The following is a 72,089-nucleotide window of genomic DNA, read 5'->3' as shown; positions in this document are numbered from 1 at the left end:
TAGACAGCAGTTAGTGAGTGTGACCATTCATGCTTAATTAGAATTGTGTGTTGTGTGCTTACATTTATTGGTTCGTCCTGAAATAAGTTAAATTAATAAAACAGACGGAGTTGTATTCGTAACAACAGGAACCCCAGAATTTTTGCTGCCTTGCACCTTGCCTCTCCGCACTGTATTTTCCACTTTAAATTGTCACAGATAGTAATGCCATGATCCGACCAGTTGCACTCTATGGGTCGGAATGCTGGCCTACAACTAAGCATGAGCAGGATCTACATGGTATGGAGATGAAAATGTTACGTTGGCCATTGAGTCTTAGAAAATCGCACCATGTTAGAAATGAAGATGTCCGAAGGTGGTTGGAAGTGGCACCTATCCCCGAGAAGATGCTAGAAGCACGACTTAGATGGAATGGTCATGTCCACCGAAGCTCTGCAGACTGAATAATACATACAGCCCTTCAATGTGATCAGGAGGCTATCGACCCCGATGTAGTCCCGAGAAGCGATGGTTTGACTGCATCATGGAAGACATGCGCCTTGAAGGCATCACTGAACCTGTTGCCCTTGAACGCAGGAAGTGGAGGACGGCATGTCTAAAAGCGGACTCTGCACCGATGCGGGACTAAACGCTATGAAAGAAGAAGATGTTCGGCCCATGCCAAGTGTTTTGAAACTAGTGCACTGCGTAGTTTATAACTCTTAGTAGTATAATAAGCGGGTTCTGCCACCTCCTCCGCCGCCCGCCTCCTCCTCCTCCCTCCTCCTCCTCCTCCTCCTCCCGCCTCCTCCTCCTCCCTCATCCTCCTCCTCCTCCCGCGGGAAATTTGAATTTTGGAGGGATATTTGAATTTTGGCGGGAGATTTGAATTTGTAAACAAAGCCACGTGCTTTTGACAGCTGTCATCGACAACAACGCATCGCTAACCTCACTGCCGCCATCTTGACGGGCCTAAATATCACTAGTGCCAACTTAACCTAACTAGCGGGAGGTAAACAAAGCCACGTGTTTTTTTGACACCCACGTGCTTTTTGACAGACAACAACGCATCGCTAACCTCAGTACTGCCATCTTGACGGGCCTAAACCTCAGTAGTGCCAACTTAACCTCACTAGCATGAGGTAAACAAAGCCACGTGCTTTTTGACAGCCACGTGCTTTTTGACAGATTTGTAAACAAAGCCACGTGCTTTTTGACAGACAACAACGCATCGCTAACCTCAGTACTACCATCTTGACGGGCCTAAACCTCAGTAGTGCCAACTTAACCTAACTAGTGCGAGGTAAACAAAGCCACATGTTTTTTGACAGCTGTCATCCGCCATCTTTAAACCACAAAGCACTGTGCTGCCCTCTTTAGATGCAAAATTCGTCACCTGTCATCCGCAGTGCTGCCATCTTGACGGGTCTAAACCTTAGTGCTACCAACTTAACCTAACTAGCGCGAGGTAAACAAAGCCACGTGTTTTTGACAGCTGTCATCCGCCATCTTTAATCTATAGAGCACAGTGCTGCCCTCTTTAGCTACTTACCTTTGAAATGTGGTGGCGGATAATTTGAAAAATGCTTTTTGACAGCAGCCATCTTTGTGCACCATGCTGCCCTCTTTAGCTAGATACCTGTGGTGGCAGGCAATTCCACATGACAGCAGCCATCTTTAATCAAGAGAGCACTGTGCTGCCATCTTTAGCTAGATACCTTTGAAATGTGGTGGCGGCAAATTGAAAAATTTCACGTCCTCTTGTTTGGAAACAAACTCACGTGCTTTTTTGACAGCTACCATCCGCCATCTTTAATCAACAGAGCATAGTGCTGCCCTCTTTAGTTTGAAATGTGGTGGCGGCAAATTCCACGTACTCTTGTTTGGAAACAAAGCCATGTGCTTTTTTGACAGCTGTCATCCGCCATCTTTAATCAACAGAGCACCGTGCTGCTATCATGCGGGTAATTTCGTCAGCTGTCATCCGCCATCTTTAATCTACAGAACACCGTGCTGCCCTCTTTATGGCTACTACCTTAAGCACGTAGTAGCGGGTAATTTGAAAAGTTCTGTTAGCTATCATCCGCCATCTTTAATCAAGAGAGCACCGTGCTGCCATCTTTAGCTAGATACCTTTGAAATGTGGTGGCGGCAAATTGAAAAATTTCACGTGCTCTTGTTTGGAAACAAACTCACGTGCTTTTTTGACAGCTACCATCCGCCATCTTTAATCAACAGAGCATAGTGCTGCCCTCTTTAGTTTGAAATGTGGTGGCGGCAAATTCCACGTGCTCTTGTTTGGAAACAAAGCCATGTGCTTTTTTGACAGCTGTCATCCGCCATCTTTAATCCAGAGAGCATCGTGCTGCCCTCTTTATCGTAGTAGATGTAAATTCGTCACCTGTCATCCGCAGTGCTGCCTTCTTTAGCTAGATACCTTTGAAATGTGGTGGTGGATAATTTAAAAAGAGAAATTCTACAGCAGCCCTCTCTCGACGCTAATTGCATAAGATGGCGGCTATACATGACTCCTTAAGGGTGCTTACGCAAGATGGCTGCTATACACAGGTTCTTATGAGACGCCCTTGGGATGCTTGCGCAAGATGGCAGTTATACATGACTCCTTATGAGATGCCCTAGGGATGCTTGCTCAAGATAGCGACTGCTCTTATGGGACGGCTTAAGTGTCCTTGCACAAGATGGCTTGAGACGCCCTAAGGATGCTTGCGCAAGATGGCGGACACAAGATGGCTGCTATACACAACTCCTTATGAGACGCTTTAAGGGTGCTTGCGCAAGATGGTTGCTACTCTTAGCTTAGAGGCTAACGTGTCGTGCTAGTTCGATTCATTAAATTTAGGGCTTAAATGCAAAATGTTAAATATATCGAAAACGGTGCACCGTAGAGCAAAACGGACAAAATTTTTCTGCCTTATACCTAGGTTCGCAGTATGAGGAACAAGAAAACCATAGTCTAATGATGGGATCAACGGTTCGGTTCCTACTTAGGCCCTTTGACATTTGCTCTGTTTTAGCTTGTATTGAAGCGAGTCTTCGTAACATGATCAGGTCTAACTATGGTAGAGAGTATAACGTACCGTGCTGGTTCGATTCATTAAATTTGGAGGCTTAAATGCAAAATGTTAAATATCTCGAAAACGGTGCATCGTAGAGCAAAACGGACAAAATTTTTCCGCCTAATACGTAGGTTCGCAGTATCAGGAACAAGAAAAACATAGTCTAATGATGAGATCAACGGTTCGATTCTTACTTAAGCCCTTTGGCATTGGCAGCTATCTATTTCTACAAGATGGTGGCTGCTCTTATGAGACACAAGATGGCTTGAGACGTCCTAGGGATGCTTACGCAAGATGGCGGACACAAAATGGTGACTATACATAGCTCCTTATGAGACAGCCTAGGGGTGCTCGCACAAGATGGCATCTACTCTTATGAAGAAAGCTAGCTTAGAGGCTACTGCGCAAGATAACAGCTGCTGTTATGCATGTGGTGGAGGGCAATTTGAAATTCTATGTGCTTAATCAACAGAGCACCCTGCTACCCTCTTTAGCTGAAATGTGGTGGTGGATAATTTGAAAAATTCTTTTGACAGCTATCATCTTTAAACAATGGCGACTATACATAGGCTGTTAAGGCCTTATCATTCTCCTCCTCCTCCTCCTCCTCATCCTCCTCCTTCTCTACCTCCTCCTCCGCCTCTTATGTCAAGGCATAGCTTTATATCGAACAAGTTTAAACCTGCATCGCGAAGGCAAGCGTGTGCAGCGATAACATTATTATGCATGTTTAGACTTTCGAAACATAAGAAGAGTAGAATCAAACGCTGTACTCGATACGACATGTGATCAGAACATTGATTGATGCGTTCAGAAAACAAAATAAGTGATCAAGACTAGAATCGAACACTGTACTCAATACATCATGTGTTTAGAATATGTCAGGGGATACCCTTGTTCTAAGAAGATAAGATTGAAACATAACAAGACTAGAATAGAACACTGTAATCGATGTTGCTAACTTCAACATGTGATCAGAACATTGATTGATGTGTTCAGAACACAAAATAAGTGATCATGACTAGAATCGAACACTGTACTCGATACAACATGTGTTCAGAACACAAAATAAGTGATCAAGACTAGAATCGAACACTGTACTCAATACAACATGTGTTTAGAACATGTTAGGGGGTACCCTTGTTCTAAGAAGATCAGAATGAAACATAACAAGACTAGAATCGAACACTGTAATCGATGTTGTTAACCTCAACATATGATCAGAACATTGTTTGATGTGTTCAGAGCAAAAGTACAATTTTGATGATTTGCTTAGTGTAAAATCAAAAACTATGGAAACACACTGTGCACATATCGCATAGCTAACTCGCTCAGTAAGCAATATTGCAAAACTACAACTTCAATGATTTGCCTAGTGTAAAAATCAAAAAACACACTGTACCCATACTGCGCAGCTAACTCGCTCGGTAAACGATATAGCCAAAGTATAACTTCAAATTATTTACCTTCCATCATTCGTCTTGTGTGAAAATCAGTCGAACAAGTTATCGCATAAACATGTAACATGAAATATCAGTCAATCTGTTGGCATGGGTTACAAGCATGTAGCTTATGCGGGAAGTAAAATTAAACAGAACGCTAGTGCTATAAGAAATACTCTGCTTACATTTAAGTCCCTAGCTGTTGAACAAGTTATTACATAAATATGTAACATGAAATATCGGTTCGGAAACATATTGTTTCAAGGATGAAAGGACTCTTCCTCCTCCTTACCGCACATTCCTTGTAGGGCTAAGGGGCTAATGGGCTAAAGGGCTAATGGGCTAAAGGGCCAATGGGAAAAAGGGCTAAAGGGCTAATGGGCTAAAGGGCTAAAGGGCTAAAGGGCTGAAGGAGCAACAACCTCATCGATCGCTATCAGCAAGAACGTTTGTACTTTGTTAAGTGTATAAAATTAATCTTTATTTGTAAATGGTTTCATGTTCAGAACAAGGAATGGAACCTAGGGGTTACGTCTTACCTAATAAAATCCCCGAGGTGCGATGAGTTACGTTTTTCGAACTAGTGTTTGGAACACTGAACTTTTCAAGATGATAGCAGAGAGTTTAGCAATGTTCTGTTGTTGGATTATAAATTCCGCGCTACAACATGCATAAGGTGGCAGCCTTGAGGTTTACTGCCGTAAAGATGACAAGAGTGAGGTTAACAATGTTCCGTTGTTGGATTTTAAATTCCGCGCTATAACATGCATAAGGTGGCAGCCTTGAGGTTTACCGCCGTAAAGATGGCAGCAGTGAGGTTAGCGACGCTCTATTGTCCTTCAAAGTGAGGTTAGGGTTCGTCAAGAAGACAGCTGTCAAAAAAGCACGTGGCTATGTTTACCAAACAAGAGCACGTGGTCGTGACGTCACGGTCACGTAGTATACTGCCTCAGCATGCAAAGTTCAATGTCTACACCTACGTAGTAAACATTCCGCTGTGTTCTCAAGATTTTTTACACATAACTATTCTTTATGCTTTAAGTTCATGCACATAGGCTATGCTAAGATAGCAGCACAAACACATGAGAACTTTGTACATTCTAATAGAATATGTTTAGTACTGCGTGCATCATTGACACATGATGTGTACACGCATTTAAACATGGCTATACTTAATGCTGCTGCTTTGTTTACAAGATTTTTATACATTGCTATTCTTTATGCTTTAAGTTCGTGCACACACAAGCGATAGTCGTACGCTCTGGCAGGAGAAGTTTAGTACGATATTCGATACATTATCGGTGGGTGATGTGTACATGCTTTAGAACATAGCTCTTCTTTGTGCTTTAAGTTCGTGCACATGGGTTAGGGATACACAAAAGCGATTGCTACATGCTCTAGCGGAAGAAGTCTAGTACGATAGTCGATGCATGTAAAATCGATAGGTTTTGCTAAGGTAGCAGCACACTTACACGATTTTAGCACAATCTAGTGGAAAAAGTTTAGTATGATAGTCGTTTCGTGCAAAATCATTAGGTAATGTGTACACGCTTTGAAACAAGGCTATTCTTTGTACTTTAAGTTCATGCGTACAGGTTATGCTAAGATAGCAGCACAACCTAGCGGAAGAAGTTTAGTACGATATTTGATGCAGGCAAAATCAATAAGTAATGTGTACACGCTTTAAAACATGGTTATTCTTCGTACTTTAAGTTCATGCGTATAGGTTCGGCTAAGATAGCAGCACAGTCTAGCGTAAGAAGTTTAGTACGAGAGTCGATGAATGCAAAATCGATAGGTGATGTGTACACGCTTTGAAACATAGCTATTCTTTGTACTTTAAGTTCATGCGTCTTAGTTATGCTAAGATAGCAGCACAATCTACCTGAAGAAGTTTTGTACGAGGCATGCAAAATCGATAGTTGATGCGTACATGCTTTGAAACATGACTATTCATTGTACTTTAAGTTCATGGGTATAGGTTATGCTAAGATAGCAGCACAATCTAGCGGAAGAAATTTAGTACGATATTTGATGCATGCAAAATCGATAGGTAATGTGTACACGCTTTGAAACATGGCTATTCTTTGTACCTTAAGGACATGCTAAGATAGCAGCACAATCTAGCGGAAGAAGTTTAGTACGAGAGTCGATGCTTACAAAATCGATAGGTAACGTGTACACGCTTTGAGACATAGCTATTCTTTGTACTTTAAGTTCATGCGTCTTAGTTATGCTAAGATAGCAGCACAATCTACCTGCAGAAGTTTAGTACGAGAGTTGATACATGCAAATTCGATAGTTGTTGTGTACACGCTTTGAAACATGGCTATTCTTTGTACTTTAAGTTCATGGGTATAGGTTATGCTAAGATAGCAGCACAATCTAGCGGAAGAAGTTCAGTACGAGATTCGATGCATGCAAAATCAATAAGTAATGTGTACACGCTTTGAAACATGGCTATTCTTTGTACTTTAAGGACATGCTAAGATAGCAGCACAATCTAGCGGAAGATGTTTAGTACGATATTTGTTGCATGCAAAGTCGATAGCTAATGTGTACACGCTTTGAAACATGGCTATTCATTGTACTTTAAGGTCACGCGTATAGGTTATGCTAAGATAGCAGCACAATCTAGCGGAAGAAGTTTAGTACGAGAGTCGATGCGTGCAAAATCGATAGGTAATGTGTACACGTTTGAAACATGGCTATTCATTGTACTTTAATTTTATGTGTATAGGTTATGCTATGATAGCAGCACGATCTAGCGGATGAAGTTTAGTTCGATGGTCGATGCATGTAAAATCGATAGGTGATGTGTACACACTTTGAAACATGGCAATTCATACTGCTGCTCTGTCCCCAAGACTTTTGAGCATAGTTAATCGTAATGCTGCTCTTAACGACGCCGAGCTAAGGATTGATTACGTGACCGTGACGTCACGACCACGTGCTCTTGTTTGGTAAAAATAGCCACGTGCTTTTTTGACAGCTGTCTTCTTGACGAACCCTAACCTCACTTTGAAGGACAATAGAGCGTCGCTAACCTCACTGCTGCCATCTTTACGGCGGTAAACCTCAAGGCTGCCACCTTATGCATGTTATAGCGCGGAATTTAAAATCCAACAACGGAACATTGTTAACCTCACTCTTGTCATCTTTACGGCAGTAAACCTCAAGGCTGCCACCTTATGCATGTTGTAGCGCGGAATTTATAATCCAACAACAGAACATTGCTAAACTCTCTGCTATCATCTTGAAAAGTTCAGTGTTCCAAACACTAGTTCGAAAAACGTAACTCATCGCACCTCGGGGATTTTATTAGGTAAGACGTAACCCCTAGGTTCCATTCCTTGTTCTGAACATGAAACCATTTACAAATAAAGATTAATTTTATACACTTAACAAAGTACAAGCGTTCTTGCTGATAGCGATCGATGAGGTTGTTGCTCCTTCAGCCCTTTAGCCCTTTAGCCCTTTAGCCCATTAGCCCTTTAGCCCTTTTTCCCATTGGCCCTTTAGCCCATTAGCCCTTTAGCCCATTAGCCCCTTAGCCCTACAAGGAATGTGCGGTAAGGAGGAGGAAGAGTCCTTTCATCCTTGAAACAATATGTTTCCGAACCGATATTTCATGTTACATATTTATGTAATAACTTGTTCAACAGCTAGGGACTTAAATGTAAGCAGAGTATTTCTTATAGCACTAGCGTTCTGTTTAATTTTACTTCCCGCATAAGCTACATGCTTGTAACCCATGCCAACAGATTGACTGATATTTCATGTTACATGTTTATGCGATAACTTGTTCGACTGATTTTCACACAAGACGAATGATGGAAGGTAAATAATTTGAAGTTATACTTTGGCTATATCGTTTACCGAGCGAGTTAGCTGCGCAGTATGGGTACAGTGTGTTTTTTGATTTTTACACTAGGCAAATCATTGAAGTTGTAGTTTTGCAATATTGCTTACTGAGCGAGTTAGCTATGCGATATGTGCACAGTGTGTTTCCATAGTTTTTGATTTTACACTAAGCAAATCATCAAAATTGTACTTTTGCTCTGAACACATCAAACAATGTTCTGATCATATGTTGAGGTTAACAACATCGATTACAGTGTTCGATTCTAGTCTTGTTATGTTTCATTCTGATCTTCTTAGAACAAGGGTACCCCCTAACATGTTCTAAACACATGTTGTATTGAGTACAGTGTTCGATTCTAGTCTTGATCACTTATTTTGTGTTCTGAACACATGTTGTATCGAGTACAGTGTTCGATTCTAGTCATGATCACTTATTTTGTGTTCTGAACACATCAATCAATGTTCTGATCACATGTTGAAGTTAGCAACATCGATTACAGTGTTCTATTCTAGTCTTGTTATGTTTCAATCTTATCTTCTTAGAACAAGGGTATCCCCTGACATATTCTAAACACATGATGTATTGAGTACAGTGTTCGATTCTAGTCTTGATCACTTATTTTGTTTTCTGAACGCATCAATCAATGTTCTGATCACATGTCGTATCGAGTACAGCGTTTGATTCTACTCTTCTTATGTTTCGAAAGTCTAAACATGCATAATAATGTTATCGCTGCACACGCTTGCCTTCGCGATGCAGGTTTAAACTTGTTCGATATAAAGCTATGCCTTGACATAAGAGGCGGAGGAGGAGGTAGAGAAGGAGGAGGATGAGGAGGAGGAGGAGAATGATAAGGCCTTAACAGCCTATGTATAGTCGCCATTGTTTAAAGATGATAGCTGTCAAAAGAATTTTTCAAATTATCCACCACCACATTTCAGCTAAAGAGGGTAGCAGGGTGCTCTGTTGATTAAGCACATAGAATTTCAAATTGCCCTCCACCACATGCATAACAGCAGCTGTTATCTTGCGCAGTAGCCTCTAAGCTAGCTTTCTTCATAAGAGTAGCTGCCATCTTGTGCGAGCACCCCTAGGCTGTCTCATAAGGAGCTATGTATAGTCACCATTTTGTGTCCGCCATCTTGCGTAAGCATCCCTAGGACGTCTCAAGCCATCTTGTGTCTCATAAGAGCAGCCACCATCTTGTAGAAATAGATAGCTGCCAATGCCAAAGGGCTTAAGTAAGAATCGAACCGTTGATCTCATCATTAGACTATGTTTTTCTTGTTCCTGATACTGCGAACCTACGTATTAGGCGGAAAAATTTTGTCCGTTTTGCTCTACGATGCACCGTTTTCGAGATATTTAACATTTTGCATTTAAGCCTCCAAATTTAATGAATCGAACCAGCACGGTACGTTATACTCTCTACCATAGTTAGACCTGATCATGTTACGAAGACTCGCTTCAATACAAGCTAAAACAGAGCAAATGTCAAAGGGCCTAAGTAGGAACCGAACCGTTGATCCCATCATTAGACTATGGTTTTCTTGTTCCTCATACTGCGAACCTAGGTATAAGGCAGAAAAATTTTGTCCGTTTTGCTCTACGGTGCACCGTTTTCGATATATTTAACATTTTGCATTTAAGCCCTAAATTTAATGAATCGAACTAGCACGACACGTTAGCCTCTAAGCTAAGAGTAGCAACCATCTTGCGCAAGCACCCTTAAAGCGTCTCATAAGGAGTTGTGTATAGCCGCCATCTTGTGTCCGCCATCTTGCGCAAGCATCCTTAGGGCGTCTCAAGCCATCTTGTGCAAGGACACTTAAGCCGTCCCATAAGAGCAGTCGCTATCTTGAGCAAGCATCCCTAGGGCATCTCATAAGGAGTCATGTATAACTGCCATCTTGCGCAAGCATCCCAAGGGCGTCTCATAAGAACCTGTGTATAGCAGCCATCTTGCGTAAGCACCCTTAAGGAGTCATGTATAGCCGCCATCTTATGCAATTAGCGTCGAGAGAGGGCTGCTGTAGAATTTCTCTTTTTAAATTATCCACCACCACATTTCAAAGGTATCTAGCTAAAGAAGGCAGCACTGCGGATGACAGGTGACGAATTTACATCTACTACGATAAAGAGGGCAGCACGATGCTCTCTGGATTAAAGATGGCGGATGACAGCTGTCAAAAAAGCACATGGCTTTGTTTCCAAACAAGAGCACGTGGAATTTGCCGCCACCACATTTCAAACTATAGAGGGCAGCACTATGCTCTGTTGATTAAAGATGGCGGATGGTAGCTGTCAAAAAAGCACGTGAGTTTGTTTCCAAACAAGAGCACGTGAAATTTTTCAATTTGCCGCCACCACATTTCAAAGGTATCTAGCTAAAGATGGCAGCACGGTGCTCTCTTGATTAAAGATGGCGGATGATAGCTAACAGAACTTTTCAAATTACCCGCTACTACGTGCTTAAGGTAGTAGCCATAAAGAGGGCAGCACGGTGTTCTGTAGATTAAAGATGGCGGATGACAGCTGACGAAATTACCCGCATGATAGCAGCACGGTGCTCTGTTGATTAAAGATGGCGGATGACAGCTGTCAAAAAAGCACATGGCTTTGTTTCCAAACAAGAGCACGTGGAATTTGCCGCCACCACATTTCAAACTAAAGAGGGCAGCACTATGCTCTGTTGATTAAAGATGGCGGATGGTAGCTGTCAAAAAAGCACGTGAGTTTGTTTCCAAACAAGAGGACGTGAAATTTTTCAATTTGCCGCCACCACATTTCAAAGGTATCTAGCTAAAGATGGCAGCACAGTGCTCTCTTGATTAAAGATGGCTGCTGTCATGTGGAATTGCCTGCCACCACAGGTATCTAGCTAAAGAGGGCAGCATGGTGCACAAAGATGGTGCTGTCAAAAAGCATTTTTCAAATTATCCGCCACCACATTTCAAAGGTAAGTAGCTAAGGAGGGCAGCACTGTGCTCTATAGATTAAAGATGGCGGATGACAGCTGTCAAAAAACACGTGGCTTTGTTTACCTCGCGCTAGTTAGGTTAAGTTGGTAGCACTAAGGTTTAGACTCGTCAAGATGGCAGCACTGCGGATGACAGGTGACGAATTTTGCATCTAAAGAGGGCAGCACAGTGCTTTGTGGTCTAAAGATGACGGATGACAGCTGTCAAAAAGACACGTGGCTTTGTTTACCTCGCACTAGTTAGGTTAAGTTGGCACTACTGAGGTTTAGGCCCGTCAAGATGGTAGTACTGAGATTAGCGATGCGTTGTTGTCTGTCAAAAAGCACGTGGCTTTGTTTACAAATCTGTCAAAAAGCACGTGGCTGTCAAAAAGCACGTGGCTTTGTTTACCTCATGCTAGTGAGGTTAAGTTGGCACTACTGAGGTTTAGGCCCGTCAAGATGGCAGTACTGAGGTTAGCGATGCGTTGTTGTCTGTCAAAAAGCACGTGGGTGTCAAAAAACACGTGGCTTTGTTTACCTCACGCTAGTTAGGTTAAGTTGGCACTAGTGATATTTAGGCCCATCAAGATGGCGGCAGTGAGGTTAGCGATGCGTTGTTGTCGATGACAGCTGTCAAAAAGCACGTGGCTTTGTTTACAAATTCAAATCTCCCGCCAAAATTCAAATCTCCCGCCAAAATTCAAATTTCCCGCGGGAGGAGGAGGAGGGAGGAGGAGGTGGAGGAGGGAGGAGGAGGAGGCGAGCGGCGGAGGAGGCGGGCGGCGGAGGAGGCGCCAGAACCCGCTTATTATACTACTACTCTTCGAGATGGGATTTCTGGACCTACTCATTCTCGTATACTTACACTTGTTTACATTTAAATTCAGGCTTTTTAAACCGCATCACATCGACAGATTCTCCATATCAGATTGTAGAGCAAGGGCGTCTTCCTTATTTCTTATACACCTGCAGAGCACACGGTCGTCGGCATATTGGGCCACTGAAGATGAGACACAACCTGGGAGATGGAGAACACAGACAGTGAAGGGAAGAGGCCCGGTCACAGAACCTTATATTACTCCGGATGTTACTGGAACAGCCGGTGGTCGAGAGCCTCCGTTCAGCACACTCTGGGTCCCACCCTCCAGGATGGATCTCATCCATGCCGATAAATTGCCTCCTACGCTGAGCTGCTGTAGTTTCAACAGAAGCCGCTGATGTGAGACCTGGTCGAAGGCTTTGAAACAATCTAGTGCGATACACTCAATTTGTATCACATCAGGTTTATCCAAGTTAAACTCCAGTCATCAACGAACTTTGTCAATAACGTTGTGTGGGAACGCCCTGGGGGAAAATCATGCTGATTGGGGTCATGCTAGTTATTCTCCCGTAAGAAATCAAGTAAGTTGCTTGCTATCATCCGCTCCAGTTAAAGACATTGGCACGTAATTTTCAACGTTTTCCTTATCTCTCTTTGTGTCTGTCTTTGTTCCAACAGTCTCCACTTCATATTCAGACAACACACTATACTACCAACCACCACAAAAACACGCAGTAGTGATTACATCCTTCTGCATAGGATTGGCGTCAAGAAAGACATCCATCCGGGCATAAAACAGGGCCAAATCCATGTGTGCGATACAGTTCGCACCCAAGACCGCACGGGTATGAGAAAAACGGTAGTAAAAGAAGAAGTAGACGAATAAGAAGAAGATTCAGTAAAAGCAGAGACTTCCTACCATCGACTTGAAACCTGTTGTTGACAGTCATAATATATGCACATTGGACAAAATAGAACAAAACGTGGATCAGCTAAGTTTTCCGATTCAGGTATCTCGTGGCTAGTTAATGGTAGAAATAGGAAGCTTTCTCCTAGATGAATGTCCACCTCCGTAGCGTAACGGTTAGTGTTATTAGCTGCCAGTCCTCGGAGGCCCAGATTCGATTCTCGGTACTGCCACAAATTTAAGAATGGCAGGAGGATTGGAATGTGATTTAAATGGCACATGCAGTCACCCCCATTGGGGGTGTCCTGAAAAGAGCTACACCACCTCGGGACGAGGACTTAAGTTTAAGTATTTTTTACCCAAATGAATAACAATAATGGACGTATGACGAAACGTGGAGTGTGAGAGTTGACGTGAGGTATGGCACCCGGCCAAATAATACATTGTTATGAAGGTATTTAGGGGTTGTAGTAAGAATGTAAAGGAGAGGGCGTATAAGTATATTGTAACACCCCAACGGGACACACACGAGGATTACTTGATACGAGAACTGGAAAAGATGCAAAAGAAAGCGATTTGTTCTTCGACAAAGAAGTAGTGGTGCGAAAATGTTGCAAATTTGGGGGTGGAAAGACTCGGGAGTGAAGAGACGAGCTGCTCGACTATGTTCCGAGCTGTCAGTGGAGAGATGGCGTGGAATGACATTAGTAGACGAATAAGCTTGAGTGGAATTTTTATAAGTAGGAACGGTCATAATTTGAAGATAGAGTTGAAATTCAAGAGAACAAATTCGGAAAATATTCATTATCAAGGAAAATGTTCGAAAAATTTCCAACTTCTTTGAAAACGTTTAAGATAGGGAATCTGCCACCTGGGTGACAGCCCCAAGTACAAATTGATTGATTGATTGATTGATTGATTGATTGATTGATTGATTGATTGATTGATTGATTGATTGATTGATTGATTGATTGATTGATTGATTGATTGATTGATTGATTGATTGATTGATTGATTGATTGATTGATTGATTGATTGATTGATTGATTGATTGATTGATTGATTGATTGATTGATTGATTGATTGATTGATTGATTGATTGATTGATCAAGTAACGACCGCAAATAATTAGTAAAAGGCCAACAAGTGGAGAAGAAAGAGAAGATTATTTTTCCCTCACTGTTATTTACAATGACAGAAATTTTAATTTCGGTATATGTACCGCACATCCTAGGCCTATCCTAGAGGATTATAATTTTTTGAACATCGTTATTTCATGATGCGTGATTCTTTGAGAAAATACTGACAGGATGATGATTTCCACATCATAAGAGCGTACATTATAGTCTCGGAGATTATAGCATGATCAATGGCGTAACTATGGCGGTAGGACGGGTGGCATATTGCCAGGATTTGCAGAAACCGAGAAAGGGGAAACAGCCGTCTGCCAATAAACAATTATTTTAGAAGTAAAACGCTTGAACGGTAAAATAATTAACTGAACACTGTATGTTCTATTTTAGCTGGGCTCTCGTAAATCTGATGCCCCTTCATTAGCGACGGCCGGCTCTAGAAAGCACGAAGTATTAATGGCAGATGTTTACATTGCTACTCGTCAACCGAAATACAGTGTACAATATTGACCTACCATTGTCAACCTGTACGACTCCTTGTGGATGGGGGCACAGATATATCCACGGTATACCCTATATCCTACCTCTCATAAAAGGTCACTAAAACGGGTGACATCCCGCGGGCTTGCAAGCTTGTTTTGTTGATCACAAGGTTCCTATTTCTGTCTGGTTTGGCTTCTACGTCCTTGTTTCAGACCTCTCGCTTTAATCTTTGCTCCCAGACCTCAATTCTTCACCTCTTATACTCTGCCGACCCCGACAATATATGGTATATCGAGTGTCGTGACCCTTCTCGTTCTTCGTCCAGCGTCTTCTACCGATTAGTTTAAAAGTGAATAGCTATATAGTTGTCCTCTTCAATCCTCCACCCCTGACAGGGCATGGAAGCGTCTTTCTTCCTTTCATAATCCGTTTACCGTCCAGGGTTGTTTTTCCCTCGGACTAAGCGAGGAACCCCACCTCTACCACCTCTAGGGTAGTGTCCGGGAGCGTGATACTTTGGGTCGTGGGATACAACTGGGGAGAAGGACCAGTACATCGCCCCGACGGCCTACCTGCTACGGGGAACAGGGGCCTTCTAGGGGGATGGGAATATTGGAAAGGATAGACAAGGAGGAGGGAAGGAAGCGACCGTGCCCTTAAGCTAGGTACCATCCCGGCATTTGCCTGGAGAAGAAGTGGAAAGCCGTTCGTGTTTTTACTGTCCTAATTTTCTTTCTCCAAGTCTGGCGTTCTGCCACTATAAGGGAAGATTCCCCAACCAGAGACTGCACACCAGGTCCACCCATCTGACTGGATGTCTTCCTCGTGTTTCTTGCCATTAACTTTTCCCTCCAGCACAAGTTCCTCCAGTGTACCTGTCCTTTCGGCGATGTGTCCGATTTTTTTTTTGGTACTTGTTTGACGTTGCACTAACACATCGAGGGTTTCCGGCGACGGAAGGATGGGAAAGAGCTAGGATTGGGAAGGTAGCGGCCCTGGTCTTAATCAAGGTACAGCCTCAGTATTTGCCAGGTGTGAAAATTAAAATTGGTAAACCATCTCCAGAGCTACCGCCAGTGGGATTTGAACCCACAATCTCCCGAATGCAAGGTCAGGGCTGCGCGACCCTAACTGCACGGCCAACTCGGTCGGCTGATCCGCTCGAGCAGCCTCATCTAGATGCCTCGTTCTCGCAGCACGTATCAGTTCGGTGTTCATTCCAAGAAATTCGGACCGGGCGAGTTGGCCGTAGGTTTAGGGGCGCGAAGCTGTGAGCTTGCATACGGGTGACAGGGGGTTCGAATCCCACTGTCGGCAGTCCTGAAGATGGTTTTCTGTGGTTTCCCATTTTCACACCAGGCAAATGGTGGACGTGTACCTTAATTAAGGCCAAGGCCTCTTCCTTCTCGTTCCTAGGCCTTTCCTATTCCATCGTCGCCATAAGACCTATCTGGATCGGTGCGACGTAAAGCAAAATTGCAAAATTACAAAGAAAAACAAAAAATCGGAGAATGCGTCGGTTAACTCGCATGTCGAAGCTCTCCATTTTCCTCTTGTCTACTTGTTTGATTGTCTAGGTCTCAGCTGCATAGTAGTTGGAGCTTGTTGTACACCGAGTGTTGAGCGGCGGAAAATAACTCGACTTTGAGTGAATAAGCCCCTTTAGATGTGCTAATGGTCCCCTGAGTGGAGAAAATGCCATTCCAACTCCATAATGCAGCGTCTGTTCCCCATGTCCGGGGCAGCTGCTAATGAAGAGCACCCTTTCGTCCTAGGGAAGGAAACAGCCCTTAAAGGCGGATGAAGTAGATATACAGGGTGGTCGGAAACAACGTGAACCGTATATATGACCGTTAAAGGGTTAGCTATACTGATAAATAATTGTAAAAATATAATTGGATATTTCGCGCCATTGTCATTTTACCAGCTGCTGAAGTTAGCCAATTAGATTGCTTCGCGGGAGACATCAGATGGCCTTTGCGAGGCAGTGTTGCTAAATCTACACGTGGCTTATGACCGGTTTGAGAGTGCCAAAAGAAGAAATAAACTTCTCCAGGGGTGGGACTTCAACAAGGACCTACCTGCTGATAGGCTCAGTCCAAAGCAAGCAGGCCACGCTGGCATTGGCTGAAAACCACGGTGTGTTAGTGTTTGATGCTCATTCCTCGGCAAGCTATCAAGCCCGACGAAACCACGTGAAGATTCAGCAACACCGCCCCATAAATTCCATTTGAATTCGCCCGCGAAGCGATCTGATTGGCTAACAAAATGACAACGGCACGAGATATCGATGTATTTTTTTCAAATTACCTATCTGTGTGACCAACGCTCTAACGTTGTTTCCGACCACTCTGTATATCTGGTAATCGGCATAGCATCAAGCATGCCAGAGGAAACCGCCTGATAATATTATCCAGAGAGCGTTTCGTGAATGCACTACAATACGAATATCTCGTTGTACTTCTCATTAAAGCAATAACCTTCATCACTGCCAACTATCAATAGAGATTCTCGAACATTGCATTGAACTTCAATACTTCCACTCAACCCATATTAAGGCTACTCTGGTTATGACTATATCTCAGCAACATAGAAATTCTCCCCACCTCCCCCACCCCATCGCATGGGTTGGGGAGGTAGAATACACCCACGGTACCTTCTGCCAGTGGAAAGAAGTGACCATAATGGGTACTCCCGAGGCTTTCAAATTGGAAGTGAGATATAATGTATTATCACAATATTTTGAAACTTGATCTCTATGTTAATATCTTGTAGCCTAATTGGATGTAATACCTTTGCTGGCAGGACCTAGTGTTTACAGTGCACTATGTCTTCTGGTATAGGCTAGAGCAATTTTGTTACTTTCATAGATCTGTCTCTGTCTTATCCTTGGCTTTGACAATATGAAAGTGACCGAGGTGTGAGCGATGCTAGTAATGCCAATCCTTGTGCAGCCAGTCCCTGCTACGAATGGTGTGAAAATGTTGCTCGTAGGGTCGGTTGGTGTATGCATTTCAGTGGGCTTGGCAGACTGATATGTAATAGCAACTCTGGCTCGGTGAGGAAAGCAACGGGAAACTACCTCCTACCTCACTCCTCATTTCCCTAGTACGCCTCTTCAGTGATGCCTAGGCCATCTATGACAGCTGATGGCAGAGCTGTTGAGGATTCCACCAGCGGCATCTCTGACCTACTGAACAATTGGATGTACAAAATTAAACCATTTTTCCCTTTCGGTAAATTAATGTAATTGTTCCAGATCACGAATTTACAACTGCAATAAATGAAGTACGATTTATACTGACGGTCAATCTCCAACGCAGTTAAACCTTCCGGTCTAAGTTGGTTAATTCTCTAGAGAGCAATTGCATTCGCCAAGGGACTAATACAATAGCGAAGCTGTCTCGAATAAGATCTAACTACTGCTTCTTCCCCTCTTCGCCCTTATATCCAACCATCCTTTACATCTCTTCTATTACTATCTGTAACGCAGGCGATCAATTTTTGATAGAAAATTAATTTAAACGAATGTTTGATTTGGAGCTATATTTTTTATTATCGTCAGTAAACAAGATGACAGGTCAAGTAGTTGAACAATTCACCGGCTAACCTCCTTCATGAGTCATGTTTTATGTATTATATCATTAAAAATCATAGTTATACGCGTCTTGAACTTTACACCTAAATATGTCCATTATTAACACACATCATATCTTAATCGGGCTTAAATTACTTAAAAACAATTCCACTTTTAAAAACCCTCATATTTATGAGTCATGTATTGTACACGTATTTCTTGTGAAAATATTTTAAAATATTATTTGACGAGCAAATTTTGCTTTCCTTGTTCGTGTTTCCGAAATTACCAAATTGTTGAACGAAACATTTAAGCCCACTCTTCCCAATGGAATCAAAATGTTCTTCGTGTGTAATTCCTACTGAATATATTGTGTTTCTCATAACTTAGGTTACAGACACAATTACTCCAAATTACTACAGTTTCTTTTGATTACCTTAAATACAATTTATATTTCACGTGAGAACTTATATTTCATTTGTCCGACCCCGCGGACAACGCGTCCACCTGTAACCCGGTGGACCCGGGTTCGATTCCCGGCCGGGTCAGGGGTTTTTAATTGTAATTGCTTAATATCCCTGGCCTGGGGACTGGGTGTTTGTGCCGTCCTTAACGTTCCTTGCCACATATTCTACACTCTACACTTCCGCCATCCCACTTACATGCAGGTTCCTCTCAAATGGTGAAAGTAGTGCCAAAACATCTTCATAGGTGGACGCCACGAACAAATATCATGTTTTGAAATATTTCATTTCGACCACGTCGTAAATATTTCGTAGTGATAACTACTTTTTCTTGTGACAGTTTTAAATAGCTTGCCTTTCTTTCAGTTGCTTGTATAAATGATTCATTTTGTTTCATTTTATCCACTAGGGCTTTCTGACATATCATCGCTTGGTCATGCACCTAGGACACTTAATCATTTCTAATATTTCCAATGGCAACGTTGCCATATTGACAAAATGTAACTTTGATATGCGACGTAGACAAATTACACAAAAACTGTTAACACGAAATAAAGTTAAGTAAGAACTGAACGCAATGGGAGATAAAAGAAAATACATTGTATCACTACCGACTGCTCTCTCTCTCTCTCTCTCTCTCTCTCTCTTCCCTCCCGTTTTTTACCTTCTTCCCAAATATCTTTAATCTACATTAACGTGGACTAAGTCCAGTTTTACGGGCGAATGGCGTTTCTGACGCCACCCCTATATAGGGATGTGTTAACTATCACGTGTTCCTGCGGTAGTTAGTGTACCGGGCGGTACACCTCTACTCTGTTTATTTAAAAGTTGCGCCAGTTGAAACTCCTCTTCTGGAGGAAGGTTGAACTTTATCTATTCTATTACTTCTCTACTTTCTCAGAAGATGTCACCACGTGGAAAATTTTGAGTTTTTGAACTGTGTCACTTTTGATGTGTTCTTGTTTCGCTTGAAGTAAGAAGTGTGAACTTTCTCTTCTAGAGGACACTACTGAAGATCAACAATAGTGCGACCTAGTGCGGAGTTAAAGAACTATTTTGTTGGAGAAATTTTTATTTCAAGAGTTTGTTCTTTGTTAAATTTCTTTCTGTCATGGTTTAAGTTGGCTGTATACCCCTCTTTTTCCCCTTATTTTGGATCTAGCCAATCCCGAATTTCTTTAATTAATTTTCCACCAATTATGTGTTTCTTTTTCCTCTATGTAGGGGTTTCTTTTCCCGAACCAATAAAGATTTTGTGGGAGGGTGTTTTATTTCCCCTAACGCCTAGAATCTTCCGCGAGAGGATATAAACTGCTGATTTTGGGGTCTCCGCGCCACTTCTGTTCCATCTTTCAGTGTATTAAGTACATAGCAGGAGGCGGGAAGCGCCTCTTTCCTCGGCAGCGATCTACTACCAGGTAATGGCCTATTAATATCTTCTTTTCTTGCTAGGTCGGCAGTTTAACTCTCGCGGCGGGTTCGAAGCGTTTTCCATCATGTAACCTTTTCCTAAAATGTAACTACTCTTTTCTTCTTTTTCTTGTAAAGTTACATATTGGGATAGAGAGTGCTAACCCTCTCGAGCTCCCACTCACATTTGTTTTGAGGTGAACTTATTTTCTCAAACTTTTCTTCGTTTATGTAATGTAAAGTGTTCTTCTTTAAGTCACCTCTGTAGTATGGGATTAGCCCTTGCGTTAGTGGCCCAGAGCCAGATTAGGTTTTAAAAGCAAAGTGCAAGTTCGCCTCCTCTCAAGTTGTATTTTAGAGGTCATGTATTAATCTTTTCTCACCTAATCGACCTCAGTAGGTTGGGTATTTTACCCCTGTGTATATGTCCTTTGAGGACAACTTGAAAGTTGAGTTTGGTGTGGCCTGGGAGAGGCTTAACTTTAAGAGCGAGTGGCTCTTTTCTAAAACTGAGAGTTGTATGCCTCGAGGAGGCTTTGCTGTGTAATTTGGAGCAAGGGCTCCAGGGTTTGAGTGGGGTCTTCTGCCCCTTTTGTTAAAATTGGTATATCGTAAAGTTGAGCTAGTTGCTCAAGAATTGTGTTTTCAGGGCTCGAAGCCCAAATTCTTTAATCCCTGTAATTGTACATTTCAAGTTGTATTTCGGCTACTAAGTACCTGTTCTATTTGTTGTTACCTAATTTTGAAAAGAAAATATAACCTTGTTAAATTTTAAAATTTAATTTCTCTTTAGTAGCTTGAGACCTATTCACCACCCAGCACCTTCTTTCATGCTTAACTACCACAAAAACTCGGTAACAAGTGGTAGCAGAGCGTGGTTGAATGGGTCTCAATTTAGCCCCTTTTGACGGCTAAACATTGCTTTGATTCGAACTCTAACAATTTTCTCAGTTGCTGGAATTTTTTTGAGTTTTTCAAAATTGTTCTGTCATCATGCCCGGCCCTCGCGATGTTCTCCTCCTTAACTACTTGCGCAAAGAGGAGTTGATATATGAGTTAACTATCAGAAACGTTCAATCTGGAGGCACGGTTGCAATAGACACTAACAAGCTTAGAGAGTCCCTTGATTTGCCCATTTCCATCCCCAATTTGGGAGAGAAAGAAATTGACGACTCTCTTTCCACGATTGTCGAGAATATTACTGGGCTAGCATCGGTAGTCAGCTTTTTTGATGAAAACGATCCATCTCCTAATCAAATTAAGCGTGTGCAAGGCAGGCTGTATCACTTTGCAAATAGAGTTAATGATCTATTGTCTCTAAAGGTGAATGACGTTCAGAGGAAGCAAGCTAATACGCTCCTTGAAACTATTTCTGAATTGTCTAATAAGGTCACTCAATTGCTAACCGGCGAAGCTCCTCCCAAAACTGATCAACCCGCCACGGTGAATGTAGGTAACGAGGAAGAGCCTCCTCAGGGAGAAGTCAATAGGATAACCGTTGCTGCTCAAACTATCTCGGCCCCATCGAACAACGAATCTGAACGCCGTGCGTCATTGAGTAACATCCGCTCTGAATTAACTTCCTTGCCCTTGAAACCTTTAACGACTATGACACCTGGGTTCAGCAGCTGGCCTCATCCATTGGCAATGTTGCTTAGAGGTATCTCTAAGTTTTCCGTCAACACCACCAGTGACGTAATTTCATTTTTAAGATTTCTAGTGGAATTTCAGGATCATGCCCTTGTGTTTTCTCTTTCCCCATGTCAAATTTTGCAAATTATCTATCCTTATGCTATTGGTGTTCTATCTGACAAAATAGTTAGAGCCATTGCCGAGCAATCTTCTATTGAGGATTTCCACGCCCATTTGCTAGCTAACTTCATCCCGGCTAGGGCCAGGTCCTCCCTTATTCAGAAATACTATTATCGGGTACAGCGCTTGGATGAAAACCTGGCAGACTTCATCCAAGATATTAAGTTTTATACTAGGGTGTTTGCTCTCCACTTCCCTGAGGATCAGATCGTGCAAGCTATTGTTGAAGGGATTTCACCACCCTACAGGTCATATTTGTGTTTCGCGGCGTGCCCGCAAACCTTCTCTGAACTGGAAGCATTAGCCGTCTCTGCGGAAGGAGTTAGGTATGCCGATTCCTTGCGTGTGGCGAAAGAACCCCCGCCTTCCTTTAGTAACACTCGGCCTCCACCTCGCCGACCAGTCAATCCCCGTAAATGTTATGCTTGTGGGTCGCCTGACCATCTGCGGAATAAGTGTCCTCTGATCAAGTCAAGTGGGACAAGGAATGGAGCAGGGTCATCACAAGGCTGTTTTAAGTGTGGGGCCTTCTCACATATCGCCAAGAATTGCCCAAACTCAAATAGCACCCCCTCCTGCTCAACTTCTGGTGCAAATTCCAGCTATTCCAATAATAAAAAGTGACTAGTGGCGTCGGCTGAGCCGACTAATCCATCTTCCCGAGACTTAGCCCCTAGTAAACAGGTTGTAAATGCAGAGAACGACCAGCCTTCAAATTCATCTTTTGAATGCCCTAAAGAGTGTCTTAGGATTGCGGCGGATACCCCCGCACCTGTTCCTTTTCTTAAGATTGAGTTAAATAACGAGCCTATAACAGCTCTCTTAGATTCAGGCAGTGTTTGTTCCATTATTTCGGCTGATTGGTATTCTAAATTGAAATCTGTTTGTAAACTCCCTGACTATGTCTCTTCTCCTGTTCAATATGTTTCGGCTAATTCATCTCCATTAGAAATTCTAGGTTCCATACATGTCAAAATTCGGGTTTTTAAGTTTACATGGAAGATCAAATTGTTTGTGGCCAAGCGTTTGTCTTGCCCCATCATATTGGGAGCGGACTTCATTTCTCACACTGGTCTTGTGCTCGATCTCCAGAGTAGGTCGTGCATATTCAAATTTGCGTCCAATTGTAGAATTCCCTTGTTAAAGTGTAATTCTGTATCATGTTCATCTATTTCGCCTACCCAGGATGAGATGTTGTTAGACCTTAGACATCTACCTGAGGAGCAGGCTGATAGTATTCGGAAACTGTGTCAGTCGTTTCCCGAGGTGTTCTCTGATACTCTTGGTGTTACTGACCTTATTGAATATAAAATTGAGGTCACGGATTCAATTCCTGTCCGTTTTCCACCGTATAGGCTATCTCCACCTAAAATGAAGGCTCTGAAAGAAATCATCGATCAGATGTTGAAGGATGGTATTATTAGGCCCTCTAAGTCAGCGTATTCTTCGCCTATTTTTCTAGTCCCGAAACCCCAAGGAGGCTTCAGGCCTGTCATTGATTACAGGGCTCTCAATCGGAAGGTGGTGTTGCAATCTGTGCCCCTTCCCGACCTTCATTCTTGCTTTTCATGGTTTCGTAAGGCCAAGTTCTTCACCATCTTGGATTTGAATCAGGCCTATAATCAAATTCCCCTTGCCGAAGAGTCTAAACATCTTACAGCGTTTGCCACGGACTGGAATTTATATGAATACAACCGCGTGCCTTTCGGGCTCCCCACGGGGGCAGCTGTGCTCACTAGGCTACTAGATAGGGTCTTTTCCGACATCAAATTTGAGTACTTATATCACTATTTGGATGATGTCGTCGTATTTTCCGAAACCTTTGAAGAACATCTAGATCATTTGCGAGAAGTTCTCAATCGCCTTCGTAAGGCTGGGTTAACTGTTAAGTTGTCCAAGGTTGCCTTTGCTAAGCCCTCTATGTCATTCCTAGGGCATATTGTGTCACCTGATGGTGTAGCAGTCGATCATTCTAGAACACAGGCCATCCGTGATTTTAAACCTCCTAAGGACATCAAAGGTATCGCTAGATTCATTGGTATGGTGAATTTCTTCAGGAAGTTTATTCCTAACTTCGCTAATAGAGCGGCGCCCTTAAACCTTCTTCGTAGGAAAGGCATCAAATTCGAGTGGGGACCTTCTCAACAAGCCGCTTTCGAAGATCTTAAATTAGCTCTCTGTAATGCCCCTGTACTTGCTATGCCTGATTTCTCGAAGAAATTCATCGTCCAAACGGACGCGTCGTCGTCAGCTGTAGCTGCAGTCCTTCTTCAAGAGACTGAACTAGGGAGGCGTCCCATCGCCTATGCATCTAGGACTCTATCAGTTCAAGAAGCCAAGTATTCCATCTATGAGCTTGAAGGTTTGGCAGTCTTATTCGCCTTAGAAAAGTTCCGTCTCTATCTGGAACACGTCAAATTCGATCTGGAGACAGATAATCAAGCCTTAAGCTGGGTCTTAGGTAGGCCGCGTCGTACAGGTCGTATAGCCCGTTGGGCCATCCGTATTTCTGCCTTCCAATTCGATGTACGGCATATCAGAGGTACTGAAAATGTTGTTGCTGATGGACTCAGCCGTATGTTTCATAACGACGTCGAGACCCACGAACTGGTCGATAGTTCATCACCTTCCGAGTCCATACTATCTGGTGTTAATGCCATCTTAACAGGTGCCCCCATGCTTTTTAGGGATATTGAGAAATACCAACGTGAAGATCCGACGCTGGCTCCTATAATGGAAACCCTTTCTTCTGGGGAACATGTTGTCCCTTATGTTCTGAGGAATGGTGTTCTATGTTGCCCTTCGAGGCATGATAAGTTGATGAAAGTTGTTGTTCCAGCGGTTCTTGTACCTATGATCTTCAAATACTATCATGAGACCCCATTGGGGGGGCATCTGGGAATCTTTAAAACTCGTGAAAAGATTCGTGAAATGTTCATATGGAAAGGTATGGACGGTGAAATTCGAGAACTTGTAAAAGCTTGTAAATCTTGTTTGATCAGTAAACCCACCATGTCCACTAAAGTAGGCCTTTTGTCTTCTCATCAAGCGTCGCGCCCCATGGAACGCCTGTATATCGATTATGTGGGACCCTTCCCCCAGTCAAAGGGTAATGCCAACAAGTTCATCTTTGTGTGTGTAGATGGTTTTACAAGATTTTCCTGGTTATTTCCGACTAAGCTGGCTACCGCTCAGTCCACCATTACTTGCCTAAATTCTATTTTTGCTTCTTTTGGTCCGTGTCAATATATTGTATCTGATAATGCTAAAGCTTTTACATCAAATCTGTTTCGTAAATTCTGTTTTGACTTGTCCATCTCTCATGTAACTACATCTGCTTATTACCCTCAACCATCTCTGGCTGAACGGGTTAACCGCAATCTCAGGTCCGCACTTATTGCCTATCATCATGAAGATCATTCTAGGTGGGACACGTCCCTGCATTGGTTAGCTTTTGCTTTGAATTCGGCGGTTCATGAATCTCACAAATTTACTCCAGCTTCTTTGATGTTTAAGTTCGTTCCCAACACGCCGCTCTCTAACCTCTGGTCTCTGAATGACATTCTGCCCGAGACAATAGATCCGGACAACATTAAAGATCTTTGGAAGAAGGCTAAAGCTAATCTTAAAGTGTCTCATGAAAAGGTTAGGGAAAGGTATGATCGTGGACGGAGACCCACCACTTTGAAGGTAGGTGACCAGGTTATGGTCAAAAATTTTGTTCCCGCGGGCAAGCTTGCCCCCAGATTTCATGGGCCTTGTATCATTCTCGATTTTCTTACGCCGGTTACCTTATTGCTAAGTAATCCAGCCACCGAGAGGATATTTAGAGTTCACCTGTCCCAGGTGAAACCGGTGTAATTTCTGTGTTAACTTGCTCCATATTATTTTGAAAGGATATGAAGGTTATATTTTTTTTTGAGTTTCACTTTTAAGGCATTCTGCCCCTTCTGTAATATTTTGGTTTTAGATGTAAGCCTTATGTAAAACCTGCCCCGACCCGTTAAACTGCCATCCTGTTCTTGCCACGGCCATTACCACGCTCCCGTCTCCTGCTCCACTCTACACAGTGGCTTAATGAATACCATGAATATCTGCACGCCGCTGGCCCCTCACTCTCTCTACAAGCCTGTACCCTCAAAGAAAATAATTGTCCAACACAATTCTGCCGCCTAGCTTTAATGTTTCAGCGCCCCCGCAGCCGCGCAGCGCCGTGCAGCGACTGGGGAGGGGGATGGGCCCCCTCCTCTCCAGCGAGGACGACATGTGCACGGCGAGCCGGAGCTCACCTCCCGGCCAAGGCTGATGTGCGGCGCACGACCCGCTACATGCCCGCAGCCTGTATCTGTTCACCGCGGGCGCGGCGTACTTCAACACCTCTGCTCCCCTCATAGTGCGGGCGAGCGGTATCTCAGGGTACTTGAGGGGTCCGAGCGGCCTTCGTTGGACGCAAGCTGCAACGGCCGGTCGGGCCATCCGACTCAATCTACATCAACTACATGGACAGTCACCATAAGCAATAATTACATTTGGGAATTTAACAACAATATTTGGTGGACATTGCAAAATTTTTCTTCACCTTTAAGTATTAAAAGTTTATCTTCAGAAATACAAATTCTACAAACATAAAAACTTTACTGCACCGGCAACAACAAAATTTTGAAATTGCAACCAACCAAATTACTAAAATCTTATAAATGCTTCCGCAATTAATCTTAATATCAACATCAAAACTTGGACCTTATTTTGGAAACAAAGCTTATGTTCTTCTGTGTTACCCCTTGGAGGAACTTTTGGGGGGGGAGGTCTGTACCGGGCGGTACACCTCTACTCTGTTTATTTAAAAGTTGCGCCAGTTGAAACTCCTCTTCTGGAGGAAGGTTGAACTTTATCTATTCTATTACTTCTCTACTTTCTCAGAAGATGTCACCACGTGGAAAATTTTGAGTTTTTGAACTGTGTCACTTTTGATGTGTTCTTGTTTCGCTTGAAGTAAGAAGTGTGAACTTTCTCTTCTAGAGGACACTACTGAAGATCAACAATAGTGCGACCTAGTGCGGAGTTAAAGAACTATTTTGTTGGAGAAATTTTTATTTCAAGAGTTTGTTCTTTGTTAAATTTCTTTCTGTCATGGTTTAAGTTGGCTGTATACCCCTCTTTTTCCCCTTATTTTGGATCTAGCCAATCCCGAATTTCTTTAATTAATTTTCCACCAATTATGTGTTTCTTTTTCCTCTATGTAGGGGTTTCTTTTCCCGAACCAATAAAGATTTTGTGGGAGGGTGTTTTATTTCCCCTAACGCCTAGAATCTTCCGCGAGAGGATATAAACTGCTGATTTTGGGGTCTCCGCGCCACTTCTGTTCCATCTTTCAGTGTATTAAGTACATAGCAGGAGGCGGGAAGCGCCTCTTTCCTCGGCAGCGATCTACTACCAGGTAATGGCCTATTAATATCTTCTTTTCTTGCTAGGTCGGCAGTTTAACTCTCGCGGCGGGTTCGAAGCGTTTTCCATCATGTAACCTTTTCCTAAAATGTAACTACTCTTTTCTTCTTTTTCTTGTAAAGTTACATATTGGGATAGAGAGTGCTAACCCTCTCGAGCTCCCACTCACATTTGTTTTGAGGTGAACTTATTTTCTCAAACTTTTCTTCGTTTATGTAATGTAAAGTGTTCTTCTTTAAGTCACCTCTGTAGTATGGGATTAGCCCTTGCGTTAGTGGCCCAGAGCCAGATTAGGTTTTAAAAGCAAAGTGCAAGTTCGCCTCCTCTCAAGTTGTATTTTAGAGGTCATGTATTAATCTTTTCTCACCTAATCGACCTCAGTAGGTTGGGTATTTTACCCCTGTGTATATGTCCTTTGAGGACAACTTGAAAGTTGAGTTTGGTGTGGCCTGGGAGAGGCTTAACTTTAAGAGCGAGTGGCTCTTTTCTAAAACTGAGAGTTGTATGCCTCGAGGAGGCTTTGCTGTGTAATTTGGAGCAAGGGCTCCAGGGTTTGAGTGGGGTCTTCTGCCCCTTTTGTTAAAATTGGTATATCGTAAAGTTGAGCTAGTTGCTCAAGAATTGTGTTTTCAGGGCTCGAAGCCCAAATTCTTTAATCCCTGTAATTGTACATTTCAAGTTGTATTTCGGCTACTAAGTACCTGTTCTATTTGTTGTTACCTAATTTTGAAAAGAAAATATAACCTTGTTAAATTTTAAAATTTAATTTCTCTTTAGTAGCTTGAGACCTATTCACCACCCAGCACCTTCTTTCATGCTTAACTACCACAAAAACTCGGTAACAGTTAGTATTGTGATACGTTGTGTATAAATAAATATGTGTATTAAGACGATCACAAAGACGCAGCCTCGAGTCTAGAGGAATTAGTTAAACCCGACTAAAATCCGCGACCGGGTCGGGAATCAAATTCGCGCGCCGTCCGAGCCGAATGCCACTACGCTGAGCATTCACCCAAGGATCCGGACATATAATTTAGGAACTTTTATTCTAGTTTTGACTTATACTACCTCCTGTAGCAATATGGAACACATTTATTAAACTTCCTGCATACTATGACATAAAATGCGATTCAACATTAACACAAGAGTTCTCCTCAGATACGTGCATGTAGACATTGTAACCGTCCAGGTTTCTCCAGCCCTACTAATTTAATATAATATCATTTTACGGCATATCATTTGATATCAAGTTTATCCGCCATCAGCAATTATTCATAATAACATATTTATTCAACGTCAATCATTTGTAATCAAGGCCTTTTGGAATCATATTGTATATATGATAACATCGTTTTATTATTTAAATTATTATATTATGTAGGATAGGAATTCATTATGTTGTAAATACGGTCACTATGTTGAGATATAGTTGTTTTCATTTCATCTCATATTTGTGTATACGGAGGGTTATTCTTGAAGCTGGGGATTTTGCGAGACTCATGGGTTTGGCGAAGGCAGTAAACAGCGACCCGCGCGCGAGGCTTGCATACCAGCAGAGTACATCATCGCCACGCCTACTGGAATCGACGAGAAAGAAGAGAAGGGGAGATGATAATGCGATCTACGAATCAGATGTTTCGTTATATAGAGATCTGTGATTAAGCTGTTACCAAGAGTGGGGGAGCCCGGTGATATTATCAAGTGCGGAGCGAGATACTTAGGGGATACTCCATCACTACTACTTCTACTGTGAACATCTACTTTGAACGACGTGATTTGATTTTTGAAACAGTGTGTTGTCGCTCCGCGACATAGTTATTTTTGTACAATGTGTTGTCGCTTCGATACAGTACTTAGGTGCGGTTATATTATCGGATCTGCGTGAAACGAAACAAGCTTACGGCTTGTGTTATATTCAGTAAATCTTCTGGACGAAGAACTATGTTTAGTTCAAGTCTACGGAATTTGGTACAAGTCTGTACCGTATAAATAGTATAGCTCAGTTGGATTGAGATTTCTACTAATATGGAAAAATTCATATCTCTGAATTTTCTCCTCATACGATCAACGCTGATCAGTTTTTACAAGTATAGGGCCAATGTCTAATTTAAAGACTAGGCAAATAGGGAGTGCTAGTCCAGATAGCCCGTACCATATCAGAGAAGGAAGGATGTCCATGGAGCAAATTCTACATCGAGAAGAAGAGAACGAATAACCACTGAAACCAGATGACTTCAACGGAAGCTGCAATTGGTGAGCTTCAATTAGATAAAGCAACCAATAGTAAATTCAGTAAAGTAAATTATAAATTTCTCCACGCTTTAAGGAACTTTTCCGATTCATCTCATTTTTTTTTGTATAATAAATTCATTTGTATTTTATATTGCGTTAATTTTCTTTCTTAAGCGATACTTAATGGTTAATTATTTAAAATCCTACCCCTGTGATTTAAGTATAAGTCTCTATGCTAGTAAATATAAATTTTGGTTTACAGTTTTGTTTAAAACTGTAACCCTGGCGCCCAAACATCACATAGGGAAATGGGAAACCATGGAATGTTAATTGTTTCTATTTGCGTGGCAATTTGCGGACAAGCCACTAATAGTTTATTTGATATTCATGTGTCCCAAGGTAATAACTTTCATCTCCCCAAGTGTTTTGATGAGGGGTCGAACAGTTACAACATATACCTGTAATATTTGTAACTAACTGAAATGTATATTTTCATTACATTGTAAGTAACTCTCATGTTATATTATTATTATTATTATTATTATTATTATTTACCGACCCCGATAGCTGAAGTCGCTTAAGTGCGGACAATATCCAGTATTCGGCAGATAGTGGGTTCGAACTCCACTGTCAGCAGCCCTGAAGATAGTTCTCCGTGATTTCCTATTTTCACACCGGGGCTGCACCTTATTAAGGCCACGGCCGCTTCCTTCCCACTCCTATACCTTTCTTGTCCTATCGTCGCCATAAGGCATGTGTGTGACGGTGCGACGTAGAACAACTTGTAAAAAAATTAACATCATTGGCCACACTGGACCACTTGAGTCTTCCATGTACACTTTTTCTTTGAAGGTTGTACTGTTTGATTTTTCTTATCTGCCCAGTAGTTCTTCATTCGTTCTGATCGCAGGGTTCTTAATTCGTCTGAAATCTCTACAGGCCTTCTGTGCGTCATTTCAGTTTTAAAAAATTGATTCCTAAGAAGGGTGGTAATTTTATTATTTTTCTCTGCATCTGTAATTTCGAATTAAAGATTAATTACGTATTATTAATAATGAATAATAATATGGCGCCGATGACTAGATATTCGTTGACCTAGATGTTAGGCCTCTTTGAACAACAAGCATCATCATAATCAACAATAATACATCTACTAAAAATCTGTAATCAATTCAGAGAAGGTCAAGATCAACTGGTTGGAAAAAGTTAAGCAGGATTTACAAGAAATAAACGCTACAGACGATACCATAAAAAGTCGTGAAGTTTTTGGAATTATAGTTGTGAATCACACATTCGTGGAAAAAAGCGAAAAAAGACAACTGGAAAATAATGTAGGCGTATATAAGAACGTAAAAAGTACCACAGTGAATTCACGAAGAGGTTTTGGAAGGAGAAGAGGAAGAAGAAGAAGAAGGGGAAGCCTTCAGACCGAAGTTCGAAAGCGCTCCTTAATTGGGCATAACGAAATAATAATAATAATAATAATAATAATAATAATAATAATAATAATAATAATAATAATAATAATAATAACGGTCCACCTTTGTGGTGAAGTAGTTAGTGTGATTAGCTGCCACCCCTGGAGGCCTGGGTTCGATTACCGGCTCTGCCACGAAATTTTAAAAGTGGTGCCAGAACTGGAACGGGGTCTACTCAGCCTCGGGAGGTCAAATATGTAGAGGTGGGTTCGATTCCCACCTCAGTCATCCTGGAAGTGATTTTCCGTGGTTTCCCACTTCTCCTCCAGGAAAATGCTGGGATGGTACCTAACTTAAGGCCACGGCCGCTTTCTACCCTCTTCCTTGTCTATCCCATACAATCTTCCCGTCCCCCACAAGGCCCCTGTTCAGCATAGCAGGTGAGGCAGCCTGGGCGAGGTACTGATCATTCTCCCCCATTGTATCCCCGACCGAATGTCTCACGCTCCAGGACACTGCACTGCTCCCTCGCTGATTCCACGGGAAAAACCAACCCTGGAGTGTTAACAGATTAATAATAATAATAATTGATTTTCCTTAAACAAAGTAAACTTGTCACAGGTGATATGATAATAGAGGTGTGACCTCTATTTTTACGTGCAATCCATGCCACATCGATGTAACCTTTCACTTCAAAAATCCCATATATGCTGGCCGGGATACGAGCTACGGCCGACTATGTCAGAAACCATTACCAATGTCGCTCACAATAAACGCTCAACTCGTTCGAAACTATGATTTCGTGCGGGATCACGGGTGGCTGGCCGAGGTAGCGTTGATCTCAGAAATTGAAACGGTTTTTGCCCGGAGTGATTGTTAGGGTCGTTCTCGAGAGTTGAAGTTTTGAGCAGTCAGCCTTCGACTCGTCACGCGTGGAGGAAACGTGGGAATGGGAGACGCCGGGAAACATAGAAAGCGCCAGGCGAGCGCGTTGGTACGTGGATCGTCCAGACAAATGGAACAAACCACAGTGTGGCGCGTAACATGTTAGAAGGCATGGAAGAGGAAGGGACGACGGTGTGCATGGTATGACAAGTAATTGAATATAATTACGTAATGGTCTGTAATTAAATCAAACACTGGAGAAAGCACAATCCTAAGCAAAGTGTTTTCTTTTTTGTAACAGAATGTACATCTGATAAAGATGACAGGAATCCGTGTGTCTAGAAAGCTGTTCCTCTTCTCGCGACAAAACGGAAATGCAAATTAACACCGCGTGAAGAATTTCAAAATTAAACGCAAGTGATCCATTATTTTTCATATATGAGAATATACTAGATAAATATAAATTTGACACATATTGGGGGTTAATTTATTTGTCGGTTACAAAATTTGTTAACGATGCTATTGGTGAGAGAATCGACGACAACGTTGCAAATGAGTGGTCTGTCCCGACTGTGCTGTATCTGCACGAAAAAATGCAGACGAACATACACCAGTTGCAAGTGTTTAGCGTCCTGCACCACTTAAGAATATGGTACACATCCAAAGCTAAAAATACAGTTGAGAACTTGCGGAACAAGGGCGGGAGGCAAAGGGAATTCCAAGCTGCGCAACAGCGTTTAAAAATATTTAAATACAGAAATCATTTGGGTACGTGGAAACAGCAATGTTGAAAAAGGGAGACACGAGACGACGGAAGTCAAGCTATACAGAGTATAATAAAATAGGCCAAACTTTCAGGACAAATTCCTCACACGTAGAAGAAAATGTGTTGTTATTATTATTATTATTATTATTATTATTAATCTTAATCTGTTTACTCTCCAGGGTCGGTTTTTCACTCGGACTCAGCGAGGGATCCCACCTCTACCGCCTCAAGGGCAGTGTCCTGGAGCTTCAAACTTTGGGTCGGGGGATACAACTGGGGAGAATGACCAGTACCTCGCCTTGGCGGCCTCACCTGCTATGCTGAACAGGGGCTTGTGGAGGGATGGGGAAGATTGGATGGGACAGGCAAGGAAGAGGGAAGGAAGCAGCCGTGGCCTTAAGTTAGGTACCATCCTGGCGTTTGACTGGAGGAGAAGTGGGAAACCACGGAAAACCACTTCCAGGATGGCTGAGGTGGGAATCGAACCCATCTCTACTCAGTTGACCTCTTGAGGCTGAATGGACCCCGTTCCATCCCTCGTACCACTTTTCAAATTTGGTGGTAGAGCCGGGAATCGAACTCGGACTTCTGGGGGTGGCAGCTGATCACACTAACCACGACACTACAGAGCCGGACATTATTATTATTTACACAAATTTTAGATACAATTCAGGGATGGTGAATGGAGGAAGGGCATAGCCCCACATACACAAATGTGCCTGCATCCCCACTTAAAATTACAATACTAAAATATACAATTATATTATACGAAATGTGCTTATACCGGATATTGCACCAGCCCCTTGCGATTCAGTTTTATGCATCCCTTCACATTTACTACAATTCTGAAAGACATCGGTCCCTCTCTCTAAACCGTGGTAATATAACGAGATGTGTATTTATGGGCTAGAAGACAGTATGAATCGCGAGCGCCGCTATTAATTCATTATGGGTACCTCGAATGAACCCGTAAAACGAGTTCAGATATGCAGAACACGTACTTTAAAACAGGAGGTGGACGCACAGACCGGGAGCACGGTACTGTATAGGCTGGGAAGTGACGCCCGTAGGTCAAGCGTCGCAGTAGCTCATATGGCAAGCGGGCGGGGAAATAATGTGATTGTGGACAGTGCTCGAGGTAGGAGGTTCGAATCCCACATAAAAGTTCTTCTTAACAACCACTTGCCTGGGATGTGGTAAAGTTGCATACTTGATAGCTTCCAAGGACTGATTTGCTTATTTGACCCTGTAAAAGACAGTATGTATCGATGAATTGGGTATGGTGCTTGGTTGGACGAGAATGAGGATATGATGGTCTGTGACCAGTATAGGCTGGGAAGTGGGTGCCATAGGCGAAGTGTCGCAGTACCTCACATGGCTAGCGGGCGGTAGGATGTGCGATAGTCGACAGTGCTCGAGTGTTAGAAGGTTCAAGTCCCATGTAAGTATAAGTCAGTTGTCTGTAATGTATTTTTCACAGACTGGTTTGTTTATTTAGCCCTGAAAAGGGCCGTTGGTATGGAGCTGGGTTGATAGAGGCTAGGTAACATGTTGAGCCCATAGTTCTACCTTGCTGAAATGTCAACTACAAGATGGAGTGCATCCATATTTTATTTCAAGCTCATCTCGTGTTCCATGGCTTGCCAACTCACAGCGGGGGGCGACCCACCAAAACATCAAACGAGGTCGGAACATTTCGGAAGACCTCGGGTAATTAATAATGAAATTCTGGCTAATACCCTTATTGTGAGAGATTCAAGTAATTCGACACACACACGCTTGAATTCCCACATATACTTCAGCTAAGCCGGCTCACTCATATCAACATACAGTCTCACTCACTCGGGATCACAAACATTCATCCGTCCTCCCACGCATACTGAACATTCACACAGTAGAAAATTATGTTATGTACAGAAGGTTTCGTCATATATACATTATTTTTGCCCCTTTACAAAAAAATCTGCAGGTAGTTATTTTATCTGTGGTGAGAGTTTATTCCTATAAAGACATAGATCGGGAAACGCTTTTATTTTCATATTAAAACTTTTCTACAATTTTGTTTTACTACTTGCTCAATGTCGCACTGACACAGGTAGGTTTTATGGCGTCAATGGGATATGAAAGGACCAGGAGTGAGAAGGAAGCGACTGTGGCCTCATTTAAGGTACAATCGCACTATTTGTCTGGTATGAAAACGGGAACACCATCTTCAGAGCTGCCAACAGTGGGGTTCGTACCTGCTATCTCTCGAATGCAAGCTGAGAGCTACGTGACACAAACCGCTTTTCTGCTACTCAGCGTGGTACATTTACCATGGAAAATGTTGTATACAAGGATCTTGGTATACAGTAACACAACACAAAGTTTATTGCTTCAATAGTTTTATACAGTATTTACAAGAAATATAACTCAACTTTTCTTGAAGCTTGATTAATGGCACGCAGTTAATGCTGATATTAAAAGGTAGACTGAAGGTCTGTGGCGTATATACATTTATGCAAAGTGAGAGTCCTATATACACATTCAATCCTATCTTGATGTTCCAATGAAAATTTCCTTGTATAGTCGAAAACTATCTGCTGAGTAATAACAAGTGTAACTCGTAGCGAGAGTTCGTATTAACAGGAAGCTAGTATTAGGCTTAGACTTGCAAGGAACTTGCATTAATATTCTTAATTAGCAGAATGCTGAGATTGACGTCGGAGCACTGGGAGGACTTGAGGGAGTAGCAGAATGCTTGACTCGGGGCTCGACGTGGCTACGAGGATCAGGGAAAGTGAGGCAATGTCCAGAGGTGAGACCTCATGGCCAGAAATAAGTCCACCTGTTCAAACACATTTTAAAGAGGATGCCTCCGTGTCTGCTTTGCGGTGTGGTCTGGTCGTTGGACACTGGGGTAGTCCTGGAGAGGCGAGGAATGTTGCTCCTTATATAGCCCTGGCTGACGTCACAGACGAGCATGCCAGGCGCAGTGCAGTCATCTCGTAGTCTCTGGAAACATCAGTGATGCGACGGGCTGCGGAGCTTGTAGGCGCGGAGCTTTAGGTGCGGAGGACACACACAACAGAAAACACGCAAGAAGAGAACGTACCAGCAAACCAACATTTAAATTTGCTTTACGTCTTATGGCAACGATGGGATAAGAAAGAGCGAGGGGTGGGAAGGAAGCAATCGTGGCATCAGTCAAGATACAGCCCCAGCATTTGCCAGGTGTGAAAGTGGGAAACCACGGAAAACCAAGGCTGCCGACAGTGGGATTCGAACCCACTATCTCCCAAATGCAAGCTCACAGCTGCGCGACCCTTAACCGCACGGTCACGTCTTCGATTTACCAGTATACCACATGAAACTCTTTTTTCCATGAAATGTTTAAAATGTCCTCCGTTAGCACTGTTACATGCATGAACCCAATGTCCCATTGAATCCCGAAAGCGCTAATGTATCCCTGCGATGGCGGGTTAATGCTTGTGTCAGTGCTAACGGAGGGGACTTTGAACATTCAAATAAGAAGAAATGGTGAACGCCCTCACACCTCGCCATAACGTCACCAAGTATGTATGTTAATTTCAACGAATATATTAACCTTTCACCTTTCCAACCGTAGTAACCATTTACAGCAGCAAAGATATGTAGTGGAACTTACTGTACGGTCCCGTATGACGCTCGAAATTCTACGCGGCGCACAATACACGAACGGAACAAAAGACGTACGGTATCAACATCCAAACAGAAAAAAGAAATAATATAGTGTACCATCCAGTTCCTTCACATATTATTATTTTTTTTATTCGTTGTGCCCAACTGTGGAGCGCGTTTGTACTTATTTTGCACAATGTATCTTCTTCTTTTCTTCCCAATATCTCTTCATTTTTTCAATGTGTTCCTTTCTGCGTGTTCCTGTCCATCCGGTATTTTTTCTTGTTGGTTTCTCTACAAATTTATGTTTGTTTACTAAGCTTCTAAATTTCATTCTATCTTGAATGGTTTCGTCCTCAATACCCATTTCTTGTAGATCTTCATGAATTTCTGCTAACAAATTGTTGCGGATTTTCAGAGTTAGAGCTAGATTTAGAATTTTCTTTATCAGCCTGTTGTTATCCATTCTGTGCAGGTGTCCGTAGAATTTTAGTCGTCTCTTTATGATGGTATCTGTGATTTTTTCTGTGGATTGAAAAATTTCGTGTGGTTTCTTTTTCATCCAAATTCCATTTTCGAACTTTGGTCCTAGGATTTTTCTGAGAATTTTCCTCTCTTGTTTATCAGTGCTTTTCATTTGTGACCTGCCGCCAATGATCAGTGTTTCAGATACATAAAGTGCCTCTGGTTTGATGACTGTATTCTAGTAATTTTGCATTTTTTTGATATACATCTTTTGTTGTATCTGCTCCATGTGATTTTATTATTATTATTATTATTATTATTATTATTATTATTATTATTATTATTATTATTATTATTATTATTACACTGATTTACAGAGGTTAGATATCTGACATGATGTTTACTGTTTCCAGTTCAGTTTTCATGCTGATTTCAAATCCGAAAACCGTTTTTCTCTATCACGTCAGGTTTTGAAGATATTGACAAAGGTTTATTTTTCATGAACAGCGTCCATCGAGAATCGTTTTCATTTGTTTCATTATTTTTTCATCCAAAGCAAAACATTCTCATTTGCTTCTTTTTTATTGTCAGTGACAGTGGACATTATTGCGTCCAGAGGCTGCATAAATCCACCAGATCTGTTTTGCTACGTGTGAGGCTGTGTAGCAAATAAATCCAATATGTGCCATGTGGTGCACCTGCATTCATCTTAGCTAAAGTTATGTTCATTAGTGGTCCATGTAGCAGTCAGTGCTTTAGTGAAACTTCTGTTTGTGAGTTTTTCCTTGATACAATAATAATAATAATAATAATAATAATAATAATAATAATAATAATAATAATAATAATAATAATAATAATAATAATAATATGGCCTCAGCTACCGTGTGCAGACATTTCAATTTAACGCCATCTGGCTGTCTGCTCGTCAATTTCGACGTTCCATTTTACTCTAGGCCCACTAGATGGCAGACCGAGTAAACCGAAACTCTTGGGCGTCTATGGCTGAGATTTAATTAATTTTGTCGGGTAAACACCAAATGTGTCACCAGAGATCTTTTACATGCCGACATCGTACGACATGGAGTGTCGAATGGACTTTTTTCCGCCCTTAAAAAGTCCGACTACCTCTGCCGGGTTTGAACCCGCTATCTTGGGACCGGAGGCCGACACTCTACCACTGATCAACAGAGGCAGCTGATACAATGTTAAACATTGGTTTATATCGTATATCTCAAGAACGATGGGTGATGGAAACAAATGGTTTGTATATTTTAATAATAATAATAATAATAATAATAATAATAATAATAATAATAATAATAATAATAATAATAATAATATTTGGTCCGCCTCTGTGGTATAGTGGTTAGCGTGATTAGCTGCCACCCCCGGAGGCCCGGGTTCGATTCCCGGCTCTGCCACGAAATTTGAAAAGTGGTACGAGGGCTGGAACGGTGTCCACTCAGCCTCGGGAGGTTAACTGAGTAGAGGTGGGTTCGATTCCCACCTCAGCCATCCTGGAAGTGGTTTTCCGTGGTTTCCCACTTCTCCTCCAGGCGAATGCCGGGATGGTACCTAACTTAAGGCCACGGCCGCTTCCTTCCCTCTTCCTTGCCTATCCCTTCCAATCTTCCCATCCCTCCACAAGGCCCCAGTTCAGCATAGCAGGTGAGGCCGCCTGGACGAGGTACTGGTCATACTCCCCAGTTCTATCCCCCGACCAAGAGTCTGAAGCTCCAGGACACTGCCCTTGAGGCGGTAGAGGTGGGATCCCTCGCTAAGTCCCAGGGAAAAACCGAACCTGGAGGGTAAACAGATGATGATGATGATGATGATGATAATAATATTTGCTTTACGTCCCACTTACTACTTTTAAGGTCTTTGGAGACGCCGAGGTGCCGGAATTTTGTCCCGCAGGAGTTCTTCTACGTGCCAGTAAATCTACCGACACGGGGCTGTCGTATTTGAGCACCTTCAAATACCACCGGACTGAGCCAGCATCGAACCTGCCAAGTTGGTGTTAGAAGGCCAGCGCCTTAACCGTCTGCGCCACTCAGTCCGGCTTGTATATTTTTAATCAACATGTTTCAGTTATCTTAGAACGCGTGTTGGATACCCAGGTATCCGCAGAAAGTCATTTTTTGTTGATAAATATTATTAGAGATATGTTTTTTCGCATTAATATATTACGATTAGACGAAAAGGAAAGAAGTTTTCGCGTTGTTTCGCGAAATACCTTAATCATATTTTAAAATTATACCTAAAGTTTCATTCGTGTGATTCTTTAATTATTTATTGAAAGACAGGTATGTAAATAGAAATAGTCATCATCATCTGTTTACCCTCCAGATTCGGTTTTTCCCTCGGACTCAGCGAGGGATCCCACCTCTACCGCCTCAAGGGCAGTGTCCTGGAGCTTCAGACACTTGGTCGGTGGATACAACTGGGGAGTATGACCAGTACCTCGCCCAGGCGGCCTCACCTGCTATGCTGAAGAGGGGCCTTGTGGAGGGATGGGAAGATTGGAAGGGATAGGGAAGGAAGCGGCCGTGGCCTTAAGTTAGGTACCATCCCGGCATTCGCCTGGAGGAGAAGTGGGAAACCACGGAAAACCACTTCCAGGATGGCTGAGGTGGGAATCGAACCCACCTCTACTCAGTTGACCTCCCGAGGCTGAGTGGATCACGTTCCAGTCCTCGTACCACTTTTCGAATTTCGTGGCAGAGCCGGGAATCGAACCCGGGCCTCCGGGGGTGGCAGCTAATCACGCTAACCACTACACCACAGAGGCGGACAAATAGAAATAGTACTGACTAAATTGTAAGGGAAACAAAAGTAAAATGTGGGTGACAGGGATCTGAAGTTAATGCTGTTTCTAGGTGATATCGTTATCTAGGAAGCAAACAGAAAGGAAATCGTCCTTTCTTTCTTTCTTTCTTTCTTTCTTTCTTTCTTTCTTAATCCGTTTACCCTCCAGGGTTAGTTTTTCCCTCGGAATCAGAGAAGGATCCCACCTCTGCCACCTCAAGGGCAGTGAGACTTTGGGTCGGGAGGATTAGTACCTCGCCATATGGCCTCACCTGCTATGCTGGACAGGGGCCTTGTTGGGGGACGGGAAGATCGGAAGGGATAGACAAGAGAGAGAGAAGGAAGCGGCCGTGGCCTTAAGTACCTTACCGGCACTTGCCTGGAGAAGTGGGAAACCACGGAAAATCACTTCGAGGATGGCTGAGGTGGGAATCGAACCTCCTCTACTCAGTTCACGTCCCGAGACTGAGTGGATCCCATTCCAGCCTTCATACCACTTTTCAAATTTCGTGGCAGAGCCGGGAAGCGAACCCAGGCCTCCGGGGTGATAACTAATCACAACCAATACACCACAAAGGCGCGCACAGAGAGGAAGTACCAGGGTAAATCCATATTTTGAATAAGATTATTGAAAATTATGGAATGAAAATCTGCGTGGAAAAGACTAAGGCAATGGCGTTGACTAGAGAAGATAGTATAATAATAATGTTATTTGTTTTACGTCCCACTAACTACTCTTTTACGGTTTTTGGAGACGCCGAGGTGCCGGAATTTAGTCCCGCGGGAGTTCTTTTACGTGCCAGTAAATCTACAGACACGAGGCTGACGTATTTGAGCACCTTCAAATACCACCGGACTGAGCCAGGATCGAACCTGCCAAGTTCGGGTCAGAAGGCCAGCGCCTTAACCGTCTGAGCCACTCAGCCCGGCAGAGAAGATAGGGAAGGGAAGGGAAGGGAAGGGAAGGGAAGGGAAGGGAAGGGAAGGGAAGGGAAGGGAAGGGAAGGGAAGGGAAGGGAAGGGAAGGAATCATAAAGAAAAGGGACAAAACCTTGAATTTGTGGAGAGCTTCAAGTACTCAGGAAGCGAACTGATGGAGGATGCAGGACATGGAGATCAGTAAAAGGATTTAACCGGGAAATGGATTCTACCAAAGTGTGAGAAACCTGGCGTGTAGAAAGGAAGCACCAATGAAGTACACTGACTGACAGAGCAAATGCAACACCAAGAAGGAGTGGTTCGAAAGGGATCAAAGTTGGGGAAAAAACAGAGACGGCACGGACGAATAATTGATATTTATTTCAAACCGATATGCAGGTTACACAATGCGCACGGCATCGACTCAGTAGGATGTAGGACCACCGCGAGCGGCGATGCACGCAGAAACACGTCGAGGTACAGAGTCAATAAGAGTGCGGATGGTGTCCTGAGGGATGGTTCTCCATTCTCTGCCAAACATTTGCCACAGTTGGTGGTCCGTACGAGGCTGGGGCAGAGTTTGCAAGCGCCGTCCAATGAGATCCCACACGTGTTCGATTGGTGAGAGATCCGGAGAGTACGCTGGCCACGGAAGCATCTGTACACCTCGTAGAGCCTGTTGGGAGATGCGAGCAGTGTGTGGGCGGGCATTATCCTGCTGAAACAGAGCATTGGGCAGCCCCTGAAGGTACGGGAGTGCCACCGGCCGCAGCACATGCTGCACGTAGCGGTGGGCATTTAACGTGCCTTGAATACGCACTAGAGGTGACGTGGAATCATACGCAATAGCGCCCCAAACCATGATGCCGCGTTGTCTAGCGGTAGGGCGCTCCACAGTTACTGCCGGATTTGACCTTTCTCCACGCCGACGCCACACTCGTCTGCGGTGACTATCACTGACAGAACAGAAGCGTGACTCATCGGAGAACACGACGTTCCGCCATTCCCTCATCCAAGTCGCTCTAGCCCGGCACCATGCCAGGCGTGCACGTCTATGCTGTGGAGTCAATGGGAGTCTTCTGAGCGGACGCCGGGAGTGCAGGCCTCCTTCAACCAATCGACGGGAAATTGTTCTGGTCGATATTGGAACAGCCAGGGTGTCTTGCACATGCTGAAGAATGGCGGTTGACGTGGCGTGCGGGGCTGCCACCGCTTGGCGGCGGATGCGCCGATCCTCGCGTGCTGACGTCACTCGAGCTGCGCCTGGACCCGTCGCACGTGCCACATGTCCCTGCGCCAACCATCTTCGCCACAGGCGCTGCACCGTGGACACATCCCTATGGGTATCGGCTGCGATTTGACGAAGCGACCAACCTGCCCTTCTCAGCCCGAACACCATACCCCTCGTAAAGTCCCCTGTCTGCTGGAAATGCCTCCGTTGACGGCGGCCTGGCATTCTTAGCTATACACGTGTCCTGTGGCACACGACAACACGTTCTACAATGACTGTCGGCTGAGAAATCACGGTACGAAGTGGGCCATTCGCCAACGCCGTGTCCCATTTATCGTTCGCTACGTGCGCAGCACAGCGGCGCATTTCACATCATGAGCATACTTCAGTGACGTCAGTCTACCCTGCAAATGGCATAAAGTTCTGACCACTCCTTCTTGGTGTTGCATTTGCTCTGTCAGTCAGTGTATAAAGGGATGTCCAATACTGGCATACGCAGCGAGACTGGATACTGACAACAGGACGGGAGAATAAAATCCAGGCCAGTGAAATGGACGTTTTAAGATGTTAGGAGAGACAAGAAAGGAGAGAATAGGAAATGAGGACATCGGAAAGGAAATTGGAGTGGAAAAGTTTCAGGACAGAATGGAGAGAGGAAAATTAAATGGTTTGGACATGTTAACAGGACGGAAGAGGGTAAGATACCTATGCGGATGCTCGTTAGAAGGAGAGAAGTCAAGAGCGAGACCCAGACTAAAGCGGTTGAAAATGATGAAGAAGAGTATAAATCCCGGATATGCCTACCGTCCTTTAAAAAGGACAGCTGACACCCTTTCATTATTTATGAGTCATTGTTACTGGCTGTAATGAGCTCGGTTGAACAATGTATGAACTTCCACACTACCCATTTTATTTTAGCTGAGTGAGTTTATGTGTGTGGTATTCGTCTCTGAACAAAACCCACATAACAATCATGGGAGAAAACGTGCGCCAACGAACTCAAAGGTATTAAGATTATTGTAATAAGTACCTCACCGATTCTTTTTTCATACCTTATATTCTCTTGGCATGTAAGTATTATATTTTTATATCAAATAATGGTTTACTTTTATGGTTTACACATCAATGACAGGAGAATGTACGCGTCCTATAAAATGGACAGTAGGCAAATGTGGGTCAACGACAAACTTTTTGTTTTCAGGTTTATGTGAATCTTGATGAAATAGAGAGTGCATTGTAGGAAGATGACGATTTTAGTAAAATTGTGATGTCCCATAAAGAGAAGAAAAGAAACTCTCTGAAAAAAACGCACACTTCTTCCATGAGTACAACTCTGGAATGGGAGGAGTGGACAAGGGTAACCAGAATGTAAGTCTCTACAGAATTTCCATTCGTGGAAATAAATGGAAATTTCCACTTTTAGCCCCCTATATTGACGTGTGTGAAGAAGAATAATTAGACCACTTGACTTTCCGCAGACGGGTCGTAATTGCCCTTCTAGAAACAAGCCAGCTGACTTCTGCAAAGAAATGATGTCGTCCTTCTAGACTTGAGAACGCAGATTCCAGGTATGATCAAGCAAATCATACCATCCTATCACAAGGCAAGGAGACGCGGTACAGAATTTGTCATAAGAAGGCATCAATGAAATGTGAGAAGTGCGATGTTGCATTGCATATCAAATGCTTTGCGAAACACCATATAGAGAAAGACTAAGAAGTGTGAGGATTGTCTGCTACATTAGAAATGAAATGTTTTGTGCAGTGCCACAATGAACGATGACTTTTTGTGAGAAAAATTTTGAAAATCACTTCAAATCTACATAAGTGTTCCTTCCCTTGAATGCATATGTGTGTGCGTGTGTGAAGACGATGATAGTCTTAGTGAGTATTTCCTTCTCTACTTAACACAATACTACACAATACCGTACAATAAACATCTCACAACTGCACACATGTTACCTTATTCCCATATGTACATGAGATCAATATATCCCTTATATGACTACCGTCCTTTTAAAATGGCACCTCTTTCTGTCTAAATCAATATATTTCTTGTTCCAAATTAATTACATAACAGAAAATCATGAACACAACAACAAAATATTTTAGGCATATCTGCTATAGACGGAGAAACCTGGATTGGAACATAGTTAAGGAGGTACAATAGTGGTTGGATAGTGAACGATGCCGCATACGTCCAAACCTGGCGGCAGCTGGAAGAGGGAAAAGGATGGTGGTAATGATGATGATAATTGAAAATCATTCATTATTCCTTACGTAATCTTGATTATATAATTACTACTTCACCCTACATGGCCATGGCTTTCACCCTATATGGCCATACACTTAAGGATTTCCTAGAATACCAAATTGAACAGACACTTATCTGTAAAATTGAGAAATCCTCCACCCCCCCCCCTCCAACACACATACGTAATATTGTAATGCAATTGCAAGCTTGTTATTTTCAATGAATATAGCTGGTGTTTCGCACATATCCCAAAATAAGTAAAGTTAGCTTAAAATTGGATTTACCGCTTTTATCCGCTGTAATTCACAACAAAAAGTCACTATTTTAGTGACCAGCATCATATTATTCGTTAAGATATCTTTATCGTTTATCGTTAATGCGAAAAACTATGACTCTATTATTATTATTATCATCATCATTATTATTATTATTATTATTATTATTATTATTATTATTATTATTATTATTATTATTATTACATCAGATTCGAAACATGTTGGCGTGTCGTGAAGTGTTGTATCTTACTACTGCTGCTTTACGGTATCGGATGATCGACATTAAAGGCTTCGTCAATGAACCTACCTACAGGCCTTTGAAATATGGGTGTACCGCAGAATGTTCAAGACCGCATGAGTAGACTACGTCACCAACAAGGAGATGCTACGTCTTGCCGGGAAATCATGTCGTCTTAACTGTCGCAAAACGTAGTCTATTTCATCCACATCTTCCGGAACGGCAAATACTGACTGAGACAACTGATCAGAGAAGGCAAGGGGAAATGTAGACTTGGGTGGAAAAGATTATGCTGAACGGGAAACTCTCGACAATTATTCGACATCCATGGTACGGCAACCCTTATATGGAACCACAACATAGGAAATCTGCTCCATGATGGTCGTGTGAAAACAGCACCAGTGGAATACAATTTATATTACTGTTCTTGGATTCAGTCCAACTACCTGTCGGAATGGTAAGCGTTGATGGTCCCGGATTCAAATCCAATGCTTTATTTATTCATTTATTTAATCTTGTCAGAAATATACATTATAACTTACAATAATATCAGGACAATAACAAATCTGGTACTATAACCATTAGTCATTTCTGATTATAGCAGGTAACGATGTGATTAAGCTCTACATAAATAAAAATTTAATTAAATGCGATGTGACCAATATGCAGCTAATTCACAGGCTCCCTTGGTATCCCAGGAATCCCAGGCTGATCGGGGATTTTAATCACATCTGATTAATACTTCAGACTCGGGGACTGGGTTTCTGTATGTATTTGTTCCAACACTATCCTTCTCATATACAGACAACACACCACATTACCAACAACCACAAATACACGCAATAGTGATTACATCCCTCCATATAGGGTTGTGTCGGGAAGGGCATTAGAATGTAAAAGACGGCCACATCCACATGTACGACACAGTTTGCATCCGTGACTCCACACGCGTGGGAAAAAGCGCTCTAAGAAGAAGACTGTTGTTAGTTTTACGTCCCAACAAATACTTTTCCGGTTTTCTGGGACACCGACCGAACAAACTGGCCGTGCGGTTAGCGGCGCGCAGTTGTGACCTCGCATTCGGGGAAAAGTAGATTTGAACCCTACTGTTGGTAGCCCTGAAGATGGTTTTCCGTAGTTTCCCACTTCCTTCCTACTTCTAGCCTTTTTCCTACCCCATCGTCGCTATACGACCTATCTGTGCCGATGCGACGTAGAACAACTTGAAAAAATGGAAAGCCGAGGTGTCCTACAGGTGTTCTTTAACTTGCCGGTAAATCTACCAACACGAGACTGACGTATTTGAGCATCTTAAATGCCAACGGACTCAGCTGGAAACGAAACCGCTATCTGGGCTCGTTTATGTGAACGAATCCGATTCACGAAATGTCACTGTAATATCTGTCCCAAATGGAAGATAATAATTGATTTTACTCAAATAAAGTGTAAAATCTGAAGTAAATTAAGAAATACCGTTGTTACTAGAGAAATATCTAGAGAAATATGTATACGTACTTACGAGCTGTAGACAGGAGTCCCTTATGTTGCATTCCGCTGCTCGTGCCAAATGGGAGTGCTATGTCTGTGAATTATCATTAACTTTGTCCATATGACTAGCGCGGGCAGTTCAAACAGCAAAATAGCATGATCCCTGGATCAATACATATATTACTGTTTCGCTGAAAGGAAAATAGCATGATCCCTGGACCAATAAATATATTACTGTTTCGTTGAAAGGAAAACAGCATGATCCCTGGACCAATAATGATGAATGAGTTAGAGCACAAAACGAATGAACAACATGAAGAAAACAACACCTGATTAATTCAAACAACTTCAGTGAGCAAAGACATCACACACGAAAGTGTTAGACAAACAAAACACATACGGAAGCGCTGCGAATTAGCAGGAAAAAATAGTTGTAAGGTAAAGTATGTATCCATATTATTCTCTGCAAGTAAAATATTTCGTACTTTTTCTTAATTTACCGCAGATTTTACACTTTATTTGAGTAAAAGCAATCATTATCTTCCATTTGGAATAAATAACACCGTGAAATTTCGTGGATCCAATTCGTTCACGTAAACTCTGAGCTCAGCTAAGTCACTCAGCCGCGACTGGTTACGATCTCTAGGTCAGGGACTAGGTTGTTTTTGTTTGTCTCGGTACACATCTCTTCTGCCTCTTGGTAGTGTGATTTCTTTAATGGCATGTGGTGTACATAGAAGTCTGGTGCATTTCTTTCAAGTTGACCCCATGTATGTTGAAGGTGGCTCAAATATCCAGCCCCCGACTCAAAGGAATGAATGCATGAATGGAAGTTAAAATCTCCGACCCGGCCTGGAATAAAACCAGGGATCTCTTGGACCAAAGGCCAGCATGCTAACCATTTAATCATGGATCCAGATGGTCGCGTAGTGTGTTGTGTCTATATAAAGGGGTAGTAGATAAACAAAAGTACCTAGTCCCTGAACCAGAGAAATGAAACAGACGCGGCAAAGTCACCGACACAGCCGGGATTCGAATTCAGAAACCTCTGAACCGAAGACTGCGGTGCTGACTATTTAACTAAGTATCCGTATATGGACATTAACAGTGACAAAAGTACATTTTTATTTAATGAAAGGCAAATTCTGAAAGCTATGTATTCCTCCAAAACTACTAGTTAAGCCAATACTCTGCTAAAGCAAAGGGAATGTTGTGAGTTTTCCCCCTGCTCGCCAGTTGGAAGTTCCTGAAAGGCCAGATGAGCCCAACTGCAGCCAGGACTTGTGATGTGATGTGCGAGGTGGTTACCACGGTAACATCTCCCCACTGCTGCCCCCCGCAGCTCTCAACCGCACGCCTCGCGGTAATGCTTAGCTATAGAATATACGACGGCCTGGTACAGCTACGCTTTATATCGCCACATTTAATTCCTTACGGCGCTACGTCTTGCCCTTGGGTATGATCATACTTATACCGGAATAGTTCTGCAGTACGCCTTAGGGAAAATTACATTATACATGATGAGTCACAGTAAACGTTTAAGCTAGAACAAGAAGTACTTTAGATAACCACTGGATAAGTTCACATATTAAATGTATAAATTTGAAACGAAATTCTAAAAGTTCATCCGAAATGAAACCACTAAATTTGGACACCTCTATAGCCTGGACTCCCCTCTTGATTGGACATATATTGAATGCACCCTTTATTCTCTATACATTTACAAGTTTAAAGCCCTCTGTACATTGGACATCCCTCGACTCTGGACAGTTAAAGCACAGTTTGGAGAGGTTAAAAACTGTTTTGTTTTTTAATGGTTTAGTGCAAGCAATTTTAACATTGTCACTGGAAATAACGTTAAGACAGAGAGTCTTCCTGTACTTTGGCTGATAAGTATAAAAATGCAATCGAATTTACGAGGAGTGTGACGGTCCTAACGAAGTTTGCTGGATCCATGGTGCTTGGATGGGCGTACCTAAAGAAAAAATTGTGAAATGTGTTAAATGAGGGACTGAAGTGCCTCCCTGACTAAAGTCCTTCGCAGTGAATTATGCGACGACGATTTTTTTTTAGTGATTTATATAATGTATTGTCTTAAGAAGAAGAAAAATAATAAGAAGAAGAAGAAACAGTTTCTCTCCCCAAGGAGCTACCTACTCATCAAAAAGTTGTGCAGTGTATTAATGAGTTGGAAAGTTTTGCGTTTGTGCATAAAAAACCAGGAATGATTGAAGCTCTATTTGGGTTACGAAGGGTAATTGAATCAGAACGAGCACATCCAAAAGTGGAAAAACAAAACAGTCTTGTGACTGAATTTTTCGCTAAAGGGTAAAGTGCGATTACTGTACTGTACAGTACAATATGCAAAACAAACATAACACAATACTGTAGCGCTGTTTTTTAAAGTTTTAGTAGGCATGAAATTCATTATAGGCCTATTTTACCGGGCGAGTTGGCCGTGCGTGTAGAGGCGCGCGGCTGTGAGCTTGCATCCGGGAGATAGTAGGTTCGAATCCCACTATCGGCAGCCCTGAAAATGGTTTTCCGTGGTTTCCCATTTTCACACCAGGCAAATGCTGGGGATGTACCTTAATTAAGGCCACGGCTGCTTCCTTCCAACTCCTAGGCCTTTCCTATCCCATCGTCGCCATAAGACCTATCTGTGTCGGTGCGACGTAAAGCCCCTAGCAAAAAGGCCTATTGTAATGTATATAAATTCAAGTAACAACTTTTGGGAAATCTAAATAACCCGAAGAAGATATTTGGCATTAATAGTGGTGTATATTTCTGATGAACACCTATGAAAACACAATAATAACGTACGGAACTATTTTGGACTTAGTTTTATTTGCCTCTATCCTAGAATACTCTGTTCTAAACTAAGCCTGTAATACCACAGGACGTCCTTGTAACGTATACCTTTATTACATAACTTATATTACGTGGGTATGTCATTTCAGTAATTATTTTGCAGTGTGGCGCACTCTGGCATGCACAAAAATTACTATGTTAACCGATATGCTTCCTAAAACAAATGCATTTTGCTCATCCTAAACCAGGGGGGAGTTTCACTATTAGGATTTAAGTTTTGTACGCCAGCGGTTCAGGATACCTTCGCGCATGATAATGAGAATAATGACCATTTGCTGCTCTGGGATACGCCGCCCTTACTACCAAGGTTGCATGTGAGCGAACGACACTTCAGTGTGCTAAGGTAGCGCACCGTCCAAGGTTTATCAAGCAAGAGAGCTTCAAGTGATCACTACTGATCTGCATTTAGGGCAGTCACCCAGGTGGCAGATTCCCTATCTTTTCCTTTTTTCCAAGACTTTTCTTGAACGATTTTAGAGAAACTGGAAATTTATTGAACAGCTCCCTTAGTAAGTTATTCAAATCCCTAAACCCCTTCCTATAAACGAATACTTGCCCCAATTTGTCCTCTTGAATTCCAACTTTTTCTTCAAATTGTGATCTTTCCTACTTTTAAAGACAAGACTGAAATTTATTCGTCTACTTTTTTTTGCTAGGGGCTTTACGTCGCACCGACACAGATAGGTCTTATGGCGACGATGGGATAGGAAAGGCCTAGGAGTTGGAAGGAAGCGGCCGTGGCCTTAATTAAGGTGTGAAAATGGGAAACCACGGAAAACCATCTTCAGGGCTGCCGATAGTGGGATTCGAACCTACTATCTCCCGGATGCAAGCTCACAGCCGCGCGCCTCTACGCGCACGGCCAACTCGCCCGGTATATTCGTCTACTAATGTCATTCCACGCCATATCTCCACTGACAGCTTGGAACATACCGCTTAGTCGAGCAGCTCGCATTCTTTCTCCCAAGTCTTCCCAGCCCAAACTTTCCGACATTTTTTAACACTACCCTTTTGTCGAAATCACCCAGAACAAATCGAGCTGCTTTTCTCTAGATTATTCCAGTTCTTGAATCCAGCAATCCTCGTGAGGGTCCCATACAATGGAACCATACTCTGTGGGGTCTTGCCAGAGACTTGTATGCCCTCTCCTTTACATCCTTATTAAACCTTTATTCACAGTCCCATTTATGTGATTACCCCAATGAAGATCTTTCCTTATATTAACTACTAGGTGCTGACAATGATCCCCACAGGGAACTTTCACCCCATCAACGAATAATTCCTATTTTTGAAACTCACAACTTGACTTTTAGCCCCATTTATCACCATATCATTGCCTGCTGTCCATCTCACAACATTACCGAGGTTATCTTTCAGTTTCTCACAATCTTGTAACTTATTTATTTCTCAGTACAGAATAACATCATCCATTTCTTTATTCATACCATTTATATAAATAAAGTTGTAGGGGGTCCACTGTTTGTAATTTCGTTTGTTTTGCCAAGTTTTCAGATATTTATTCATTTTAGGTCAACTCAAGACCGAATCTGTGTTTTTTTTTTATTTTTCGTGTCTGTTTGTTTGTTGCACCATCACGGCGAAACGGCTGAATAGATCTCGACCAAACGTCATATTTAGAGTATACTGATCTCGAGGAAGGTTTTTATATGCATATGATTTAAAAATCTTTGAATAGACGGGGGGTTTAGAGTAAAACTAGAAGAGTTTCCCTCCATTTCCTCTTATAATATTGATTTTCTGTAAAATACGTGGACTATATGTGGAACTCCTCTTCACAATTTAGCTTACTCTTCAAATGACGGAAAAATTTACTACTTTCTGCGGGTATCATGCTCTGCATTGAGTGACCGACAGACCGACAACGAACCTACAGGTTACCATAGCGAGGTCTCCGACTGCTTGCCAGCAGGGAAGTAACGTATTGCGATTTTCGTCATAATTCCTGTAAACTCGTGGTTGTTCCTTGGGTAGAAAGGAAGGGAGACGTCAATCGGCCATTCTGCGGGATATTGGCGGAATATCGTAGGAGGTTATAACCGTCCTCGAAGAGCTTATGAAATAACACCATGAGTCATTTTCTTATCTGTTTACTTAAGAATGCCTGGGCTTAAATTTCTCCCCTGTTACAGCTTTCTTATATCCGTAATTCATACCATCGCAATTTACTGAGGGACATTTGATTTTCCAATATATCTACTTGGTATTCAAATATTTATCCTATCCGGATGTTAACAGTTATAATCATATTTTCCATTAATATCAACTTTCTTAACTGTATCACTTTCTTCCTTAATTTCTCCGCATGTGTGTGAGAGCTAATCCCGATACGTGGACACACTTTTCTTTGAGGAAAAATTCCAAGCTATTCAAATGTATAACTTTTCGCCCCAGTAATAACGAAATATGGATGCATTTTAATGACGGTGCAGACCTTCGTTTCGGGATAATTTGGTAGATAAACGGTAAGTTGTATTATAAAACAGATAGCACAATCGCCGTTCTATTGTTGATACGATTGTTGATACGTTAGATAGCGCTACAATTCTCGATTTTAATCAAATCTTTCGAATTCGATTGTGACTTGCATTAGAAAAAATGGCCTTCCTTATAATGAAAATTCGCCATCTCTACTGTGAACGGCCGTTTCCAAATGAGCCTGCCGTTATAGTACAAAGTTCCGAACTCGACTGTGATTGGCAGTAGGAAATGTGGTCTGCCATTTATCCTCAAAAGTTCCCCAATGCCTACCTTATATCGGAAACAACGTATTCTGTCCTTCCTGCTTTGTTTCTAGGATAGCGCTAAGAGGCATGCAATTTAATATAATCTTACTCACTGCCTTTACAGTAATTAACGGAGAAATCCGCAACGGAGAAATCCGCATACAATGTAGAATGCCATAGCAAAGCACGGGTACATTTGCTAGCTAATAAATAAGAAAATATAAAGGTCCAATAATACTGCCTTCATAAATTCCCCTCTTAATTATTACAGCGTCAGATAAAGCTTCGCCTACTCTAATTCTCTGATATCTACTTTCTAGAAATATAGCAACCCATTCTGTCACTCTTTTGTCTAGTCGAATTGCACTCATTTATGCCAGTAGTCTCCCATGATCATCCCTATCAAATGCTTTAGACAGGTTAATCGCGATACAGTCCATTTGACCTGAATCCAAGATATCTGCTATATCTTGCTGGAATCCTACAAGTTGAGCTTCAGTGGAATAACCTTTCCTAAAACCGAACTGCCTTCTATCGAACCAGTTATTAATTTCGCAAACATGTCTGATGTAATCAGAATGATTGCCTTCCCAAAGTTTGCATGCATGAAATTTTCAGATGTATGTCTATCAGCCTTTCCTTTGTATACAGGGGCTACTATAGTGACTCTTCATCTATTTTGTATAGTTTTTTCATGCCAACAATAATAAAACATACTTCGTACTTCATCTTATCAATTCCAGCCGCTTTTCTAGTTTTCAACTTTTATATTTTAATACTTTTTTATCATTAATCACCTCCTCTCTCTCTCTCTCTCTCTCTCTCTCTCTCTCTCTCTCTCTCTCTCTGGACATTATCCTTTTAACCAACAAATTTACATAGGCCTACTGCTGACTGAATACTTCTGCCTTTGGAGATCCTCACATACACACTTTCCTTGTTCATTAATGATTCCAGGAATACCCACCTTGGACACTGTTTCTGCCTTAAAGTACCTATAAATATCCTTCAATTTTTCACTAAAATTTGTATGACTGCTAATTATGCTTGCCGTCATGTTATCCGTAGCTGACTTCTTTCATAGATTCAATTTCCTTATAAGTTCCTCCAATTTATCCTTACTTCCACAGCCATTTCTAACTCTATTTCTTTCTAAACTGCACCTCACTGTTAGTCTCTTTATTTCTCTGTTATAATAATGTGGGTCTTTACCATTCCTTACCATCTTTAAATATACAAACTTTTTTTCCACTTATCCCACAGTCTGTTTGCATTTTCATTTATTTTCTTCCACCGATCATAGTTAACATTTTAAAAACTCCCTCATGCCTGCTTTATCAGCCATATGGTACTGCCTAATAGCCCAACGTTTAAGACCTTCCTTTCTATCACATTTATTTTTCACTACGAGAAAAACAGTTTTGTGGTCCGGCTCCATGGCTAAATGGTTAGCGTGTTGGCCTTTGGTAACAGGGGTCCCGGTTTCGATTCCCGACAGGGTCGGGAATTTTAACCATAATTGGTTAATTTCGCTGGCACAGGGACTGGGTGTATGCGTTGTCCTCGTCATCATTTCATCCTCGTCACGACACGCAGGTCGCCTACGGGAGACAAATCGAAAGACTACATACTGCGAGCCGAACTTGTCCTCGGACACTCCCGGCACTACAAGCCATATTTGTACACAGTTTCGTGATCACTAATACCATGTTATTACTTCGGTTTCTCTATAGAGCTCATCTGATTTTACTAGCACCACGTTCAGATTATTCTTCTCTCTAGTTGGTTCCATCACTTTCTGAATCAGCTGTCCTTCCCATATTAACTTATTTGCCATTTGTTGGTCATGCTTTCTGTTGTTCCCATTACCTTCCCAACTGGCATTTGGTAAATTGAGATCTCCCGCTAAAATCACATTCCTTTCCATGTCGTCTCCCACATAGCTGATTATCTTATCAAATAATTCTGAATCAGGGACATCGCTACCCTTTCCCGGTATGTACACTCCAAAGACATCAAGTTGCCTATTATCTTTAGAAATGAGCTTTACACCCAGAATTTAATATTTGTCCTCTTTAACTTTTTCGTAGCTTACAAATTCCTCTTTCACCAGAATGAGTACTCCCCCTCCAACCATTCCTATCCCATCTCTACGATACACACTCCAGGTCCATGATATCATTTCTGCATCCATTATATAATTTCTTAGCCATGATTCAATTCCTGTTACAATATCTGGTTAAGTATATATCTATTAAATTACTTCATTCTACCCTTTATTTACAATCCTTACCCAGTTCAACACCAACATTTTTATGTCATCCCTGCTTGACTTCGAGATCCCTGTGCCCTTATCACCGCCCACTAGACCACCCCGCTTCCCCCGAATGTACCTCAATATAACCCTTCTAAACAAATTTCCTAACTTATACGTACCACTTCGGTTTAAGTGAAGGCAATCTGACTGCAGATCCCTATCTCCTACCCATCCATTAGGATCTAGGATCTAGAAATCCCCCATACCTACTCTACCTACCCATACCCAATCACCTTCCAGTCAGTATCCCTCCTACACAGCATTCCACTAATAACAATCTCCGCTTCCTTAAACTTCACCCTGCTGCATTTACCAGATCCCACACATCCCCAACTATGTTGATACTTATACCTGCCTGCCTTACGTTTTTGGTACCGATGTGAAACACTAACACCTTCTCTTCTACTTTCTTCAATATCTGCCTCAAGCTAATTCCTGGATAACACTGTACCCTGGTTCCCTTGTCGATTTAAAATTTGAACTACGTCTTTACTTTCGGGATTAGGACTATTCTATTAAGCAAATATAAGGCGTCAAATTACACTCATAAACAAAAAATTACTTTCGGCGGATATTTTGGTATCCAATACGCGTTCTAAGACAATTGAATCATGTTGATTCAAAATACGCAAACCACTTGTCTCTATCACCCACCGTTCTTGAGATATACGACATCAGCCATTTCCATGTGTGTTTAACATTGTATCAAGGAAAAAAACTCGCAGACAGAAGTTTCACTAAAGCATCGACTGCTACATGGAGTACTAATAAACATGGCTTTAGCTAAGATTAGTGCTAATATACCACATGGTGCATATTGGATTTATTTGTTAAATAGCCTCACACATAGCAAAGCAGATTTGGTGAATTTATTCAGCCTCTGGACCATATAATGTCAAATGTCACTGACAATAATGAAGCATATGAAAATATTCGGCTTGGCATGAAAAATCACGAAAAACTATGAAAACAATTATCGATGAACGCTGTTCCACAAAAAATAAACTGTGTCGGTATCTTCGAAATCTGACGCGATAGAGCAAAACGGTTTTCACATTTTAAATCAGCACGAAAAACTGCAATGGAAATAGTAAATATCATGTAAGATATCTACCCTTGTAAATCAGTTTTACTTATCTTTAAACATCTAAACAAACTTCATATGTGATCCGTTGCGCAGAAAGTCGGACTTTTCATTTTTGGGATTTTAAGGTTCTAAAATTGGCATAAGATGCTGAGCACTTTAAAAAAGAGTTCATGCTTCTAAATGGAATACTTCAGAAATTATGTTGGCTGATGCTATTCAGAAAACTGTATTTGAGAAAAACACAATCACAGATTTCACTAATGTTCTTATCAATTGTACAAAGATTTCGTAACATTGAGTGGCGAAGACTCTTACTTTCTGGAGCAAGAAAACAAAACATAGAAATGCAATATTTACACCCCCAGACACTTTTTTTAGCTCTGCTGTAAAGTTTCCATTGCCGACTTTGGTTCCCTCTACGCGCAACGGGTCAAAAATATTTTTTTTATTTCAGAGTCTTTAATCGCAATCGAAATGGAATGCCTCAAAGTCGTCACTTTTTTAAGCCACCCCCACCCCGTGTATCTAACTGGGTTGTACTGATCGTAGTATTTTTTCTCATGTCCCACATTTCCAGTCAAACGGCGTGTCAACCGTTCGGATCGTATATTTATTTCAGAGAGATACAGGCCTGAATGTAAGCGCATGATTTAACTCCAGTAAGATTTGCGTGTATTGTTACGTCCTCATGTGACTGCCAACCCTCTGGAAGGCCTCATTGGTATTTTCTGCACGGGATGAGTGAGTCAGGCCGGGAAGCTCGCAGTCTGCCTGAGGGCATGTGACGGCCTTTGATTGTTTCTTGTTTCTTATTATCATTGTTTCGTTATGCCCATTCATAGAGCGCGTTGGAACTTATTCACTGGCTTGATGATTTTCGCCTTCTTATTCTTCCGAAATCTCTTCATGAACCCTCTGTATTGCCTCTTCCGGCCTTCTGGCCACCTTTTACCAGACTTGCTGTCAGTTTTCTCATAAATATGAGAGAAAAGTGAAGTTTTTATTTACTGAGGTCCTGAAGACTCCGTGATTTCGCATGATGATATGATTATTATTATTATTATTATTATTATTATTATTATTATTATTATTATTATTATTATTATTATCAAAGCCGTGGTTCTGTGCGAACCACCTGTAGCTAGTGTGCGAAGTGACTGGACATGCGAGCAAAAGTGAACGTGAAGTAGCCTGTCAATACAGCCATCTGAGAGATAATACCAACGAACCGGACTGCCTGCTGTGTGAAGAGGACAAAGACTTGTAAACAGGCAGAACAATTAGTGAATGTGGTCATTGGTGGTTCAATAAAATTGTGTAAGTGTTTGTATTGGGTCATCCTAGAATTAGAGAGATAAAACAAACGGTGTTTTGTTCGTAACAATACAATCCTCCATCGTTGAATTTACTGACACGCAAAAAAAAAAAAAAAAAAAAAAAAAAAACCGACTCTCCTGAATAACATTTCTGAAATCTTGACTTCCTCGAAAACTGTATTAGTAGTTTAGGGTACTTTATTATTAAGTTAAAATACTGTAGTTACACACTTTTTACAAGACTGCGTAATTTAGGTTACAAGGCAAAGGACTGATGATCAAAGGTACTTTAAGAGCGAAAGAAATAAGGAAACAGCGATATGGAGAACTTGCATTTTCCACTGTATAACTATTTCAGAATTATGACGTTCGAAACCATCATCGTCAAACATTGTTCTTGCTTGAAGCCATAGCTTTATGTTGACCCGAGGCGAGGAACTGCTGTTACTCGCAGAACAGACGGGAAATATTAAGTTGAGAAATTGCTCAGTCCGTGCCTTTCCATTTCCTGGCTTCCTCATTTCCGTTATTCAAGTACGGTACACAAGAGGCGCTGCAACTGTTTCATTTTTCTTCCCAGCATTCAAATATAAATCTCTCTTTTATCCTGATTACCTCTCCTAAAATATGAAAGAAAGAGCCTTATGAGATCCCGCACTGAAGAGCACCATATATAAGTGGACCCTTAGGAACTCCAAATGGTCCTAATTAATTTGACTGGAAATAGAACAGTCCTTGCCTTAAATCTATTTTTACTGTACGATGACTTCCATTATCACACATTTGATATTTAACTACTCCATCTGATACGGTATTCAAAATTTGAGCTTCCATTGTAACTGAAAATAGTCATATTAAAGAGTAACGGCATCATGTACTTACAAGGAATATTTCACAATCGACTTCGTCATTATCGCGCAATTCGTGGGCAATATTTCTGATATATTTATTTGTACCGATATTTGCCAATGAGGGGCTAGGCTAACTAAATTCGTACGTTGTGGCGTTGTATCATAACGATATAAATAATTCAAAACAAAAAGCAAAGGCATATCAGTTCAACTGACGAGCCCAAATGGCACAATCGGAGAGAAACACTGTATACACCAGCCTAATAATTCAAAATAACTGTGATTCTTTTTTTCGGCCCTGAAAGACTTTAATGGCAAAACGAACTCATTTGACATTTAGCACACCTTTACCGCCTGTTCTTGCGAGATACACTACGGGTGACAAACAAAGTAATTATTGCTAGCTGTCCGGCTCCATGGCTAAATGGTTAGCGTGCTGTCCTTTGGTCAGAGGGGTCCCGGGTTCGATTCCCGGTAGGGTCGGGAATTTTAACTATGATTGGTTAATTTCACTGGCATGGGGGCTGGGTGTACGTGTCGTCTTCATCATCATTTCATTCTCATCACGAAGCGCAGGTCGCCTACGGGTGTCAAATAAAAAGACCTGTATCTGGCGAGCCGAACTTGTCCTCGGACACTCCCGGCACTAAAAGCCATACGCCATTATTGCTAGCTTTCTATGAAATGTAGTATGGCTTTTAGTGCAGGGATATCCCCGGACGGATTCGGCTCGCCAGGTGCAGGTCTTTCTATTTGACACCCGTAGGCGACCTGCGCGTCGTGATGAGGATGAAATGATGATGAAGACAACACATACACCCAGCCCCCGTGCCATTGGAATTAACCAATTAAGGTTAAAATCCCCGACCCGGCCGGGAATCGAACCCGGGACCCTCTGAACCGAAGGCCAGTACGCTGACCGTTCAGCCAACGAGTCGGACAGCTTTCTATTATACGAGGTAAAACAGGTATATTTTGTTTTGATTTTATCATAAATTGCCCGACTCATTGGCTGAATGGTCAGCATTGAGACCTTCGCTTCAAAGGGTCTCGGGTTCGATTCCCGGCCGGGTCGGGGATTTTAATCGCGTGTAATGAATTCTTCTGGCTCGAAGACTGGCTGTTTGTGTTTGTACCAACACTTTCAACTTCATATTCAGACAACGCACTACACTACTAACAACCACAGAAACACGCACTAGTGATACATCCCTCTACGTAGGGTTTGCGTCAGGGAGGGCATCCGGCCGCAGAACAGAACCAAATCCACATGTGCGACACAGTTTTCACCCGCGACCCCACAGATGTGGGAAAAGCGGTAGAAGATAAGAATAAGAATATTATGTCTTAAATTAATCAAACTATCATTTTCTACATGGAATACCTCCTCCCCCTCCTCCACCTCCTCCTCATTCCGTACCCTTGTCAGGGTAGTTGGTAACTGCCTGCGACAGAAATCTTCCAGTATTTAAAAGCCTTTTTCTGTCTCGACTGCAGTTTGAAAACTGATGTTTGCCACGTCTGTATTGACCACCGTGTAAGAATTTGACTTCTGATTCTCCTACCATTGAATTTGGCCCCTGACATCAAGAATTTGAAGTTATTTCTTCTTCTATATAGCCAAAATAACGCACGTTCCTCTCACTGACAATAACGTTCGTCCGCTCCTGAATTCCCATTTCCTTGATGGCGGATACATCTGTACGTTTCTAGGTCCATGGAATAGCACTAGACTTCAAAAGCATCCAGTTTCTTGCGATCGACTTCCTTTATTGTACGTGTTCCTGATTCATACTGAAGTGCCGAAAAGACTAGAGTATTGAGTAGTCGTAGTTTTTTCCATTTGGTGATGTCGTGATATCTCCAGATTCGTTTTAAATGTTAAAACAGCTTCCTTGTCGTGCAACTCTTCGATGTATCTCAGGTGTAGAGCAATATGTATTTGAATTTAATGTAACCCGGAAAGGTATCTTGTTGACTGGTGTCTTCATATCTATTCATTTAATTCAGATGTCTGATCTTGCAGAATTGTATTTCGGTAAAAGTAGGACACTAAGTATGATGTAATATAGTATAACATTGCATGTTGTTAATATCAGAATGACCGGGCGAGTTGGCCGTGCGGTAAGGGCCGCGCAGCTGTGAGCTTGCATCTGAGGATAGTGGATTCGAACTCCACTGTCGGCAGCCCTGAAGATGGTTTTCCGCCGTTTCCCACTTTCACACCAGGCAAATGCTGGTACTGTACCTTAATTAAGGTCCCGGTCTGTTCCTTCCCACTCTTAGGCCTTTCCTACCCTATCGTCGCCTTAAGATCAATCTGCGTCGGTGCGACGTGAAGCAACTTGTAAATATATATCACAATGATTACGTTTTGACCCAGCGAGTTGGTCATGCGGTTAGGAGCGCGCAGCTGTAAGGTTGGATTCGGGAGATAGTGGGTTCGAAACTCCTCTTCCCACTACTCGACCTTTCTTACCCTATCGTCGCCTTAAGACCAATGTGAGGCGGTGTGACTGAACTACTTGTAAAAGAAATTAAAAATTTTTGCTCGTATACAGATATTCAACACAAAAAAGGAATAAAACAATGAACTGTGTTATACGTGTTATTAACACGTTTTTCACATAACATGGACAAAACAATTTATCATAAGCTGCCAAAGTTTTGCAATCAATATATTGTAAACTCTACTTCTTGTAAAATGAGAGTCATGGGGACATCCGGAGTGTCGATTGAGAGGAGTGCTTTGCTAGATCAAAGAATCAGGTTTTTCAACTGAAACGTCTTTCTATTTGCAATCGCCGGGTGGGGGGGGGGCGCAGGGGGCGTCACCGACGGAACTTCGACGTAACGCTCTTCAAGAAACAAAACTTTTGATTGTAACTCAAAAAGTATCACATATACGGGAATGGTTTGCACATTATTTTAAAGCAGAAAGATAACTGCACAAGATGTCACCACCGTGGCTGATCTAATGCGCATGACGTCATCAAAAGATGGCCAGGAAATTAAGGTGTTTCTGGCACTTACCGCGGGGTGTAGATTGGCGTGTAAATGTCGTGCAGAGACAAGTAAGATGTCACTTGATTTCTCTTTGCAAGATATATCAGAAAATATCAGAAAAAATAAAATGTGCCGTAAGACAGGCTGCCGACTGTTGGTCTCTCCAGCGGTGGGACTGCTGAGGGGAAACCGGTGAATGCTCACTGGATCAGAGGCTGGCAATTGTTAATGGAACACACTAGTCCAGGGGGAGGGAGGTTAGCTACCTCTTCGCCCCAAAAAATCGGTCACTAACTTGACCGATTGGCTCCTCTTCCATAGTTAGGTTAGGACGGTTAGATCATGTCAGATTAGTTTAAGACGTCATGATGACGTCATTGGTAGGTTAGGGTAGTTAGATAGGTTTTAGAGACCCAAAGTTTAGTCACTAATACAGGGCCTCTCAAACGCCCAAACTCTCACGCGTGCAAACTGAGGCGCAGAGTTCCTGTGCACAGTGCATTGGTTCCACTCGGCTCGGTTCGGACCAGCGCGTCGTCTCTATGGCAACTCGGCTCGGATTTGGAGCGCTACGGAGCAAGTGAGGATGACGGAGACAGACCAAATACTTTAATACACCAATACCGGACAGCTCTATCTCAACAGCATTGAGTGGAGTGCGAACAGCGACGGTGGTGACATCTAGCGTGTTGGTGTGAACTGCATACTTGTCTATGCTACAGTTGAGAGGAATGCACTACACTTATTGGAAATATGTTTGTTAAAATAATTGAATAATCATAATAATTAAGAATGAAATTTTAAAATATGAATTGCCTCCTTCATAAACCTCAAAACGAGCATTGTGCTAGCCGTGCCTGTCGCTATGTCCTAAAAATTATAAAGCAAAATTGGTTTGAGGATCCACCCAGCCTTTAGGGGAAATATTTAACAACTACTCTCTTCTCTTCTTTCTAGCCTTTTCTCAATTACCTAGCGCAGGATTTTGTATGGACTTAGTCCAGTTTTCTGGCCGAATCCTTTCCTAATAGCAAATCATATGTGGAGGGATATATACCGTACTCACTATTGCGTGTTTCTGTGGTTGTTTTCGTGTGATATGTCGTACTGTATATATTTGAAGATGCTTATGAATACGAATACAAACCCGTAGCCCTCAATCTACACGAATTAACAGACGCGATTAAAATCTCCGACTCAGTCGGGAATCGTACCATGGCCCTCTGAAACGAAGGACAGTACACTGACCATTCCGTAGTGGTGGTTTTTTTTTTTCAATTGGCTTTACGGCGCACTGACACAGAGAAGTTTTATGGCGACGATGGGACAGGAAGGGCTAGGCGTGGGAAGGAAGCATCCGTGGCCTTAATTAGGGTACAGGCCCAGCATCTGTCTGGTGTGAAAATGGGAAACCACGGAAAACCATCTTCAGGACTGCCGACAGTGGGGTACGAACCCACTATCTCCCGAATACTTGATACTGGCCGCACTTAAGCGACTACAGCTATCGAGCTCGGTAATGTGATTATTTTATGAGGAAGTACAACTGGCCAGCCATCCTCTATTAACATGAATCAGAAGGGAAATGGAAGAGGTCCAACACTCCGAAAAATTAAGGTATCATAAAAGGAGGGGGTGGGGGCAAGAAGCGCTTACCATTCAGCCAAAGCGCCATAGGGGGCAGATAACTTAACAGCATCCATGATTTATTAAGATTTTGGGAAAGAGAAACTGCAATTAAGGAACAGGAGTTTTGGTCCATTATTTTGACTTCTTATTCTTCTTCGGTACTGCCGATCTTACAGGGAAACTCGCCTCACGCTGCTATCTCACTCTTGCTCTGTACTTTGAATTTTCTGTTTAACCTCTGAAGACAGAAATACATAATACATATAACACGTATTAGGGTTATCTGAGTGAACTACGATAATCCTGACAAGGAAGAAGTGTTCAGAATTTCGTAAAGTCTCTTTCACAAATTTATGCATGAAGAATTACCATACTCACTGGTGCTCAAGCCTATGCCAGTAATACACTGATATAATTTTCTTACGCCGGGCTGAGTGGCTCAGACGGTTGATGCGATGGCCTTCTAATCCAAATTTGGCAGGTTTGATCCTGACTCAGTCCGGTGGTATTTGAAGCTGCTCAAATACGTCAGCCTGGTGTAGGTAGATTTATTGGCATGTAAAAGAATTCCTACGGGACTATATTCCTGCACCTCGGCGTCTCCGAGAACCGTAAAAGTACTTAGTGGGACGTAAGAAAAATTATTATTATTATTATTATTATTATTATTATTATTATTATTATTATTATTATTATTATTATTATTACCTTACAGTAAAAAAGGTGACTGGATTTGAAACTCATGGCCTTCAATTTTCACTTTCAAGACTACCGCGATAACCATTACGCTACAGGCCCACAAGTTTTCGATTGTGAAATTTATGGTACTGTTTAACAATGTGGACCCTCAAGTTTGAGTATACTAGAGTTCCCTATTTGTTAATATTATTGGTTTTACGTCCCACTAACATTTCACTAGAGTATTCAATTGATTTTCTTAATATAAGGGGCATAGAATGCAACCTCAACACAGATGCAGGTCATTACTCTTTTTAATACTTGCGGTCCTTATCAGTTCCCATGCCTATTACCTTGCTCGGTTATTTGTTCAGCGTATAACACTTTTCTTGGAATATAACTGCACTGTAAGATTATTTAGTGACAAACACTGATACATTATAAACAACATGGCAGTGCGCCAAGAATCATACAGATAGCGATATGTTATTGAAGAGTTGGTCACACCAAGCCATGTAGGTAGCAGCACTATCGACATTCTCGCTGAAAACAGCTAGCTGTCCGGTATTGTCATATTAAAGTATTTGGCCAGACGGAGCGAGCGAGACAGGCGAACCAAGCGAAGTCGCCTTTTGCGCCATGCATCGCGCAATGCACTGGTGCTTGCACCCTTACAGACTCTGCACTAATAGGTTGGAATGCAAATTAAAATGACTGGTATGAGTTGTCATCTAGACCGCACTTCCATAACGTAGCGAGAGTGGCATAACTTCCAGGGGTTCTAACAAGCCGGACCCCTAATATTTACGCAAATCTCATAGCAGAATTGTTGTTTGGACTAGAGTATACTTGTTACTCCTTTCAGCAAAGTCTCCAGTTGCGACAGTAGGATGACTTCAGATGTCATTGATCTTTATAACGTCAGCAGCAATGCAAAGTAAAGTCGTGAAACTTGCCTTGCTCTACTGCTTCTGAAAATTGACGAATGATTGCATACACTAGAAAAATGTCCAAATGCAAGACTAATAAGCGGTTCTTATTTTTCATATATTTTGAATTTATATTACAAGTTAGGTTTTTATATTTAATATTCTTCATAAGCTTACTGTACACTAATATGGTTAAGTGTAACAGAGAACTATGAGTGCTAAATTCGCCATTACTACAGACAAATAAATATATGAATAAATAAATAAAATTCTCACTACAAAAAGAAAGTCACTGCATGAGTCAATGGTGAGGACGTAAACATCTCATTTTCCGTGACTGTTGTGTAAATAACTATTATGTTCCAGTAACTACTTTTCTGAGACACCGAAATGCCGACTGTTTCCTGACAGGTGTTCTGTTAAGTGCCAGTAAATCTACCAGCATGAGGCTGAAGTATTTGAGTGTTTTTCAATTATCACCGGACTCAGCTGCGATAGAACCCACCAACTAAAGCTTATAAGGCCAGCGCCTGAGCAGCTCAGGCCAGAGGATATCGTATTCAAAACTTTTAAATACAGATGACAAATTAACGGGAATGATTGCTAGTGCAAACACGAACAATGGCAAGTGCACTCGCACTGACGATATAATGCCAATTTACGAGTGAATTCGATTAATAAAGCTGTACGTATGAATCCTTTCGATGTTGGTGTCATTTATTACGCGAAGTGTCCCAGAATCGCCGTTAATTTGATCAGAATAGGCAACCCACAGCGCGCCGTAAGGGATGGGTAAAGTAGTCAATACGCTATAACAACTGTAAACGCCTGACTATTCAGCGCATGCTGCAGATAATTCATACATTGTTCTCTTTCATTTTTATTTATTTATTTATTTATTTATTTATTTATTTATTTATTTATTTATTTATTTATTTATTTATTTATTTATTTATTTATTTATTTATTTATTTATTTATTTATTTATTTATGTTAGTGGTTTAACGTCGTACTAACACATCGAAAGTTTTTGGCGACGCAAGGATTGGAAAGGGATAGGCTTGGGAAGAAAGTGGCCGTGGCCTTAATTAAGGTACATCCCCAACATTTGCCTGGTGTGAAAATGGGAAACCACGGAAAATCATCAACAGTACAATTGGAACCCACCTTCTCCACAACGCAGGCTCACATCTACGCGATCCTAACCGCATGGCCAACTCGCTCGAACAATTTGATTTCTTTCAGTCCACTCTCAGCGGACAACTATTTTATGATTAGAACAATTATAACATGTCGATGTACTTCATCCAATCATTGTTTCTCCATCGAACGGTATTATGATTGATATTCTTATTAATATAATCAAACTTAGCATTAACAGTAGTAACAACAGCCGTTGTAATATAGATGAAAAGAAGTGTATTAAAAATTAATACAAACTCACAATCCCCGAGCCAGAGGAATTAACCATTAAGCGACCTGTCTAAGAATCGAACCAGGGATCCTCTGAAACGAAGGCTAGTGCGCTGACCATTCAGTCAAAATCCGGAGAAATATGACTGCCAATTAAATTGATTTTCTTCGTATGCGCCTTTCTTGTAGGGTAGAACAATATTCATCAAATATTCTGTGCCACTTTAGTGCATATAATTATACATAAATACTTAGAAAATAAATTCGTGAAAACTAGTCATTATATATTTAAAATATTGAATTCTAGACCTCTTTATGTTCAGAGAATTATGGGAAGTATATTTACGACAACTTCGAGAATAGATTGTTTGTAGCAGTATTCTCGGAGATCGAAGATACTTTACCCTTTTACGACTGTTCTCTGCTACTGTTCACGGGTGACGCAATGTGAAACAATTTCCTGTACTAAACGAGCAGTTGATGGGCGATCTTCCTGACAACCGAGGCAGATGTTTTGTGAAGGGACAATTATATTTCAACATCGCTTTCCAATGTGCACCATTGCTACAGAATAATTTCATGTGACTATTCCTAGCCCGATGCAACCCATGAAAGACAGATCCTCCAAGGAAAGTGGACGGTGTCTGACACGTATGTTTTTCCGTGGTTTCTCATTTTCACACTGGGCAAATGCCAGGGCTGTACCTTCATTAAGGCCACGGACGCTTCCTTCCAATTCATAGGCCTTCCCTACCCCATCGTCGCCATAAGACATATCTGTGTCGGTGCGACGTAAAGCAAATAGCAAAAAAAGAAAAAAGACATGTATGTTAATGTGGTGGAGGATTGTGCTACGCCTAGTGTATGACTCTCAGGAATTCTGTGGGCAGCACAAAGGCCCAGTCTCTAAGCCAAGGAAATTAAAAGTTTTAGATAAAAATCCAACTATATCGGCAATCGAACCCGGGGTTCAGAGAACCAAGGGCAAAGGCACGACAACTCAGGCACAGAGCTGGACTGCACCATGTATATTCAGGATAATTGGAATATTCAGGATCAATCTAGGTCGTGGTCGGTGCTTTTTAAAAAGCCAAATGTCTTTCTAAAGTTCACCTTGTTTTACTGAAAATTCCACCAACAATTCTCAAGATTTGAAGCCCGGATAATCAGGATGTTACCACTATTAATAACCATCAAAGTCAAGTCAAAGTATGGAATAGCAGTGGTGGGGGTGGTAGTAATGAAGGTGGTGGTAATGAGCTAGGAATTTGAAAGAATTCTATGCTGTTTCCTCTCTCCACCGATAATGCTGTGCACCTGATTTGTCTGTACGTGTCCCCCCCTACACCTGTACTCTTTAAATTCCGAGCTGCTCAACTGAATCTTTCTGGGCCTAATCTATACGTTTAAGATCTACGGTATATGTGAAGAGTTAACACAGAGTTATTTTTGTTTATTACTACCTGAAATGACATATGATTACAAGGATAGAGAATATGACAACGTATTATTATTATTATTATTATTATTATTATTATTATTATTATTATTATTCTTATTATTATTATTATTATTATTATTATTACCTTATATTCTACCATTTCCAACAGCTGGCTCACTCTCTTTTCTTCTACTTGAATCCATACAGCTCTAGCACCATGATTTTGTTCGATGGAACAAATAGGTTTACCAATTCTAAAACTATTCTCCGCGTTAAGTGCTGGTGTCAGAGAAGTACTTTTGCTATACAATTATTTGAATCTTACCTCTAGTTGAAGTAAAAAAGTACTTTATTGTCGACGTCATCAGTAAGTTCCTCTCTGGCTTCGGATTGGAATTCATTTTGTATCTACGATGGGGTTCTGCTTTATATTGCCAAAAATTGCCCTAAGGGCTAGGTTCTCATTGTTCTGGTACTTTTTTTCAAGACTTCTAGCCCTTCCTACGACTCTTAAACTTGGGAATGCCTGTGAACCGTATAAGCGCAGCTGCTTGTTAATCTCTGCTTTTAGTCTTCTCCTAGTGAATTCCTTGTTGATGATTTCTGTCCTTGCTTCAGTGGTTTGATAATGGAAATTCAAAATGAGATCTGCTCCAACGAAGATTAAATCATTGCAGCTATCTTTATTATTATTATTATTATTATTATTATTATTATTATTATTATTATTATTTATTTCCTTTTTAATCCGTTTACCTCCAGGGTTGGTTTTTCCCTTAGACACAGCGAGGGATCCCACCTCTACCGCCTCAAGGGCAGTGTCCTGGAGTGTGAGACTTTGGATCGGGGGATACAACTGGGGAAAAGGACCAGTACCTGGCCAGGTGGCCTCACATACTATGCTTGAGGGGGACAGGGGAAGATCGGAAGGGATAGACAAGGAAGAGAGAAGGAAGCGGCCGTGGCTTTAAGTTAGGTACCATACCGGCATTTGTCTGCAGAAGAAATGGAAAACCACGGAAAACTACATAGAGAATGATTGGGGTGGGAAACCACGGAAAACCACTTAGAGAATGGTTGGGGTGGGAATCGGCCCCCTGAACTCCCGAGGCTGAGTGAACCCCATTCCAGCCCTCGTACAACTTTTCAAATTTTGTGGCAGAACGGGAATCGAACCCGGGCCTCGGGGGTTGGCAGCTAATCACATTGACAACTACAGCACAGAGGCGTACTATTTTATTATTATTATTATTATTATTATTATTATTATTATTATTATTATTATTATTATTATTATTATTATTTCCTTCCTGACGCCAACCCTATATGGAGGGATGTAGTCACTATTGCGTGTTTTCTTTTTTTTGTTTTTTTGCTAGTTGTTTTACGTCGCACCGACACAGATAGGTCTTACGGCGACGATGGGAGAGAAAAGGGCTAGGAGTGGGAAGGAAGAGGCCGTGGCCTTAATTAAGGCACAGCCCCAGCATTTGCCTTGTGTGAAAATGGGAAACCACGGAAAACCATTTTCAAGGCTGCCGACAGTGGGGTTCGAACCTACTATCTCCCGAATACTGGATACTGGCCGCACTTAAGCGACTGCAGCTATCGAGCTCGGTATTGCGTGTTTTTGTAGTGGTTGGTAGTGTAGTGTGTTGTCTGAATTTGAAGAGGAAAGTGTTGGAATAAACACAAACACCCAGTCCCCGGGGTCATAAGAATTAATCAGGGGGGATTAAAATCCCCGTCCCGACCGGTAATCCAACCCGAGGCTCTCTGAACCGAAGGCCTCAACGCCGACCATTCAGCCAATGAGTCGGACAACAATAATAATATCCATAAATACACTAGCAACAAGTGTCAGTCTAAAATTAATTTATAAACTTATAATTGCCCATCAAATAGCCCACCTGGTAGCCGTGATCGTTAAGGCGTCAAGTCTATATGGTCTAACACCGTCCCTTTGGTCGGAAACATTTTCACCATCAGAATGTTGGCCGGCAGAAGAGGTGGTGGTATAAAATTTCTAATCACTAGATTGTGTGCCTGAATTCAATTCAAAACCTCTCCGCAGTGCTCATATGGAGCATATGGAGTGAAGACATATGACGCTGTTGATGGTGATTCGTTCATCGAATGGGAACGTTAAGCCTTGAGCAGATGATTTGCGAAACTCAAAGATTTCATCACCTGGACCGCAAGCACTGCAAAGAGCTGTGTGGGAGGTACTACGTCATGATTTGCACGCAATGGTAGGATCCCATTGTGGAGTGAAAATCGTACTTTGTATGCAGTGGCGTGATAGCCAAGTAGCACAGTCTCTGGCATTTTACCAAGATGGCCGCGATTTGAATCCCGACGAATGCCTGTGGGATTTTTGAAATGGAACGTTACTTTCCTGTGGTACGGATTCCACGTAATTGCAAAAGATTGAATTGGTACTTGAAAAGGATTTGGCACCGCAAAATTTTCTCCGCTAATATTAGATTTGAGGTACGCTGACCACTTGTGTTGGATATCATGTTGGTATTTCCCTGTCCACTTTATCGCACGGTGTATGAACACAATAAACCTCCATAAGACCAAGGGAATGAACCTAGCTCGGAAATTTCGGAATACCCTGTAGATAAAACAGTCACGTCTGAAACAGAATAAAATAAAGGACTTTCAGGAAGAATCTACGTGAGGAAGAGTAGAAAGAGTGAGGGAGAAACTTGTGAATAAAATAAGGAGATTAAAGTGGGAAACGTTCTGGAAGTAGGCGTGAACTCGTAGAGAAGAAACCCAGTAATGAGCAGAGAAAAGGCGTAAGGACAATGCACAATGCTTTAAGTCTAGGAAGCTACAGTACAGAGGCTTCAGACCCGGAATCGATCATGGCTATCCTCAGATATCTTCCTATAAGGTTTGCATAACACATTTCGGAGAAATGATTGAGGGAATTTTATTACACGTCTAAATTCAGTATTTACAAACTGATGTCTCAAAGTATTGCAATAAATTACCACTGATCTGCATTTAGGGCTGTCGCCCAGGTATCACATACCCTATCAATTGATTGCCTAGGCTTTTCTTAAATTATTTCAAAAAGTTGTAAAATGATTGAACACCAAAGCAAAGTCATCTCTGTACAGGCAATGAAGGCCCTTGTAGGGGTGGAAGATCTCCACTATCCGTAACCTCGGCACTTGTGGGGTAGAATGGTTATCTCTACGCCCGGCCGCCTTTGCCCCCAGGAAATAACCTCGTACTCATTTATGGTGTAAGCTGAGTGAACCTTAGGGCCATGTGCACCTACGAAAGTAGAAATCTCGTTTCTTAAATTGTTCTTGACAGGGATTCGAACCCACGTTCTTCCGGGCGAGCCGAGCACGCCTTTACCGCCTCGGCCAGGCAGTCCCTTGATTACCGCCATTGGTAATTTATTCTAATACCTAATTCCCAATTTGCCAATTCTATCTTCATATTAATATCTTACCTACTTTCAGAAACTCTATTCGCCTACTAATGTTATTCCAAGCCATCTTTCCTCTGAAAATTCGTCTCCTTACTTACAAGTCCTACATGCACAAAGTTAGCAATATTTTCATAACACCACCACTCTTTTGTAGGAAATCAGTCAGAGAAGTTCGTGCTGCTTTCCTCTGGGTCTCTTCCGGTTCTCGAATGAAGTAACCCTCGTGAGGATCTTGTAAATGTGATCACCCCGAGAAAGAACTTTACTTTTATTAACGCCTAGGTACTTAAAGTGATCCCCACGACTTACGTTCATTCCGATACACATATGTAGTATAAATGACATGGCGTATGGCTTTTAGTGCCGGGAGTGTCCGAGGACATGTTCGGCACGCCAGGTGCAATTCTTTTGATCTGACCCCCATAGGCAACCTGCGCGACTGTCCCTCCTCGCCCTACCCCCTAGTCGCCGCTATTGTTTGTAAACACGCCAAAGATGCAGAAATGTAAATCTAATAACTTATTAATATATACACATGTAGACATTCCACTTGATGGAAGAGTTGCTTGTATGAAACAAAAATAATACTGTTCGGTGAAGTACGTGTGTATAAGTCTGTTTGGAGCTTCTGTTGCATTCCGACCAGATTGTCCAGATTAAAATAATGTCTGTGTATTCGTCACTGCTGATCACACTAGCCATTGGTGATATGCAGACAGCAAATAAAGTGCGGCTGTACCATACACCAGCCTAGAATTATGCGGTCGAAAATGATGTTTACTAATGCAAGGGGTGCATTAGTCCTGTAGCGCTGAGTAACATGCTGCGAGCGGCACTCCGTTTCTTATCTCTTTAAATTCTGACGTAACCTGTCCGCTGGCAGTAGTTACCCTGTGAAAATCGGTTGGTAGACATCCCATTCATCACAATTTCATCCTCATCACGACGCGCAGGTAGAAATTACGGCGTTCGAGAGCCACCTGGTATATATATTTATAAAATCACCATACGATTAAATAAACCACAATTTCTGGATATTCTGGACTGCCACAATGAGAAAAATTAACTAAACTTCAGATTGGAATTCATTTTGTATTTACGATGGGGTTCTGCTTTATATTGCCAAAAATTGCCCTGAGGACTAGGTTCTCATTATTCTAAAATGTATTATGTAATTTCTTGCAACATTATATTTCCGTTAATATCCTAATAACGAATGCACTGTTTTTGTAATTTGTATATGTCGAATGTTTTAATACTGTAAACTATACATTGTGTTATTAGACTTTGATAATTTCATAGTTATTTATCAAATGATGTTCAATATTTTATGTTCAGATTTCATTTTGTTATCATTTTTCTTTTTTATGTAGTTGATTTGCTGCATATATGACATGCACAGAGTGTGACAAGTTAATGGTGGATATTATGAGACACAGGAAACCTACTTACACTATCAGAATATTTTATACAGAGATATTTTAAAAGTGAAATAATTCTTTTAGCTCAGAACTTGATTTGTGTTATTAATTTATATACAAACATATAACATATTACTCTCAATCACTCAGGAGAATGTATGAAAAATTGGCTATGAAGTCTATATCATTTCAATGTATCTGTACTCAGAAACACAGTGGGGGGGCGTGTTGTTTACAAATAAATGTATCTGCTGTTTCACTTTGCGTGCTATGTTTCTATGCCTGCAGGCAAGTTAACTCGGTAATGGCAAGACTAATTACATCGTGTTATTAAAATTTACTGTTATTAGAACTACTTCCTAAAACCTCAACTCACTGTCTGAAGCTGAATTTAAAATTTACCGAGTGTTTCAAAATGTTCATATTACATACTAGCCATTGCCCGACATAACCCACTATATCGTTGAAAACTGTACGAAGGAGTGCACGCAGAATGGCCTGGAACTGCGCAACCTAACTTCGAACATGGCTAGCTGTATACCTAACACGCCTCAGCCGGTCCGCCTGCTTGGGTAACTTACTTACGAAGGAATTTTGGAGATAATATTTCTAAACCAATGCATTCGAAATACTTCCCATTAAAAGTTGTTTGATTGTCATTAAATTTCGTCGTCTACGGAGCAAGTTACTTTAATGACGTTATCTCAAGTGTTCACAGTAAACATGCGAACATTTTTTTGGGCTATTTGTTTTTCGTTTCAGTCCGACTCATTGGCTGAATGGTCAGCGTTGAGGCCTTCGGTTCAGAGGGTCCCGGGTTCGATTCCCGGCCGGGTCGGGGATTTTAATCGTCTCTGATTAATTCTTCTAGCCCGGGGACTGGGTGTTTGTGTTTGTCCCAACACTTTCCTCTTCATATTCACACAACACACTA

Source organism: Anabrus simplex, chromosome 1 (assembly GCF_040414725.1).
Source record: "Anabrus simplex isolate iqAnaSimp1 chromosome 1, ASM4041472v1, whole genome shotgun sequence".
In the NCBI taxonomy this organism is placed as follows: domain Eukaryota; kingdom Metazoa; phylum Arthropoda; class Insecta; order Orthoptera; family Tettigoniidae; genus Anabrus; species Anabrus simplex.
The sequence above is the reverse complement of the archived record's forward strand: the minus strand, read 5'-3'. Positions refer to the sequence as shown.